The 68,951-nt window shown below is 59.5% G+C and overlaps 3 protein-coding genes across 4 annotated transcripts; 2 read left to right on the top strand and 1 right to left on the bottom strand.

Moving 5' to 3' along the window:
• Nucleotides 1-12,060: 12,060 nt before the first annotated feature.
• Nucleotides 12,061-16,062, top strand: OSGIN1 (oxidative stress induced growth inhibitor 1; the record flags this gene model as incomplete). The annotated part of the gene is made up of 5 exons (XM_080703140.1): nt 12,061-12,127; nt 12,897-13,033; nt 13,870-14,061; nt 14,152-14,243; nt 15,114-16,062. 5 exons carry the CDS (start codon nt 12,061-12,063, stop codon nt 16,060-16,062), a joined length of 1,437 nt encoding a protein of 478 aa, XP_080559266.1.
• A 1,131-nt stretch (nt 16,063-17,193) lies between these two features.
• NECAB2 (N-terminal EF-hand calcium binding protein 2) lies at nt 17,194-42,542 on the top strand (the record flags this gene model as incomplete). Of its 2 annotated transcripts, XM_080702592.1 has the most annotated exons (13): nt 17,194-17,385; nt 19,689-19,713; nt 23,411-23,519; nt 26,008-26,033; nt 26,149-26,246; nt 32,425-32,561; nt 34,626-34,747; nt 34,887-34,966; nt 37,353-37,406; nt 38,559-38,671; nt 40,715-40,792; nt 41,770-41,861; nt 42,514-42,542. In XM_080702592.1, the coding sequence occupies 13 exons, from the start codon at nt 17,194-17,196 to the stop codon at nt 42,540-42,542; spliced, it is 1,155 nt and encodes a 384-aa protein (XP_080558718.1). The 2 variants fall into 2 exon arrangements, with proteins under 2 accessions (XP_080558718.1, XP_080558719.1); XM_080702593.1 differs by lacking the exon at nt 37,353-37,406.
• A 6,955-nt stretch (nt 42,543-49,497) lies between these two features.
• Nucleotides 49,498-64,484, bottom strand: SLC38A8 (solute carrier family 38 member 8; the record flags this gene model as incomplete). Its single annotated transcript, XM_080703460.1, has 10 exons — nt 49,498-49,591; nt 50,901-50,952; nt 51,854-52,062; nt 52,364-52,511; nt 54,253-54,367; nt 58,633-58,690; nt 61,947-62,051; nt 62,807-62,939; nt 63,049-63,247; nt 64,305-64,484. The coding sequence occupies 10 exons, from the start codon at nt 64,482-64,484 to the stop codon at nt 49,498-49,500; spliced, it is 1,293 nt and encodes a 430-aa protein (XP_080559586.1).
• Nucleotides 64,485-68,951: the final 4,467 nt, after the last annotated feature.

The raw sequence follows: 68,951 nt of genomic DNA, 5'->3' as shown, positions 1-68,951 counted from the left end.
ATTTTTCTGAAAAGAAATCTTATGCCAAAGGCTGATGGATAAAAGAGGGGACTTTTGTAGCAGTGGGTGTAGTGGTGCACGCCTGTAGTCCCAGTACTTAGGAGGCTGAGACAGGAGGGTCGCGGGTTCAAAGCCAGTCTCAGCAACTCAGTGAGGCCCTCAGCAACTTAGAGAGACCGTTTCAAAAGAAAACATGTCATAGGACTGGGGGTGTAGCTGAGAGGTAGAATGCCCTTGGGTTCAATACTCAGTAACCCCCTCAAAAGAAATTGGCAGGCTACAAGTTAGGGTTTTGCACACTGCCCCCAAACTGCCTGTTAAAACACTGGCCGCACCCTTTGCCCTGGCCACTCTCCCCGCAGTCTCTAGACGCCTGCCCACTGCCTCCCATTGGTCAAACCCAAGCAGAAGCTAGCTGGCTGGGATGCTGGGATCACAGCCCCCAGGACTCAGCCCCGGAGGCTCAGGGCAAGGAAGGTGGGGATGGACAGCAGGGGCAGCAGGAGCCTCTCATGCCAGCCTCAGCTCTGGGGAGGTGAAGCCCTTGTGGTGGGGACAGAGGGCAGGCCTTTGCGGGGCTCTGCACATGCTCAGCACTGGCCCGGCGGCCCCGGGGGACTGGCCAGTCCTTGGAGAGGGGACACAGGGGTGATCTGCTGACAGCAGGCCTCACCAGCCCTGTGGCCCAAAACCCTTTGCACTTTTACTTATTTACTGTTATTTGTTTTGGTGGTGGTGTTAGGGATTAAACCCAGGGACATGCTACTCCGAGCTACACCCCAGCTCTTATGATTTTTTTTTTCAGTTCTGGGGATGGAACCCAGGGTCATTCTACCTCTGAGCTACACCCCCAGCCCTATTTTTCATTTTGAAAAAGAATCTCACTGAGTTGCAAAGGGCCTCACTAAGTAGTAACTGAGGCTGTCCGCAAACCCACGAGCCTCCTGTCTCAGCCTCCCAAGTGCTGGGATTACAAGTGTGCGCCACCACGCCCAGCTCCGTTGTTATATGAAACAGGGTCTCGCTAGGTTGCTCAGAGTCTCACTACGTTGTGTGGCTAAGGCTGTCCTCGAACTTGCAATCCTCCAGTCTCAGCCTCCCAAGTACTGGGATCACAGGTGTGCACCGCCACGCCTGGCCCCTCTGTAACTTTTAGGGTAGCAGTAATACACTTCTCCTTGAAGGAAGGAATGTCCCATCTCTACCAACTTACCTCCTCTCTGCCCACACACCTGGCGCCCGCAGCTGTCACAGAAGTGTGTTAGAACCCGGGGCCGCAACGTGTGAACACAGGCCCCGCCCAGGGCTTCCCACTCAGGGAGTCAGGCTGAGCTGCGCCACCCCCTGGAGAACTCACAGCAGGAGTGGGCTAAATGCCAGCCCCCTCCCATGGCAGGTGACAATGGCTCCCCTTAGCCTCCCGTAGCAAGCAGGGAGGAGTGTGGCCAGGCGTCTCGTCCCTGTGGACCCAGGCAATACGCGTGGGCCGAGCATGGGCGGCTGCCACGAGCTGGCCGCAGAGGGGCGCGTCGAGGCAGAGGAGGGGCGCCCGGGGCTCGCTGTCAGGAGCGCCCTGCGAGTCCAGGCAGAGCCCACGTGAATTTCAAGGCCGGTCACAGGAATGTTGAGGCCGCCTCTCTGAGAACAGGAAGGAGAGGGTTCCATGCTCAGAAGCCAAGAGCTCAGAGACAAAGCCCCGCCAGGCCAAGGAAGGAAGCTGGAGGCCAGGCGAGAAGTCCGGGGCGGACGCTCAGGTGCGGGCCAAGGAAGCTCAGGTCGAGCAGAAGCCCTGGGGCCGGCCTCTGCCTCTGCCGGCCCGGACATGCACTGGGGGTAAGCCTCAGAGGACGGACTTCAAGACACCAAAGAGAATGTGTGACTCCGTGTGTACAGAGAAAGGACAGGTCAAACCAGTCCATAGGGACGAAAGTCAGAGTAGAGGTTAAAAAAAAACAAAAACAGGACAGCCCAAGGGAGCCTTCCAGGGAGCGGACCCGCCCCACATCTAAGTGCCTGGCAGTCACACGGGCTTGCACACCTGTAAAATCTCACCCAGCTGCACAGTTACGATGTGCGCTCCTCCTCAACACCTACCCACCTGCACTCAGCTTCACTTACTGATATTTGTGTGATTGTTTGGTTTTGGTACTAGGGATGGAACCCAGGGGCATCCTACCTCCAAGCAACACCTCCGGCTGTTTTTTTTTTTTTTTTTAAACAGGGGCTCACTAAGTTGCTGAGGCTGGCCTCGAACTTGTGATCCTCCAGCCTCAGCCCCCCAAGTACCGGGATTACAGGCCTGTGTCTCTGTCCCCGGCTACTCGGTTTGATTTTTGACAGCACGTTACCTGAGGCTCCCTGTGTGCCGTGCACCCTGCAAGATGCGAGGACCAGAGGTAGGGAGGAGAAGTCTCCATCCCTGTCCTGGCCACAGGGCGCGTCCAACACAAACCCAGCGTCCAGCCCAGGTGGCTCGGAGGAGGCCGCTCACTTGCTTGGGGCTCTGGGAAGTCCTCGGGTAAGAAGGCGCTCCAGAGACATCTACACCCATCAGGGGCTGTCTTGTCCCTGGGTAGGCGTGGGAGGGACATGTGCTCTGGGCAGAAGAACAGTGTGTGCAGGACAGCAATAACACGCACCAGAGGGCTGCGGGCTCTTGATAGCTGTAAGGAGCCACCTGGGTGGGAAGCCTGCGGGGTCAGCGCGGCGATGCGCTCACACATGCACACGGCACTTGCTGCCTTCCCCTCGGCAGCATCCCTCCCCGGTCCTCCCTCCTGGACGCGAGGGAGACTTGGTAGTGACGCCCTCACACATCTGCACTTAGCATCCTTTGACCTGTTTCTGTCCCCAAACTTCCTTTCCCCTCTCCCTCCCCATCCCCTTCCACTAGCACCTGGTCTCTCTCCTCTTTTATCTGAAGTCTTTTTTTTTCCTGTGTCCTCTCTGGCGTCCACATCTGAGACTTGATTCCTGAGCGGCTGGTCGCACCCAGCATGGATTCGCACCCATCCTTCATTCCCTCAGGGCGGCAACCCCAGTGTCCCAGCTTCCAACTTGGCGCAGTATGTTTATTCGTCTGCTGCTTTGCTGGATTCTGAGGCCGGCTCCTGCGGTGTGCCCGGGAGGGACCACTTCCCCCATCTGGACCTCAGCTTCTCTACCGAGGATAGGAGGCATCCGCCTGTGGCACCGCTTCTGAGACGGTGCCCTCTGAGTGTGGCTCTCCCCTGGCCAGAGCCTCCGCCCCAGCGCTTGAAGGAATCACAGGGATCCCAGGGAAGGGGTGCTGCCCCCAGCTGGGGGCCTAGGGACCACCCTCCCCGAGCAGGAGGGAGAGGGTGCAGCTTTCTAGAGATGAAGACACCGGCAGTCTGGATTCCTCCAGGCCCCTTGGTGGTGACAGGCAGAGAAGCCCGCCCGGCAGACCCAAAACAGAGCTGGCTTCTGGGTCTGGAAAGCCAGGCTGGCCCAATGGCATTCGACCTCCCGAGGCCTCTGTCGCAGCCATCCTCGTCCCAGCATCACAGAGGAGGAGGTTTGCTCCCCATGCAGCTCTGTCCCCGCGACTCCCCCCACCCCAGGCAGCGAGGTGGCTGCTCCCCCACACGTGCACAACCTCAGGCCTGCCCGGGCCTGACCGCACCGCTGGCGGGCACCCCGGCCCCTGCCACGGCCAAATGGCAGGCTTCCCAGTGCACGGAGGGGAAGCCAGTCCCAGGAGCCCAGGCCTGTCGGGTCTTGCCAGACACGGCCCTGACTGCAAGGCAGGGAGCTTGGTTATTCAGACCGGCACCCGCACACGTAAGAACACCCCAAGTTCACCCCTGGACTGCCCCATCTTAATATGTCTGAGTTGGACTTGGCCACTGCAGGGAAATGCGCAAATACAGCTGGGGACACAGTCCCGCTCCCTGCAGTCAGTGAGGTTGAGGCCGCTGATGGAGGGGGTGGTAACCGTGGAGACAAAGGCGGTGGTGCTGATGAAGGTGCCGATGAAGGAGGCAGCAGGGATGATGGGAAGATGCTGGTGATGACCGAGGACAGTCGGTGCTAACGATAAGCACGAAGAGGATGGTGGCCGGGGCTGGGAACGCAGCTTGGCGCACAGTGCAAGGCCCTGGGTTCCATCCCCAACACAAGAAGGAGGAAGAGGAGGAGGAGGAGGAGGAGGAGGAGGAGGAGGAGGAAGAGAAGAGGAGGAGGGCTCCTCACTGCAGCCCAGTAGTAGCCAAGGTAGTCACCCAACCTGCAGGACGCTGTCGTGATACAGATGGGAGTTGGAAGAGAATTTCCAAGACACAGGGTGGAGCTACAGACAAAAGTTTATTTAGGAGCAAGAAATACACCTTCAAGGGAAAATGCAGAGCAGGCCATCTTCGGGGTGGGAGAGGGGGCGCACTGGGGGAGGAGCCTCTTCTTTGATAGACAACTCCATAAATGATCAGCGTATGGGAGCACGGTTGCCCGGGGAGCACAGAGCAGGCCCGGCGGCCCGGTTCTCCTCAGAACCTCCAGGCTGGCGTTATCTAATTGGCGGACGGCAGTTTCTGCGCGCTAACAAGATATCCATACACCAGTGAACTGGACTCACGGTAGTATAAGGTTGACTGGACCTTTTAGAATTCAGGCTTGGAAGAAAACAGCCCTTTCGAATAAAGGGGAAGGTGATGGAGGTGTTTTATATTTAAAGCCACAGTCCCTCTTTCCTTCCCTGTCTGTCTCCTTTTTACCTATTTCTTTTGCTTCTATCCGACCTCACCTCCCCACTCCATACCCTGGTCCCCCGTGCCCTGGTCTTGGCCCCTCTCAGGACACCCCACCACTGCCCTCCTCTCTGGACTCCTCAAGCAAGTCCTTGGGATCCCTGCCAGTGGGAAGCCAGAGAGCCAAGCAGGGCTTCACGGGCTGTAGGCAGGTGGCCCCTGAGCTGAGGGCTGCTGAGGGCGGCCGGGGGACTGGATCTACTGTGTGTGCCTGTGTGCATGCTGCATGTAAGTGTCTGTGGGGCTCGACAGGACAGAGCCCCTGCCCCCCATGTCCTTAGACAGGAGCCGGAGGCCCTGAGCCTTCTTCCTGGAACGTCTAGGTGTTCTGCAGAGAGAAATGAAATGCCCTGGCGCTGTCCTCTGCCCGCTCCTGTGAGTGGCTGGTTCACATGACACTGAATCAGGTCACCGATCCCATCTAACTGAGGTCAAGGTCTGGAGGGTTTGCAAAACCTAACAAGGGCAGCAAACAAAATTTTTGTTTATTATTTTAGCAGCACAGGAGACTAAAAAAGAAAGGGACCAGTGGAAACAGATGTGGGCCCCAGAGAGAAAACAGCTCGATCGCCTGCCCAGGCCTTGGGCGGCGGTGGTCTCGGACAGAGGTGGCTCCTGGGTGGGAGGGCCTGGGCGGACAGCCCAGGCAGCCTGGGGTCTGCGGACCCCCCCCTGCTGCAGAATAACACCCCAGCGAGCTGGGGCCCCTCGCCCTCAGGGCTTGGGCTCAGCTAGCGGGTCCCAAGAGCCCCGCAGGACCCTCAAGGGCAGGGGAAGCAGGTGGGGTCCCAGTTTTCCAAGAGCTGAGAAGCAAGTACCGAAATGCCAGCCCTGGAGGCTGCCGGCACGGCGTGCGGCACCTGAGCGCGTTTATTAATTCGGCATTTATGGAAGGTGGCAGAGTCAGATGGCTGTCCTTCATCTAGGTGGGGGGCTGGTGTAGACAGGGGCCCTGGGAGGGGTGTTCTGTCCTGTCCCACGGGCACGGTTCTCGTGGTGGAGCAAGCGTGGGAACCCCAGCAGGCTTGGGCATGCAGGTGCCCGGCTGCCCCAGAATGTCTGCTCCTGGGCAGAGGGCAGGCCTGGGAACAGCACCCAGGGGCTTTCTACCTCTGGGTTAAACTCCCAGACCTATTCTATATTTTATTTGGAAACAGGGTCTCACTGAGTTGCTGAGAGCCTAAGTAGCTGAGGCCGGCTTCGAACCTGCACAATCTTCCTATCTCAGCCTCCCAAGTCCAGGAAACAGAGCGTACAAGCGTGTGCCACCACGCCTGGCAAGCTTCTGCATCTTAAACTGTGGTCAGCCAGGCACTGGTAGCATGTGTTTGTAATCCTAATGCTTGGGAGGCAGAGACAGAAGGATGGCAGGTTCGAGGCCAGCCTCAGCAAATTAGTGAGGCCCTCAGCAACCTAGTGAGACCTTGTTTTCAAATAAGTAAAATCAGTCTGGGAGTATAGGTCAAAAATAGAATGCCTCTGGGTTCAATTCCCAGTGTCGCAATGTATTTTGTCAGTATTGGAAAACACCTGCCCGTCTCTCAGGCTGCCAGGAGGATCGATGGGCCGTGTGGGCGACCGGGCTCTGCAAATAGCATGAGCCCGACAAATATTGGCTCTCGGGTCAGGTGCCGCATCTCCTCATGCCGGGCTGGCTGCCCGGGGTCGCCCAGCCCACCCTGCCCCCCGCCGGGGCTCGCCTGTGGAATGGGGGTTAGCTGGGTCTGCAGCCTGCCTGGGGAGCTGGGCAGCTCCAGACCCGCACCCTCCCGCACCCCAAATGTTGCACGGGACACTTCTTATACTGAAGGGTTATTTCTCGCGGATCTCAACTGAGATTTCTCCCAGTTTCTGCTGTCCCTGCGTCTGTCGCCTGTGAGTTGGAGGAGGGTTGCCCGCAGAGCTCTGGGCCGGCCGGGCACCCAGGGGCCTGCGCAGCCCCAGCCTCTGCTCCGCTCTGCCGCCGGGCTCTGCGGCCTCACTCGCTGCCGGCCCCTTGGCCTACTTTTATCTCAGCCAGGCTTTCTAGAAGCCACCCAGTAATCACCTGGGGTGATAAACAAGGTGCTGGGAAGAAAGTCCACTTGGGCTCTACAGTTCCCCCTATCAGCAATTCCTCCCTATCAGCAAGCCCAGATAAGGGGTCAGGGCCCTGGGGGGCAGGGAGGAAGGCCAGGCCAGCTGTCGAAGCCGCTCCTTCCTGGGTGCGCCCCCAGGGCCCCCAGCCTCAGCTGGCCAGACACCCCTGGGTGGAGGTCTCTGACCCCCGGCACGTCTTCGTGTCTCTCTGCCTCAGTTTACACATCCCAAAGCCCCGGGGAGTTGCAGATCCACAAGCGGAGGATGGGAACGAGGAGGAGTGCCGCGTGAACCACAGGTAGGCCTGCTCTGGCTCTGGGGTCCCTGCCACGGTCAGACACCCCACCCAGGTCCCGGGGGATGAGGGGCACACCTTCTGAGCGCCAGGAGAGCTGGCCACGAGCTGTGGCTGGAACCGAGGCCTAGGGAGGGAAGCCTCTTACCGCAGGCCACACCTGCAGGGCCGGAAGCCAGCCTGGAGGCGAGGCCTCTCATATACTGCGGCCTTGCCCGTGGCCACACAGCCAGGCAAGTTGGGAAGGACTGTTTACTGCTGGACTAGCGCCTTGCCAAGACGGCCCCTCCATGGGGACTGTGGAGGGGACTGTGCCCAGAGGCAGCGCATACCTACCCGGGCTCACATGGCCCCATACCTATCCGGGCTCACGTGGCCCCTACAAAATGAAAACGTGGGACCCCTTTGTTCCAAATCCACTAGGAATGTTAAGGCAGAACTCAGTGTGCAGGTGCACGCCTGTGAGCCCAGTGCCTAGGAGGCCAAGACAAGGGGATCACAGGTTCAAGGCCAGCCTCAGCAACGTAGCTAGCCCCTCAGGGACCTAGCGAGCCCCTGTTTCAAAATAAAAAATAAAAGAGGACTGGGGTGTAGGCTGGAGGTAGAATGCCCCTAGGTTCATCCCCAGCACCACAAAAGGAAAGAGAAAGGAAGGAAGGTAACAGAAGTGTACTGAGATCTGGGCAAAGTCTGCCCCAACTCTCCCCAGCCCCCTCCTATTCAACCACCGCTGAGCACCTACTGTATGCCAGGTCCCTTCCGGGGATGGAGCACAGAAGCCCCGCCCTTACAGAGCCACCTTCCTGCAAGGGACGGGCGACCCCAGAACACAAAGGAAAAACAGCCCCCACCCCCACCCCAGGAGGAAGTCTGTCGCTCAGCCCCATTTTTGGATGGGGAAACTGAGGCTCGGCTGCCATAGGCAGCTTTCCCAGAGCCCCTTGGGCAGGAATTGGCGGAGCTGAGTTCTCCGTGGGACCGTGGTGCCAGAGGGCCGGAAGCTCAGCAGAGGCCAGGTGAACTGCAGGTCTTAGGCTCTTCTTAAAGGGGCCACCACTTTAGGTGTTATGGAGTAAAGTCTTCTCCTCCTTCCTTTGGGAAAAAGCAGGGCCAGGCTGGTTCTTTCAAGGGTCACAGGTTTCTTTTCCAGAGAGGAAGCCAGGAAAGAGCCATCCACTGCTCCCTGGCGGGCAGCCCAGCGGGGGCCCTTTAAGGCTCGCCAGGGACAAGTTCATTCACCCAAGGGCCCCTGCTGAGTCACCCTTATGAAAGTGATTTTCCTGGCCCCGCCCCCGCGCCCCGCCTCCTCCCGCCAGTGAAATAGCCAGGCTTCCCGGCCTCACACACACACAGCCTCTGGGAGCCCCGAGTAAGAGTAATGGGTGGCGGCCACCAAGGTCCCCACCCTCCCAGCGCACCAGCCAGCCAGCCTCACGGCTCTCCCTCCGCCCACCGCCCGTCAGGTGAGTGGCCCGAGCAAGGCCGCAGGTGGGCGTCGTCGGGGTGGCCAGTCCCCCAGGGGGCCAGGAAGGGCCCCAGTGGTGCTGAGCAGAGGCTCAGTGTGAATCTCCCTCTCTGGCTTCCTCCGGCCCTCCTTCAGACCATCCCCTGTCTGTCCAGATAACTGCCAGCTGCCCCAGGTCCCCACAGTCCAGCCGGACGGCCACTCTGGGCCGGAAGAAGAGAAGTGTGGCTTCCCAGAGTCCCCGAGGCCACCGGTCCTCAGCCAGGCCAGGGGCGTCCCTGGGAGTCCCGGGGTCCCAGGTCAGCCTCTCTCCAGGGGCTGCTCCTTGGCCTCAGGAAAGGGGTGGGGCCTGGGGCTCCTGTGGGGCGGATTCAGGTGACCAAACGGCAGGTAGCCTGGGGCAGACAGCCACTTCCTCATCCCCTGGGCTGCAGGTGACTGTCATCTGCAGCTTTATTGTGCAGCAGAGGACCCGCCCTCTGTTGGACAGATAGCGAGGGTCAGCGCTAGAGTCGCACGTGTGTGGTTTGGGACCTTACAGGGTGACTGGGGCGAGATGCCACCTCCCACCCGCACCTCAGTTTCTCTCTGCGCTGGGGATAAAAAAAAAAAATTCAGTGCTCAAGCCTGTGGGAGGTAAAGGGCCACCTAAGGAGCCCAGTAAGTGCAGCCCCATGGTGGCCCCGCGGCTGCCCACTGCCCCAGATGGACCAAGCTATAGACAGGGCCCCTGGTAGACGCGCCACTTCCCATGGGCGTGAGCTCTGTTTTCGCAGAATCCCAACGATCCACTTTCAGTCTTGTCTCCATCGGTATCTGCCCTCTCCAATCAGGGACTTTAAACACCTCAAAACTAGGGAGTGTAAAAGGTGGGCACGCGAGCGAAATCTAAGCTGCCCTTGTAGGCCGGCCGCGGGCGTCTGTCCCAGGCCGTGAGCACAGCTCTAAGCTCCAGGAGCCTCGGGGACAGCTTGGGTCATTCTTCACAGGAAGTAACCTCCGGCCGGCCCCTGGGTGGTGACCTCATGTGTGTGGCATCCAGAAGCTTCTATTCAAGTGCCTGCCCGTTCTGGGAGGGAGCACTGGCCAAGGAGCACAGAGCCTGCAAGGGGCGGGCAGTCCCCCTCCTCCCTGGCCCTCCTCCCTGGCCTGGGCTCCTGTGAGCCCCATGTCTCACCCCACCCCGAGTGCGGGAGCCCCCAAGGCGGAGGGAGGCGGGCCTGGGGCACAGGATGCATGCACATTGGTCTTGTGGGGCGTGGGGGTGTCTAGGTGAGTCCGGCCCACAGTAGTGGGATTTCAGACCTGTCCCTGCTGGCTCTGGCACCTTGGAGACATAACTCGGCCGTGCCTAGGGCGCGCTTGCTTTTCTCGGCCAGGCTGTTGGTCCCCCCAGGCTGATAGCAGGTGTCCTGAGGAGGGGGTAGACGCCCTCTGGTAGCTGCAACTGTCTCCACGGCCTCTGGGCACCGATGTGCAATGGTTAGTGAGAAACTGGCCCTCCCTGCAAATCATGGAGACCATCGCTACCACCCCTGACCTCCCCTCCCTGCCCCGCCCTGGGACAGAGCAGCCGGGCAAGCGTGGACAGACAGACAGACACGCCTGCTGTATACTGAGCCAGGCCAAGGGGCCTCTGGCAAGAGCTGCCGCCTCTGTGGGCAGAGAGGAGGCCCCGAGCAGGGAAGCCGGGCTCAGCCCCAGCTCAGCCCCAGAGAGATGGGCGAGCCCCCGCACACTGCAAAGGGCTGTGAGGACTCGGGGCGTCAGTTGGTCCACATGCAGTAGGGGAGAGATTGTCAGAGTGCTTATAGCAACACGATTACAGAAAGGTCAAACCAGTTGGCACGGCCTTCAGAGCATGCGTGGCAGCCGGCCAACCCCACCCAGGTAGAGGAATGTCAGTCACCGTCATCCCTCTGAGATCACTCTTGGTGGTTTGGGCCCCAAATCCTCTCCCCGGCAGACAGCATGGGGCGCAGCCTGCAGGAAAGGTCCCGTGGTCCCCATAGCAGCAGGAGGCCACGTCCCTGTCCCCAGGCAGAGAGGAGGGGGCACAGGGTCTGCCTGGACAGGAGCCTGTCCTCCTGGGGAGCCTTGGGAATCGGGGTGCTGGACACACCGTCCTGGAGACCTCCCCGCACCTGCAAAGCTCCCCTCCCAGGGAGCACCGAGGCTTGGGCGCAGACTCTGCAAACTGCAGAGCGCCGTGCGGTCAGCTGTGGGTGCAGGGGCAAGGCCCGGTCCTCCTCAGCACACAGGCCCACACACCCACAGCGGTGCTGGAGTTACGGGCCCTCCACACACCAACAAAAGTGTGCACGGGTTGACCACCCTCCCCAGCCAGAGGATTCACACACAAGTCCACATTCCCACCTCCTCTGGAAGAATCGGAGGCCCTGCCCCAGCCACTCTGGGTGGCCCAGGCCCTGCCCTGGCCGCTTACTCTTTTAACTGTGTGTGACCCCGACCCCTCCGCCAGCCCTGCAGACGGCCCCATGGCTACAGGCAGACATCTGTGTGTGGGGTTTTTGTTTTTTTCTTTTTTAGTACTAGGGATTGAACCCAGGGGTGTTCGACCTCTGAGCTACACCCCCAGCCCTATTTTTTATTCTTTATTTTGAAACAGGGTCTCACTGAATTGCAAAGGGCCTCACTAAGTAGCTTCCCAGCCTTATTATTATTATTATTATTATTATTATTATTATTATTATTATTATTATTATTATTGTACCGGGGATGGAACCCAGAGGCATCCTACCTCTGAGCTACACCTCCAGCCCTGTGTTGGGTGCCTGTGGCCAGCAGAGGGAGCCAGCGCTCCGGAAAAGGGCCTTGTCCCCAGACCCACTCCTCCCAGCTGCCCGCAGGACCCCCCTGCAGGGACAGCCCATCCCCAGCAGACCCTGAGCTCAGTCCTTTTCCACGGCAGGTGCCCCACGCACTGTGCCCCTCCATAAGCCGCCCCGGGGCACGCTCGCAATTCCCATTTTGTACATGAGGAAACCGGGGCTCAGGGGAGCCCAGGGTCGCCAGCTTGGCAGTCGGGATGGCCCCCAACCCACCAGGCTACATGGAGAGGCTCGGGGGCCGGTGGTGTGGGGGGGCCACAGCCAGCACAGAGGTGCTGGGCACACGGTCCCTAGGGGGACAGAGAAGCTTCTGGGAGGAGAGCGGCTTTGGGAGATGCTCCTGCCTTAGGGACCAGGAGGGGCGAGCAGGGTGAGGCCAGAGTGGAGGCTGCGGGTGACCAGGGCCAAGAGGAGGGCGCACCCTGCTTACAGCAGCAAGGGGTGGCCATGGGGCGGAGGGTGTGCACAGAGCCACAGGGGAAGTAGAGTCACACGGTGACCTGTGTGCAGCCCACGGGCCACCTGGTAGCTGGAAGTGGCCACCCCATCCCTGACCCAGGACCCTTCCTCCCTCTCCCTCCAGGCCAGCCGCCAGCTGCAGCCATGTGCGCCCTGAGGAAGGACCAGCTGGGCACCAGCCCCTCAGAGCCCCTGGCGGCCATCATCATCGGTGAGTGGCGCGTGGTGCCCTCTGGACCCGAGGTCAGCGGCCCTGCAAGGCCAGCTGGGCAGCCACGTCTGCTGGCTGTGCTTGGCACCGAGGAGATCTCGTTCCGTGGGCGCTCCCCGCAACACGGGAGGCGGAATAGACCTGAGAGGTCCCCGGGTGCCCGGCCCCACCCTGTGTCTGGCCTGTCCTGGGCACGCACGGCCGTGGCAGGCCTTCCAATATTCAGTCTGCAAACTGGGACAGAAACGCACCCCACTCCCCAGAAATGGCCGCGATCAAGGCAACACTGGCCACCCTGTGTCACTGTGCCCAAGGGTATCCCAAGACATCCTAAACCAGACAAGATAAGGGGGAAAACAGATAAAAACGGAGAGAATGGGCCTGGTGGTGCACGCTTGTAATCCCAGCACTCTGGAGGCTGAGACAGGAGGATCGCGGTTGGTGGACAGCCTCAGCTACTTAGTGAGGCCCTTTGCAACTTAGTGAGGCCCTGTTTCAAAATAGAGAATAAAAAATAGGGCTGGGGGTATAGCTCGGAGGTAGAATGCCCCTGGGCTTCATCCCCAGACCCACAAAAAAAGAAAAAAGTCTGCCCTGAGGACAGCCTTGTTAGTCCTCAGAGAGACCCTCGTCCGTTCCCACTGGAGTCAGCCAGCCCCACAGCCAGCCTGCTGGGCCTGCCCACCGCCCACGCTCACCCAGACCCACAGCGGGCCCTGCCGTGCTCCCGTCCATCTGCCTCGCCGCCGACCCTGCCCTGTCCCCACAGGCAACGGGCCCTCGGGCATCTGCTTGTCCTACTTGCTCTCTGGCTACACCCCGTACGTGAGGTCGGACGCCGTCCACCCGCACCCCCTTCTGCAGAGGAAGCTCGCCGAGGCCCCGGGAGTCTCCATCCTGGACCAGGTGGGTGGAGGGGCGGCCGAGGCTCGGGCACCCACCCCCGGGGGTCCGACCCACCTTCCCAGAGAACGCCCAGAGCAAGGCTGGTCACAGACCAGGGGCACCCCCAAAACCAGCCTAGGGAATTGCCAGAGAAAGAAAACCCAGGGCGTCTGGGGCCCGCAGATGCTCTGCAAGCTGTCTCCCCACGCGCTGCACGCGGCTTCCAGGGAGAGGACGTCCTGCTCCCTGGAGATGCTTGGCAGCCTCTGGAGACGGTCTTGGTTGTCCCCGGGGTGACGCTTGAAGCTTCCTGATACTCACCAGGCCGCTAGAACCAAGGGCCCGGCCCGTGTCCAGAGCCCACCCCAAGGGCTGGCAGACCTCCCTCTCCCCCCTGCCTCCCGGGCCATCTTATCTTATACAGGACCCCTCTGCCAACTGCCAGCCTTCTAGACCCTTCCCGTCCCTTATCCCATTCTGGCTAGATCAGGGCTGCACCCCGGTTTCTTGGTATCGCAGGCCGAGGAGAGAGCCCCACTCTAGGAAACCCGGGAGATGGGTGGGTGTCGGTTGCAGGACTGTCAGCCGTTGGATGCTCTGGGCACATCCCCGGTAGAGGCGGCATCTCCCCAGCTCGTGTGACCGCGCTGGTATTGGGATGCAGGACCTAGTACTGCTCTCAGTCCCCCTGGGTGTCCCTGTCCAGTCTGTGCTCCGGGGACTTTGGGGTCCCGCAGGCACCTCACGGTGACTGCTCCCAACAGCCCGCAGTGTAGGCGTCAGGGAGACGCCGGCCCAGTCCCCTGGGCCAGGGAGCCCGCCTGCCCCGGCAGCCCCTGACCTGCGCCCTCCCCCAGGACCTGGACTACCTGTCCGAGGGCCTTGAGGGCCGCTGCTCCAGCCCCGTGGCTCTGCTCTTCGACACCCTCCTGCGCCCAGACACCGACTTCGGGGGCGACATGGACTCCGTCCTCACCTGGACCCACCAGAAGGAGCGCGCCCTCCCCCACGTGGTCCTGGGCCGGAACCTTCCCGGGGGTGCCTGGCACGTGAGTGGGGGGAGGGCTGGAGCTGCGGGGGGCGGTCCCCCGATTCTTCCATGCTCCCTGACTCCTCCCCTTCTCCCCCTCCCCCCGCAGTCCATCGAGGGCTCCATGGTGACCCTGAGCCTTGGCCAGTGGATGGGGCTTCCTGACCTGCAGGTCAAGGACTGGATGAGGAAGAGACGCAGGTGGGTGGGCTCGCCGTCCCAAGGGAGGGAACCACGGCTCAGATGGGGAGGGGCTGCCTGCCTCAACCTGCTGCTGGCCCAACCTGGCCTCCCGCCGGACACCCAGCCCCTGGGAGGGCCAGCCGGCCCTGCCTCCCACGCTCTGCCCAGCCCGCCCAAAGCCTCTCTACAAGTCAGCTAGTAAGGAGAGCTTTCTAATTAAAAAAAAAAAAAAAAGACTTTGCATTAAAAACCACCACAGAATATTGACAACTGAGGAAAGGAGGCCACCCGGCCACCCCCTGCCAGTTCTGTCACCTCCAGGGTACTTGCGCCTGGTCCCCCGCTCTGACTGCCCCGAGAAACAGTCGGACAGACACGCTGAATCAGCGCGTCCTGCCCTGCCGTCACGGGGTGGGCCGCCCTGCAGGGGAAGCCGTGCCCCCACCCGGGGCTGTGACAGGGTCGTCTCCCTGCGGGCACGTGGTCTCACCAGCTTCACTCACTCTTTCATACCAAGACTTGGTCCCTGAGGATTCCGTAGAAAGATTGTGTAGTGACGTGTTAGCAGCAGACAGCTTGAATTTCCCTTGTAAGCGTGCCCTCTCACGTCCCACGCACGTCACACAGTGCGCTCACAGGGCTTACAGCTGTCCCTTTACACAGCCGAGTAATATTCCCACCAGGGCACACATCAGTTGGTTCAGCAAATCTTCCTCAACTCCGTACTGTGGGCAAAGCCTTGTGCTTACGATGTGGGTGAAACCCACAGCCGACATGCCCCCGCCCTGTGGCACCGCCACGGCCACACACCCGCTGCCACCCAGCTTGAACTCTTTCCCTGTGCCGTCGAAAATGGCTACAATCTGACACCCCTCCCATCCCCTACAGGGGTCTTCGCAACAGCCGGGCCACAGCCGGGGACATTGCCTGCTACTACAGAGACTATGTGAGCAAGAAGGGTCTGGGCCACAACTTCATGTCCGGCGCCGTGGTCACAGCCGTGGAGTGGGGGAGCCCTGAGGTCGTCAACTCGGGGACCCAGGAGCCCGGACCCCTGTTCCAGGTGAGCGGCTTCCTGACCGCCAAGGACCAGAGCCGGCGGCCCTTCTCGCTGTGGGCCCGTAACGTGGTCCTGGCCACGGGCACCTTCGACAGCCCGGCGCGCCTGGGCATCCCGGGAGAGCTCCTGCCCTTCGTCCACCACGAGCTGTCGGCCCTGGAGGCGGCCACGCGGGCGGGCACCGTCACCCCGGCCTCCGACCCCGTGCTCATCGTGGGAGCGGGGCTGTCTGCGGCCGACGCCGTGCTGTACGCCCGCCACTACAACATCCCGGTGATCCATGCCTTCCGCCGGCGGGTGGACGACCCCGGCCTGGTGTTCAGCCAGCTGCCCAAGATGCTGTACCCCGAGTACCACAAGGTCCACCAGATGATGCGTGAGCAGTCCGTCCTGTCGCCCAGCCCCTACGCGGGCTACCGCAGCCTCCCGGAGCACACCCCGCTGCTCTTCAAGGACGACCGGCAGGCCGTGTTCCGGGACCCACAGGGCGGCCACCAGGTCTTCGGGGTCTCCCTGGTCCTGGTCCTCATCGGCTCGCACCCCGACCTCTCCTTCCTCCCCGGGGCGGGTGCCGACCTCGCCACCGACCCCGAGCAGCCCTTGAGTGCCAAGAGAAACCCCATTGACGTGGACCCCTTCACCTACCAGAGCACCCACCAGCAGGGCCTGTACGCCGTGGGGCCGCTGGCCGGGGACAACTTTGTGCGCTTCGTGCAGGGCGGGGCCCTGGCCGTGGCCAGCTCCCTGCAGCAGAAGGAGACCAGGAAGCCGCCCTAGCAAAGGCCCCGACGGAGGGAGATCATCGCAACCCTGCCAGCCGCAGGACTCATCGGAAGATGCCCTGTAGGGGACGGGCCTCCCCCGGCTGGGATATGGGGGGCCACCAGGCCGCCCTGGCGCTGGAGCGCGTGGGGGCACAGTTTGCCCGCGCTCAGACCAAGACCAAGACCAAGACCAAGACCAAGACCAAGACCAAGACCGAGGCGGGAGCAGTGGCCCGAGCCAGGGCCTGGGGCTGGGGGAAGCCACCAGGGTGGGCCCCGCGCCCAGCCCGGAGGAATCCAGGCCGGGTTCCTACAAGAGTCAGGTTCCAAATAAAACCCATGTCTGCCTGCACTCTGGCTCCTGAGGACTCTGCCTGGGCAGGGAGCGTGTGTCGGGGCTGTGTCTGGGACGGAGGGTCCCCGCGCCTGGCCCCTCTCCTCTCTTCCTGCTTGCTTCCTTTCTGCCCCTCGTACCTCGCTCCTGCCTACCCCAGGACCTTCGCCCGAGCCGGCATCTGGCCTAAAGCACCTTCCTGCCTCTCCTCTCAGACCTCTCTCATGCAAATCTCCGAATAAGAACTGCCCCTCCGGGAGACTCTGGGGACCCCTCAGGGCCCCAGCAGAGCAGTTTTAGGGCTCCGTGTATCTGTGCAATGATTTTCGTGTCCGGCTCCACCCACTCCAGGAAGCCAAGAGCGGGGCTCCTCGGCCCTTGGCCGGGAGGGGGGTTCTCGGGCCTGGGCCCCCAGGTGGGCGGACTCGAGCGGGCGGGGTCCTGGTCCAGGCCGTGCGTGGGCACCGGGCGGGGGCCGCGGCCGGCAGAGGGCGCTCGGGGCTCGCCGGACACCGCGCTCCGGCCCCTGCGGCGGCGCCACGGGGGAGGGGCGGGGGCCCCGGGGGGCGGGAGGAGGACTCGGGGGGGCCGCGGGACACTTTCGGGGCCGCCCCCGGCGCGCAGACCCCCGCGAGCCCCGGCCCTCGGCGGCCCCCCGGGCGGGCAGTCCGGCCGGCGCGGGCGGGCGGGGCCGGGCACGTGGCCGGGGTCCGGGCGGGGCGCCCCGTGGCCGGCGCGGGGCGGGGCGCGGAGGGCGGGAGGGAGGGTCGCGGCGGCGGGCGGGGGTCGGCGGCTCCCGGGCGCGGCGCGATGTGCGAGCGGGCGGCGCGCCTGTGCAGGGCCGGCGCGCACAGGCTGCTCCGGGAGCCGCCGCCGCAGGGCCGGGCGCTGGGCGGGCTGCTGCGCTGGGTGGGCGTCAGGATGGGCGAGCCCCGGGCGCCCCCCGCCCCCGACGCCCCCGGCCCCGCCGCGCCGCGCGGGGGCACCGCGGTCATCCTGGACGTGAGTACCGGCCTCCTCCCCCGGACCCCGGCCCGCAGCCCGGGAGCCCCTGCCCGGAGCCCCCAGCCCCTCCGCCCCGGGGGTCTCCGCCCGGCGGACGACCCCTGCCCGCCTCCCCGTCCACTGCCCGGGAAGCCGCCTCCCGGGGCGCGGACCCCCGAGCCCCGGCCCCCCGCATTGTGCCAGCGGAACCTCCTCTCTAAACGCGGCGACAGGAGCCCCCGGCCCGGCCGCCCCTCTTCTCGCTCCTGGATTCCTGTCCCGAGCGATACTTTTCCGAGACCCCCGGCGACCCCGGTTCCTCCCATCTCTGGCCGCTCGGGACCCTGTGCGCTCCGGTCCCCCTCCCCGGGACCCCTGCCGCGCCGCCCCGAAGTGAAGCCTCCTCCCCGCCCGGTCTTGGGGTCTCCTTTCCACCAAGCCAGAACCTTGGCCGAGGCCCCGAGCCTGGACCCCTCTGGCCCCCCACCCACCCCCCACCCCAGCCCCTTGCTCCTCCATCCCCTCCCCCGCCCCGCCCCCACCCGCGCCCCACCCTCTGCGCCCCACCTGGCTCTGTCCCCCATCCGCCCCCAAGCCCCTTGCCCTCCCCCAGCGAAGGGGACCTGGGGGGGCAGACGCCCTCCCCATGGAGAAGCGGGGGCAGTGGAGGCGCAGTGCCCGGTGGGTGCAGCCCCAGGGAGGGTCCTGTGTGCCTGGGGGTCTCTGCGTGGGCCGCGTTTCTGAGAGAGTTGTGGGTGTGTTCCTGTGAGCGTGTGTGCGTAGACATGTGTGTATCACACATCCCAGAAAACAGGGATCCCTGTCATCTCCGGGTGGTTTTTCCTCTTGCATCCCAGACCCACTAGGTAGGGCTGGCAAGCAGGGGCTGGGCTCTGGAGCTCCAGACACACACACACACACACACACACACACACACACACACACACACTCACTCACACTCGGGACCCCAGCAGGGCTGGGCCAGGGAGCAGGTCCCCCTGCACCCCTCCGGCAGGGTGAGGGCTGGGAGCTTGCATCTCCCACAGTGTCTTGGGTGAGGAGCCAGGAGGGTGACCTGACCCCCTGGTGATATTTGCTTGCTCTACTCAGTTGCTAAGACTCGGGCCTCAAGGGAACCTGGGGGTGCCCAGGCTGCCCCCAGAACCCTGCCCAGGCAGGGGCTGCACTGAGGAGCCTCCCGAGGGCAGCTCCGCTCCAGGCTCACAATGCAGGGCCTGCGAGCCCCTTGTGCGCAGGGTGGAGAGGGGCCTCTGCCCTTTGCCCCACCTGGACTGAATGGTCAGAGGGGGGCCCCCTGGGGTCTACAAGAACAGCCCCCTCCCCCAGAGCCAGAGCTGGGGCAAGTCACCAGCCCTCCCTGGGCCTCCGTTTCTTCCTGGCTAAAATAATTCTAGGGCCGGACACACCTGTAATCCCAGTACTCAAGGGGCCGAGACAGGACTGCAAACTGAAAGCCAGCCTCAGCAACTTAGTGAGACCCTGTTTCAAAATAAAATAAGGCAGAGGGTTTCGTCCATAGGTAAAATGTTCCTGGGTTCAATATATCCCACATCAAAAATAAAAAAGGCATTTAGCCATTTGCACCAGGATGGGGCTCCGGAGTCCTCAGCTCCCTGAGGGTCTGGTTGGATGGAAGTGGGAGCCCCCAGGCCCAGGAGAGCCCACCTGTTGCAGCCTCACGGGAGTGACGCGTTTCTAGTTGACGGATGGAGACTGCACACACTGCCCGGGTCTCCCCACAGCAGCGGGATCTCGCTGGGGTGCCGCCCAGGCTGAGGGGCTTGGCGAAGCCTGGGGATTGCCAGGGCTTAGCCTGGCAGCCCCTCCTCCACCCGCACCTTAAAAGGGGACTGTGAGTGAGCCAAGAGGGATGAGTGGCTGGGGCTCTGGGCCCCTGCCTTCACCCCCTCCCCGCCCGGATGAAGCCATCCTGCTGTGACTGGCCTCTTGCCAGGCCTGGAGGGCATCTCCACACTGAACCCAGCCTCCCTGGAGGAGCCCCCCCCCCGGGGGGGGGTTCTGAGAGGAGCGGCGGTAAAGCCTGCAATTCCCCCTGGGGCGCTGGACGCACACCTGCAGGGACGTGTGTGGGTGTCCTGAGCGTGCACGGCGTGAGTATGTGTGTAGAGCAGAGGGAGGGGGCAGCTGCTTCCTTTCGAGGATGTCCCTCCCGCCCCGCCCCTGGAACCCAGGCTCCCTGGGCAAGGCGGGCTCCCAGGGAGGGTTCTTGGGGTTGGCCAGAGCGGTTGGGGGCGCGGCCTCTCGCCAGCCCGGGCTGACTCTGCCTCTCTTCTCTGCAGATTTTCCGACGTGCGGACAAAAATGGTAAGTTACCTCCGGGCCGCCCACTGAGTGAGGGCCCGGCTCCCTCCGTCCGGTGTTCTAGGATGGAGTCAGGGTGCATGGCACGGACAGCCTTGATCCTGGAGGTTAAAGCACGAGGCTCTGGGGCCAGGCGCCTTGCTGTTGCTCTGTGCCCGTCTCCTTGGCTGCAGAATGGCCAGCTAATAGTTCCTACCTAGTAGGGGTGCTGCGAGCATTTTGTGGATGGGTGCCTGGGCCCCTCAGGCTGTCCCTGGCAGCCTTTATGGGGCACCAGGCATCCCGCTGGGCCCAGAGGCCGCCCTTGACTGGAAGCCCCAGCCTTACTCCAAGCCCTAACCAGTCAGGTTAAGTGACTGGTAAAGGAGGTCACGGCTGCCTCGCAGACCTCAGCCCTTTCCTGGAAGCTCTCACACCACAAGCGGGTGAGCAGCGCCTGTGTGACCCAGGCGGCCTCCCTTTTGGACATCGCCAGAGGCTCCACCCCAGGGGGCGGGGCTTGTGTGGGAAGGAGGAGGGGCCCTTTCCAGCCTGGGGGGGGGGGGCACCTTACTGACTCTTCAGGTTTTAGGATCTGGCTCCCAGCCTCTCTCTGCCAACTTTGGCCAAGACCCTGCTGCTCCCTGGGCCTCGGCTTCCCCATCTGTAAACTGGAGTGATAACACTTACCCTGTCTGTTGCCCTGGGCTTCTGGGAAAAGCCAGGGAAGAAAAGTGGGCGCTGAGCATTTTTTTTTTTCCGGTACTGGGGATGGACCCAGGGGCATTCTACCCCTGAGCTACGCCCCCAGATCTATTTTTTAATTCTTTATTTTGAAACAGGGTCTCACTGAGTTGCAAAGGGCCTCACTAAGTAGTTGCTGAGGCTGTTCTCGAACCTGTGATCCTCCGGTTTCAGCCTCCCAGATGCTGGGATTACAAGCACGCGCCACCACGCCCGGCGGGGCTGAGCATTTCCAGGGAGAATCGGGGAGCTCTCTGTTCCCCCAGTGAGGAAACCGAGGGAGACAGGAAGTTGCCTGTCACCTGGGCGGGGGGTCTGGTTCCTCCCGCATGGCTTAAGTCCAGATGGCAGCTGTGGCCTCGTCCCCAGCACCCCTTCCCATCCTGGAGTTTCTAATGGGGTGCACATTGAGGGACACAGGTCCCCTGGATCTCTTCCCTGACCCATCCCTGGGTGCTGTGCCCCCTCTTGGGGCAAAGGACCCTCAGCGGTCCTTCCCTGTGGAGGAGGGAGAGGGGATGTCGGGGAGACTGGTACTGAAAAATGTTCATAGCACTTGGGCCGGTGCCCGAGGGGAGGCGGTGCCCCTGTGGCCCACGGCCCTGCATCCAGTCGCTGGTCTTTCTGCAGGAGCCCTGGCAGTGTGTGGGTGGTGTCCTGGCCCTCATCCCCAGAATCCTTCCTGCCCCCATAAGGCCGGGCGGCTCCTCCCCGGCCCTCAGTCTTCCAGTCACCGCTGCACGCCGTGGGGGGGGGGTTGTCAGGGTCCCTGTCACGCTAGGGGTCTAGGGCGGGGAGGCTGGGCCCCCACCCGGCAGGCCAGCCTCTGCAGCTCCGCCCACTTGCAGCTCTGAGATGACAGCCAGGCGTGGGGCAGGCAGATGGTGTTCTTTAGGTGGGCAGGGTGCAGGTGGGGCTCTGATTCAACACAGGTTAAAAACACGGTGTGGGCGTGGGAGAGGTGTGCGTGCAGAGTGGGTGTAGCTGTGGCTCTAGACACATGAGGCCTGCGTGGTGGCGCTGAACACCCATGGCATCCCCGGAGAGGGCCCAGTGGAGTGGGAGCTGGGTTGTGGCCTCCACCCCGACCCCAGCTGCGGGTCAAGGGAGGCCTGGGCAGTGGCATCGCAGCAGCCAGGATCCGGGCTGGTGAGGCTGGGGGTGCCCTCAGCAGAGACCAGCTTGGCCGGCCAGCCTCGCCCTTGAGTGGTGCGGACTCCAGTGGCGGGCTCCTGATGCCCCAAAAGCCCTTGCTGCAGGCTGAGCTCGGCTCATTAGTGGAGACACCGCTCTTAACAGGCCTGCAGCGGCCGTGGTGGAGGCTGAGGTACTGACCCCGCCTAGTGGTCTAATTGGACGGGTGGGGGTGCAGGTGGAGGCGTCTTCGCCTCATTAACTGATACGAGTTCGTTAGGCCTGCGGTTGATATTCAAGGTAAATGTCAGCTGAGGAGGCTTTGTAACCAGGGGGCCTGCCAGCCTCTGTCTGTCTGTTCTCCCTGGGCGCAGAGGGGACCGAAGTGCCAGAGCTTACGGAAGAGATGTAGGTGGCCCGCGGGAGGCTGGTGCTGGGACGCCCTGCGGTGCCCACAGAGCCCAGCCGGTGCGAAACAGCACAGGTCCAAGGTCTAGGCCAGGCCTCAGCCTCTCTGTACATCCCAGCAACTGCTGTGTCCCTCAAAAAGAGTGGGGCTCCATGCTAGCTCCTGCTGCACGCTGGGTACATGGAGGCCTCCCTCTCCACAAGACCCTGGCCTGGGGTGGGCTGAGGGGCAGGACCTGGAAACCACAGAGTCGGGGCTTCAGCTGCAGCTGTGGAACCTGGGTTTGTGCCTTAGTTTACCCCTCTGTGACTTGGGGGTACCTACGTCACAGTGTAAAAAAGTTAAACGGCAAGGGGCTCGGCATATCTGTGTGGCGCTGGGGCTCTGCCCAGAAGCGGGAAAGTCTCCTGTCCCAGAGCAGAGAGCCCAACTGGGCTTCTTGGACTTCAGGGCTGAGTTGGTAGTCCTCGGCTCGGTCCTGCTGATGCCTCCCTCCTGGGCTCCTGCTCCTGCCCTCCTTCCATCCCTGGCAGAGGTGCTGGGAGCAGAGGCAGAACTTGGGGCCTGCAGGGTTAAACAGTGGCTTTGAGCCAGGCATGGTGGTGTACATTGTAATCCCAGCATTCAGGAGGCTGAGACAGGAGGATCACGGTTCGCGGCCAGCCTCAGCTACTACTTAGTGAGACCCTTTGCAACTCAGTGAGACCCTGTTTCGAAATAAAGAATAAAGCCGGGTGTGATGGCGCACGCTTGTAATCCCCGCGCTTGGGAGGCGGAGACAGGAGGATCGCGCAGGTTTGAAGCCAGCTGCGCTGGCTTAAGAGAACCTGTTTCCAAATTTTAAAAAGTACAAAATAGGTCTGGGAGTGTAGCCCGGAGGTAGAAGGGCTTCCAGGAACCCCAGTACCACACACACACAAAAATAAAAAAATAAAAAATAAAAAAATAGGGCTAGGGGTGTCGCTCGGAAGTAGAAAGCCCATGGGTTCCATCCCCAGTACCACAAAAAAAGAAATAAAAAAAAGAAAAAGAACGAAAAAATATAAAGTGAGTTTCAGTTCCCAAGATGGGGCTCCCAGGTAGCGCCCACCTGCCCGCAGGTGGTCATGGGGGCACGGGGTGGGGGAGATGCTTGACAGGGATCAGTGGCTCCCCGCTCATTGAAGTCGTGTGAGGCGTCCCAGCAAGGCCACTAGTGTACATCTGTAGGCCTGAGGATTCTCAGGAGTCTGCTGAGTTGTGAAGGCACTGAGTGAATCGTGGTGCTCGAGTCCAGCGGGTGACTCAGCAGCCGGGCAGGGTGGGGCAGAGGGCAGTCGGCCCTGAGGTTGGGGTGGGCGCGGCAGGGCTCAGGGCTGGAGGGTCTCTGGTGGGGGGCTGCCTGGCTCCCAGTCTTTGTTGACGCTGGCGCTTTCCTGTCCCTCTGCCTCGCAGACGACGGGAAACTGTCCCTGGAGGAGTTCCAGCTCTTCTTCTCGGATGGCGTCCTTAACGAGAAGGAGCTGGAGGACCTCTTCCACACCATTGACTCCGACAACACCAAGTGAGCCTGCCCCGCTGGGCGGCCGGGGCCCCTTGCTGCTGGCCCCGGAGCACGGCTCCACTGCCCGGTTCCCGTAGCGGTCAGGGCCTGCCATCGCCCCCACTTGCTAAACCAGAAGTCAGGTCTGTTTGGCCTGCACTCCCGGGTGGTGTGGGGAACAGACAGGTCGACACCCCTTTGACTACTGTCTTAGAATTGGTCTTTCCTGAGCAATATAGCTAGGTAAGGAGAAATCCTTGATTTTGCCTGGTTTACACAGGTTAATAAAGAAGGGAAGGTGCCAGGCATGTGGCACACATTTGTGATCCCAGCACCTGGGAGCCTGAGGCAGCCTCAGCAACTTGGCAAGACCCTGTTTCAAAATAAAATAAATTTTAAAAAAGTCAGGCGTGGTGGCGCACGCTCGTAATCCCAGTACTTGGAAAGCTGAGACTGGAGGGTCGCAGGTTCAGGGCCAGCCTAGCAATTTTAGTGAAGCCTCTACAACTTAGTAAGACCCTGTTTTGAAATTTAAAAAATAAAATAAAATAAAGCCGGGCGTGATGGTGCACCTTGCAATCCCAGCATTCTGGAGGCAGACACCATAGGATCCCGGTTCATGGACAGCCTCAGCTACTTATTGAGGCCCTCTACAACTTAGTGAGGCTCTGTTTCAAAATAAAGAATAAAAAAAAATAGAACTGGGGGTGTAGCTCAGAGATAGAATGCCCCTGGGTTCCATCCCCAGTACTGCAAAAATTAATTAATTAATTAATTAAAGCTGAGGGAGTAGCTCAGAGGAAGAATGCCCCTGAGTTCAATCCCCAGTACCTCAGATAAAAGGGAAGTTGAGAGCCTGGGGTGGGGGCGCCCAATTGTAATCCCAGCACCTGGGAGGCTAAGACAGGAGGATCGCAGGTTCACAGCCCGCCTCAGCAACTTAGGCCCTCTACAACTTAGTGAGGCTCTGTTTCAAAATAAATAATTAAAAAAATATAGAACTGGAGATGTAGCTCAGAGGTAGTATGCCCCTGGGGTCCAATTCCCAGTTCTGCAAAAATAAATAGATAAACAAAAAACAAACAAGAGGGAAGTTGACAGGGACCTGGCCCTGTTCACTCCACCCAGTCCTGACCCCAGCTAAGCCCAAAGCCTCTCCCGTCCCAGCACTGACCTCCAAGTCCAGCCTCACCTTGATGCGGACCTCCATCCTAACCTAAACTAATAGCAATCCCGGCCCTAGCCTTCACCCACTGCTACCCCATAGCTGCTGAACCTTCCTCCAGCCCGGCCAGGGTCCTCCCCTTCCTTCGTGTCCCCAAGCCCAGAGAAAGCACAGGCTCACCCCCCACCCCCAGCCTCAGCGCCCATCCTTCCCTTGATATTCCCTTCCCTGGGTCTGCTCGTGTGGAGACCCCAGCTCCTGGGGGCTGCTTGCGGTCAACTGGCTAAGCAGTCGACCCCAAGATGGTCTTGAGGATGGCCTAGACCAGAGATGGGACTGAGTTTCCTGGGTGGTTTGGGCAAGGGGCTTGCGAGGAAGGCTGCTTTGTAGGGATGGCTCTCTGGAGCCAGATGGAGGCTGCGCAGTGCCCGCAGCCTCCTGGGGCTCCTTACAGAGGCCTCAGCAGGCAGCCCCTCAGGTATCCATTTCCTGCAATGCCCTTTGTGTCCAGCCAGCTGGGCGGGGCAGGAGGAGGTACTGGTCTGAGAGTTTGCCCATGAGAGACTAGGGTTGGGGTGCGGGCTGGCATCTCTTGATAGAAGGTCAGAACTCAGAAATGGGGCGTGGTAGCGCACACTTGTTATCCCAGCGCTTGAGAGGCTGAGACAGGAGGATCGCACAGGTTCGAAGCCAGCCTCAGCTACTTAGGCTCTCAGCAACTTAGTGAGACCCTGTTTCAAAAGAAAGAATAAAAATAGGGCCGGAGTGTAGCTCAGAGGTAGAATGCCCCTGGGTTCCATTTCCAGTGCCACAGAAAATAAAAATAAAAAGACAGGCTACTTTAGGCAGAATCGCAGGGCAGGTTTCTGCAGGGCTTGTCAGAGTGTGGAATGTGCAGCGGAAATTGGAGGGAGCCCGGGACAGCACATGGCCTCCCAGCCCAGCATTAGCTCAGTGCAAGGCCGCAGAGGCCGCCTGCCCAGAGGACAGCACTGAGCCTGGCTCCCCTCCCCCGGCACCCACAGGTGGGGCAGCCGGAAGCCCAGGTCCCCAGCCCCTGCGCAGCCCCCGGGAAGCCCAGGTCCGCAGCCCCTGCCCCGCCTGCTTCACCACAGCATCTATCTCGAGGCTGCGGTGTGCACCTGCGCCCTTGTGGGTGACAGTCTTGGACTCAGCCTCCTCCCCAAAGAAAGGATGGATCCTTCTCCACTGTGGAGAGAAAACAGGGAGGGCAGAAAAGGGAGACAGAAGCCCCGCCACCCCTCCTCTCTGACCTGGGCGGGGGGTGGAGAGAGTGGGCAGAGGCCGGCCTGCTGACCCTCCCGCCCTCCTCTCTCCCTCCAGCCACGTGGACACCAAGGAGCTGTGTGGTGAGTGCCCGGTTATGTGGCCACCAAGAGGGGGTACAGGGCAGGATGGGGGCGGACCTGAAGGAGGGGTTGGGGGGAGGCTCCCCTGTGGCCCCTGACCTCTGCCCCCCTCCAGATTACTTTGTGGACCACATGGGGGACTACGAGGACGTCTTGGCCTCTCTGGAGACTCTGAACCACTCTGTCCTGAAGGCCATGGGCTACACCAAGAAGGTCGGTAGCAAGGCGCGCCAAGCCCAGGGCCCAGCTGGCCCGGCTCTTCTGGAACAGCCTGACCAAGGGCGCCGGGTGGCGGGGTGAGCGGGGCAGCCTCTGGACGGCCCTGTCCAGGCGGGGTCTGGTTTGGGGCATGAGGCGAGTCCCAGACCTGGATAAAGGACCCAAGCTGGCCACTTCCCTTCCTGCACCTCGCTTTTCCGTCTGTGAAGTGGGAGTATCCCTCCTACAGCCCTAGAGGGGACTGGCCCACGGGGCTGTTAACTCAGGCCCGTACACAAATATGGTGGCAGGTGGTCTCCGTCATTAGGTTCCTCCTGTGTGCCTGGGCACAGGTGAGGACCACCCGAAGTTCTGCACACATTAGCGGGTCACTGCCGCCCTGGACTGGACAGGCCTTGGCCACGCATCCAAACATCCCTGGGCCTGATCCCCAGGCTTCACCGCTCCCGGATGCCATTACGGACACGGGTTTCCATCCAGGCTTTGATGCCTGCTGGTGCCGCACAGAACAGCTTGAGAGATTGCACTCGGGGCCTTGTCCACCTGTGTGGACCAGTCGTGGGCTGGTCCCCGCGTGGGCTGTTTTAAGTCTTTCTGTATTTTATTTTTTTTTTCAGTACTGGAGATGGAACCCAGGGGCATTCTACCTCTGAGCCACACCCCCAGCCCTATTTCTAATTCTTTATATTTTGAAACAGAGTCTCACTGAATTGCAGAGAGCCTCACTAAGTAGTAGCTGAGGCTGTCTGCGAACCAGGATCCTCCAGTCTCAGCCTCCCCAATGCTGGGATTACAAGCATGCGCCACCAAACCCGGCTGAGTCTGTTTTTGAAGTGTATTTAAGGCCACGTAAGAGCCACTCGACTATAAGCGTTGGTTTTTGTCGAGTCTCCTGTGCGGCCCTGAAGCAGCCATGGGCAGGGATCAGCAGGGCGCCCAGGCTGACGGCTGGTGCGGGGTAGTGACCCTGCGCTGGGCAGCCCTGCAGCGGGACCCACTTCACTTCCTCACTGCGGGCTGCTCCCCAGCAGGGTACTGAGGGATGGACACTGCCCAGCCGGCATTGCTGGCCGGTCTGTGGTTACAGGGTCCTGAAACCCGTGATGCCTGCTGGGGCCGCACAGGACAGCTTGAGAGATTGCACTCGGGGACTTGGCCACCTGCCTGGACCACTCGCGGGGGCTCTGAGCGGTGACCGAGACCCTCGAGTTTATGAATGCCATTTCTTCTTGCGGATTTTCTAACTGGCTTTTGGTGGTGGAGAGGCAGCTCGCTGGTTGTTACCCTGAATCTGTCCTTGGGTGCACAGTGGACAGCTTTGCTCCTGTGTGCCGCGGCACCGTGGGTGGCGAACTGGTGCGCGTCCCCGCGTCTCTGACGCGCTCCCCCATCCCAGAGCACTGTGGTGACGTCACGCGCGGCATCCTCCTTCTGCTCCTGTTTCTCGGGGCCTTTCTTCTGGGATTTTTCCACTAATTATAATATTAATACCAGCTCTCATCTGGGATCCTCTTTCAGCCCGTTGGAGAAATATTTTTGCCTTCCCTTTGTTAAATTTTGTCTTAGGAGGTGGCAGTGGATTTTTTTCAAATGCCTTTTGGGTTTTTTTTTTTTCTAAAATGATCAAATGATTGTACTTAGGCTGTTGATGGGGTGGAATCTATTTTTAGACGCTTATATCGAACCATCCGTAGCTCCCAGCGCTGAATCTTGACTGCAGTATTCCTCTCTGACCCCGTCCCTGGCTGGGCGCTTTATCTTGCCATCAGCAATTGAGGTGGGATGAGGGTTTGGGAATAAACTGTGAGGCTTTTTTTTTTTTTTATGTTTCCTCTGTGTGGTTCAGCCTCTCCAAGGTAGAATCATTTTTCTATTCAAAAACAGAAAGACGAATTTACCCATAACTCTTGGGCCAAGGGAAGGAGGTTATTTAATTTATGCATTAGTTACTGGCAATGGGAATTGAAGCCAGGGGCATTCTATCCTAGGTGCTGTCACGGCTAGCCAGAAGACAGCTTTTTTATATATAAAAGATAAAAACACAAGTGTGTAATCCTAGTACTTGGGAGACTAGACAGGAGGACTGCAGGTTCAGGGCCAGCTTCAGCTGCTTAATGCGGCTCTCTGCGACTTAGATTCTGTTTCAAAATAAAAAATAGGGCTGGGGTTGTAGCTCAGAGGTAGCATGCCCCTGGGTTTAATTCTTAGTAATGAAAAAAATGAAGCCTTTTCTACATATATTAAAATGTACATGCCATGTCATAGATTTTCTTTAACTTATTAATATGGGAAATAGTAAGATATTAGAACTAGCTCTAAAGAGAACGAGAGAGAGAGAGAGAGAGAGTGTGTGTGTGTGTGTGTGTGTGTAGGCAACGAGGAATTCTGAAACATATTTGTGAATCACTATTAACAAGAGAATAATTAAGTATGTTCTGCCAGATAAAATTCATGGCAATTCTGTGGATGAGGATACCGCATTATTTTAAGTTTTCTACATCTTACAGAGTTTTTTTTTTTTGGGGGGATGGGGATGGAACCCAGGGGCACTCTACCTCTGAGCTACACCCCCTACCCTATTTTTTATTCTTTATTTTGAAACAGGGTCTCACTGAGTTGCAGAGGGCCTCACTAAGTAGCTGAGGCTGTCCGCGAACCACGATCCTCCAGTCTCAGCCTCCCGAATGCCGGGATGACAAGCGTGCCCACCACGCCTGGCCATTTACAGAGTTTTTAAAGTAGCTTCAAAATAAGGATTTAAATAATCCAGAAAAGTACACTAGGAAAGAAACCCAGAATCTTTCTTTTCCCATTTCAAGGACTGTCACCATTTTCCCTGACGACCCCTCTGCGTTCCTGTTCATCACCAGCCACTTTATGTGTCCTGTGGGACAGTGGGGCGTTAAATTCTCACACTGAGTTGTATTTTGCTATTTGATCTTTGCATTTCTAATGTTTTTCCTTTTTTCTTTTTGGCCGTGTGGTTTGATGCATATAGACTTTTGTTCTATCTTTACTATATAAATGGTATATATTATATAAATATTTATATATAAATATATATATTATACAGAAAATTTCACATCACCTCAAATCCCAGCATCCCGACATGTCAGTTTATTACGTTTGTGCCCCTTTTTGTGTGTGAGACAAAGGGCTCCACTAAGTGGCTGAGGCTGGCCACAAACCTGCGATCCTCCTGTCTCAGCCTTCCAAGTATTGGGATCACAGGAGCTTGCCACTGCACCCAGTTTATTAACAATCTTAACCCTGCTTTCATACTTAGCTATTAAAAACCACATGTTTTCTTGGGGAATAAAGTAATTTTGAGATGTGGAGCTATTTATCATGCATTGACTTAATCTAACATCATTGGGATTAAACTATTGGTTTAATTTTTATTTCTGGATCTTTGGAACCTTAACGTTTAATTTGAGCAATGGATCACCATGATTTCCATTCATAACTTCCCTATTCAGGGTTTTATTTTTATCTTTATTTTTTCCTGCAGTTCAAGCCTAGATGGTCGTAAGAGAGTTTCTTAAGCATCCTTGCAGAAAAGATGCTCGTGTGGCCAGTTTCCTAGACTGGCAGATTTCTGAGCATCCCCCTGTTCTGCAAAAACAGGACACAGGATCTCCAGGTCTGTGCCTTCCCGCTGGAGCCCGTGGGGCAGGGCTCCTGGCTGACGCATCGGTTCACCGTGGCCGCAGAGAAATCTGCAGACTCTTGGTCTTCACTTTGAATTCCCCCAAACCCGACCTCATCATCTACCACCAGGCTTCACGCTTGGAGCACACCTGCTTGTTTTCCTGCCCCTTCACTTTCTAGCTGCCTTTTTCTCTGTGTGTACATTTTTCTTACCAAGTTAGGTCTCCTCGTGGGCTTTCAGCCATTCATTTGCCTGAAGTCTATTGATCGCCGGGTCGAGTGTGGCCCCAGCTGTCGGCCAGGAAGGGCGCTCGATTGTTGCCATCCGTCAGGATGCCAGGGCCTGACACACCTTTGGCAGAGAGTGTTTCTCTAGCAGGTCTGCCCTGGCCAGCCGCTGGCCCAAGATGTCCACCCCCACGCCTCGTTCTCGGCTCCCCGCCCCCGCCTCCTTCCCCAGCCTCTCTGTCTCTCAGCCATGTTCCCACTGTTCAATTATTACTAATTAATTCCCAGTCAGAGTGATGGATGGTTTAATTTGCTTTCCTTGAGAGTCCTGTTTTCCTCTGCTAAGGACTGGGCAGAATTCCAAGGTGCCTGGGGCAGGTGGCCTGGGAAGCCAGGGTCTCGTGGGCGCCAGGACATGGCTCGGGGCTGAAGGCCTACAACCTGCCCCATCCCTGTCTCCACCCCTGCCCCATGATCTGCATTGTCAGTTTACCTCAAGTGACCTGGATACACTGAATCTTCTTCTATCTATTGTGAAGCCTTTCATAGCCAAAAAAAAAAAAAAAAAAAAATCTGAGAAATATCCATCCCAGAGTCTTTTGACTGTAACATTTGCAGGAAGCTCCTCTCCATCCTTTCCCAGAGTTCCCTCCTGCTGGTGTGGACTGGCCTCCCTCTTCCTCCAGCTCCCCTTTCCTGCTCCCGAGGACTGAGCCGCAGGCACTTTTGGGGGGAGGCCAGCTTAACCTTCTCAGCTACTGACTCCTGCTGTCACTTTTCTCTGTAGCAGTTTAAAGTCCCAGGGGTCCAGACGGTTGTCTGTGGAGGAGGAAGGAAGGGGCAGAGGGTGCGACAGCATCCTCCCTAATTAGCTCCACGTTACAGCAGTGAAAGTATTACCACTAATCATTGCTGGGGCGACCACTCCCACTGTCATCAGCCACCACCATCATCATCATCACAATCACCATCGCGACTTCCCTCTCCATCACCATCATTATCACCACCATCGCGACTTCCATCTCCATCAATATGACCACCATCACCATCATCATCATCACAATCACCATCACGACTTCCCTCTCCATCATCATTATCACCATCATCACCACCACCATCATCATCACCATCACAACTTCCCTCTCCATCACCACCATTATCACCACCACCACCACCATCACCACCACCACCATCATCACCACCATCACGACTTCCCTCTCCATCATCATCATTATCACCATCATCACCACCACCATCATCATCACCATCTTGACTTCCCTCTCCATCACCATCATTATCACTACCACCACCATCATCACCACCACCATCATCATCTTCACCATCATCACCATCACAACTTCCCTCTCCATAATTATCATTATCACCATAATCACCACCACCACCATCATCACCACCATCACGACTTCCCTCTTCACCATCATCATCATCATCACCATCATCATCACTATCATCACGACTTCCCTCTCCATCACCATCACCACCACCATTATCACCACCATCATCATTATCACAATCACAATTTCCATCTCTATCATATGACCACCATCACCAATACCATCATCATCATCATCACAACTTCCATTTCCATCACCATTGTTAACACTACCATCATTAACACCATCACCACCACCATCATGACTTCCATCTTCATCAGTATGACCACCACCACCACCACCACCATCATCATCATGACTTGTCTCCATCACCATCATCATCACCACCGTCATCAGTATGACCACCACCACCATCATCATCATCATCATCATCATCATGACTTCTGTCTCCATCACCATCATCACCACCACCATCATGACTTCCATCTTCACCGGTATGACCACCATCATCATCATCACAACTTCCATTTCCATCACCATCGTTATCAGTACCATCATTAACACCATCACTACCATCACCACCATCATCACCATAATCATCACCATCACCACCATTGATACTTCCATCACCATCACCACCATCGTCTTCCTCATAGCAGCCACCACTTCCTGTTAGCTCTGTGGCAGGCACAGTGTGAGCGTCACACATACCTTTGTCATTGAGTCCTCACCAGGGTACAGTGATCCCTTCATGCTTGGAGAGGTCACCGGGCTGGTAAGTGGTGAAGCCAGGGGTTCAAACCCTCGTCTCAGAACTTGTGGCACCTGAATTAGCTCCTCTGCAGCCTCCGAGGTGAGGAGGCAGTGGAGTCCTTGCTGACCCATGCCGGACCCCACATCCATTCTCTGTCCTCTCCATACCCGCCCTCCCCGCACAGGTGTACGAGGGAGGGAGCAACGTGGACCAGTTCGTGACCCGCTTCCTCCTGAAGGAGACGGCCAATCAGATCCAGTCGCTGCTCAGCTCCGTGGAGAGCGCGGTGGAGGCCATCGAAGAGCAGACCAGCCAGATCCGGTGCGTCCCGGGACCCCGCAGGGCTCAGTGCCTGGGAGCTGGGTGATCCTGGCCGAGTAGCTGCATCTCTCTGCCTGAGCCTCTCCAGCTGGGACGTGGAGACAGTTCTATACCTGGCTCCTCTGTCCTCCTGAGGATCAAATGGGATCAGGATACTCTTTTAAGTGTGCCTGGTGTGCAGATATGCGGGCCCTGCACACACAGAGTAAAGATACTGTTTTTGTTTGTTTTGTTTGTGGGGTTTTTTTTTTTGCTTTTTTGTTTTCTGTTTTTTGTGGGGGTTTTTGGTGGTACTGGGGTTCCTGGAAGCCCTTCTACCTCCAGGCTATACTCGCAGACCTATTTTTATATTTTTATTTGGAAACAGGGTCTCTTAAGCCAGAGAGACTGGCCTTGAATCTGCGCGATCCTCCTGTCTCTGCCTCCCAAGCGCGGGGATTACAAGCGTGTGCCACCACGCCCGGAAAGATACTGTTTTAAAAGTGGAAATTAGTTTAGGAAATAGTATGTGCTTACGCTCCTTGGTAAAGCTATATCACCTGCTGTAACCTTGACCTTAGCACCTGTGACCTTCACAGGGGCCACAGGTGCCCATCTCCCGTCCCAACGCATCCCAACGCACCTCTCGCCCCACACACAGTGGCACATAGGCGCAGCTGGCCACAGCCGCGCACACAACTTAGCGCTGTGTCTGCACGCAGCAGGGCTCAAAACAGGCTCTGGGGACCACCAAGGCTCCGTGGGAAGGGAGCCGGGAAAGCACAGCAGGTGTGCATGCGATGGGCCAGGACCCGCACGCCCTCCTGGGGCCTTGAGTTCTCTGCACCGCCTGGGCCTGGAGTCCCGGGGCAGCCCAGCCAGGACCTCGGCTGGCTGCAGGGCCCAGTCAGACGTGACCATGAAGGCGGCCCCCTGACATGGTTCCTTCCCAGCAAATGTTTGCTCTGAGCACGTGGGGCCGAATCCAGAGCTCTGCGTCCATGCCCAGCCGTGTGATGGAGAGAGTCCCCAGCTGGCACTTAGATTTCCTTTGTTTCTGTTCTTATGCCCATCTTGATCAAAAACTCGCCCCTTTTGATCCTGCCACAGATGGGCAGGATCATTGTGTGATTCTCGGAGCTGCTTCTCCACGCTCTGCCTGTTCCCCCCCTCCCCGCCACGCCCGACGTCAGTGGCCACCCCCGCATCGGACCTTACTTTGGACGTGGGAGGAGGGGCAGCGTGTCGGATGGGAGGGGCGCTGCTCCACACCCCCGCCTCCAGCTGCCCCAGATCCCAGCCCCAGGTTCCCTTGGGCCATTCTGCTTCCCTGGCCCCCCAGGGGTATTGTGTGTTGTGTTCCTGCCCTGCTCCCTGGGGGGCTCCTGCGCAGCCTTTCATGGTCTGAGGGACACATTTAATTGGCTGCTGCTCTGTAGAGATGGCGTGATTGACACCTCAAAGGCTCTGCCAGTCTCTCCCCGCCTCTGGGGACTGCGCTTCCAAAGTCCCCGGGAGACATATTCCAGAATGTGCCCAGGCAGCGATGCTCAGAGACAGGGGTGGGACCACGCGCACAGGCACCTTGCTCGAGCACACGCTTCCCGTGTCCCCGCGGGCCCTGGCCCACCGCGTGCCCACCTGCGGTGTTTCCTGGCTCCCCTCCCATGAGCGTTTGGTGGTCCCCAGAGCCAGAGGCCTGCCGCGTGCAGATGCAGCCGTTAGTTTTTTGGGTCTTTTTTCTTGCTCTCTCAAAATGAGAACCACAGCCAGGCACGGTGGCACACGCCTGTCATCCCAGTGCTTAGGAGGCTGGGACAGGAGGATCACAGGCTTGACGCTGGCCTCAACAACTTAGCGAGACCCTGTTTCAAACTAGGGCTGGGGGTACAACTTGAAGATGGAATGCCCCTGGGATCGATCCCCAGTGGCTCCCCCTCCAAAAAAAAAAAAAAAATGAGTGCCACGTAGCCCTCCCTAAGGAGCCGGGGGCCCACAGGGCAGGTTCGGTGCGTGCCGCAGCCTGCCAGCACCCACGGGAGCTGCTGAGCGCGGTCCTTGTCTGTGTTCCCCACCCCGCTGCAGACAGAACCAGGGCAAAGCCAGCCCCAGCGGCAGCGTGGGCACCTGGTACGGAAGCCCCACTCCTCCCTACGCCCCCAACCACAAGCTGGTGACTGTGGAACAAGGCAAGAGCCTTCCGCCTGGTGAGAACCGTGGCTGTGGGTGGGGGTGTGCCGGGGTCCTGGGCCCCTGCCGGGCGGGCCAGCGCTGGGTCCTCCCCTCCCCCTCAGCCTGGCCCTGCCCACCAATGGGCACCAACAGGGTACCTGTTCTCCTTCCCAGCCACTGGGGACTCGAAGGAGGAGGGTCTGGAAGCCTGTATCAGCCGGCTGGCGGAGCTGATTGGAAGGCTGGAGAGCAAGGTGAGCCTCCAGGCGCCGCCATGCCTGGGGTCTTCCCCCGGCACCCCACACCCACACAGCAGGGGTGTAGAGCGAGGCTCGGGCTGAGGCCGGAGGCAGGGTGGCCAGGGGCCTCAAAGGGCCTCGTCCAGGTGGGGTGCTGTGTGCAGAAAGGCCAAGGGTGGGACTCTGTCTTCAGGGTGGGCAGTGGGGTCAGAGGAGCAGAGGGGTCCGCAGGGGCCTGGGCTGCCTGGGCACGTCCCGGTAGCGGGGGCTTCGTGCCGAGGCGGGGTGGACTGAGCACCAGGAGGCAGGGACATGGGAGGGAATGCTGGCTCAGGACAGAGCAGGACGCTGGCAGCGGGAGATACGGTTAAGAACTATAGGGCAGATAAGAGGAGGAGGAACGGCCGCTGCACCGTCACGTGTCCAAGGAAGGGTTTGTGACTGTAGCATCCTCATCCTGTGACCTTTTGGAGGACCAGAGAGAGCAGTCGCCGTAGGGCTTGGGGGCGGAGGGCTCCGGTGTAAGGCCCATGAATCCCGGCTTTGTCACGGGCCAGCTGTGTGGACGGGCCCGTGGCCTACCCGCTCCGAGCCTCGGATTCCTCCTCGGGAGAGGTCATCAGGAGAGTGGGCCCCTCTCAAGGGTGTGAAGATGGTGTACGATGTCTCAGCAGCGTGCGGCAGAGCGTCCTAGTTAGCATTTCATATTAGCAGCCCCAGCAATTAGACATTTGGTTACCACCAGCCTCGCACAGGCACACGCCCTCCCCCACGCACCTCCAGAAACCCCGCGCTGGGCCTCTCTGAGCTGAGTGGCGAGGTGACATTTCTCCTACTTTTCTATATATTTTTTTCACATCTTTTCAAAGGGCATTAGTACTTGAATGGTTTTAGGGTTTCCGAAGGATTCGTGGGGGGAGCTCCCCACCCAAGGGCAGCAGCCCCTGACCCGAGGGAGACCTGGAGGAGGAGGCTGGAGCCAGGCTGCAGGGCTGGACCAGAGTGGGATCCCACGCCCGCCTGCCTGGGTGGGAGCTGGGACCCCGCGGCCCCGTTGTCATAACAACTCGGCGGGGGGCCTCTGGAGGGAAGCTCTTTGAAGCTTATTTTTAGCGCCCTGGTCGCCCTAACAACCAGGCTGGCTGGTAACCATGGAGCACCTGAGCGTCCTGGAGATGGGGTGGGCCGCTTCCCTCATCCCAGGTCTGTGGTTGGCCTTGGCCTTGAGCAGGGGCCAACCAGGGCTTGACTGGCTCCAGGCACCGCCCACGGGGAGGCCGGAGGCCCTGGGTAGCAGATTGGGGGATCTGTGCGGGACGTCTCCTGACCCTCGGGTAGAGAAGCCTTGGGGAGCCTGGGGTGGCCCCTGCCCTCCAGAGGCATTTGTGTGTGACTGAAGAGCTGGACACCACACCCCTTCCCCATTTGGGCAGTTCTGCTGGGCATCCTGGATCAGGTGGCACCCTGTCCAGGACCAGCTCTGCAGGGTCCCACCCCAGTCCAGAGTGAAGGTGAAAAGGCCCCTTGTTCAGCTGTTTTCCTTAACTCCTAAGCCCTTGGGTGCGTGCACACCCACACACGCGCGATAGTGACAGCTCTCGCGAGATGGGCGGGCACGTGCAAAGAAGCCCCACGTGTGGACACGCCCAGCTAAGACGTGGGGTCTCGGTTCTGAGTGTCGGAGGAAGACGCCAGGCTCTGACTCTGGACCGGCTCTTGTGGTCCTCAGAGCCTGGGACTCTGTTGTATGATGATGCTGGGCCCCAGGTACAGGTGACACGCAGAGACAGACACCCTGCTCTGCTGGAGCCTACAGGGAGGCTGTACTTGTTTCTGGAAGTCTGGGAAATTAAATGGGATGTATTTATAAGCCCTTTGGTTCAGGCCTTGGTGGAGGCCAGAGTACAGGCTGGCCCATCCCGGCCACTGCCTTCGTTGCATTCTTGGGGGGCCAGGGGTTAAGATGGGGCGGTTTGTAGGTTAGGAATTCCAGAGCTGCCATCAGCAGCTGTGGCAGGGAGCTAGCGTCCTCAATTGGGGCCCCCGAGTCCTCGTTGACGCCTCTCCCCAAACCCCCCAACAGAACGTGAGCTTCTCCTCTCCTCTCTGCAGTGGCCAGCTTGGTCTCTCTTGGTGTCCCCAGAGGCCAGAGGGGCTCGCTGCCACTCCCCGCGGTTGGTCTCCCAGCCCTGGCTTCTGGGGACCCTGTGAGGCAGCACTGTACACAGGAGGTAGATGGCCTGGTCCTGCAAGGCTGGCCTGGGACACCCTGGCACACCGGGCAGGGCGGCTGCGGCTCCATGGTGTCCCCAAGGGCTCCCGTGTCCTCGTGGGGATCCCGGAGGCCTCCCTGGGGGAGGCGGCCTCATCCCAGGCATCGCTTTGTGCTTCATTATTTCAGACACTCTGGTTTGACCTACAGCAGCGCCTCTCGGATGAAGAAGGCACCAACATGGTGAGGCCCTTTCCCAGCACACCCTGAGGCGGGACTGCTGAGGTCTGAGTGCCCCGGGGCCCCCGACCCACACCCTGCCCGCCTGGACCCTCCCCAGGTAGCTCTGAGGTCCAGGACTCTGCCTAGTGGTCAGCAGGGCAGAAGGCAGACTCCAACAGCGGGGGGCACAGGTGGGCTGTTCACTGTGTCAGAGACCCAGATACCTTCAGGCAGCCTGTCTGCATATCCGAGCCTTCTGGAAATTTGGAAGGGACTGCTCTACGTACTTGGCAGTTCAAGTTCCAGCTGGGAGTGGGGCGCACGCTTCGGATGCCAGCCCTCGGGAGGCCGAGACAGGAAGATCGCGGTTTGTAGCCAGCCTCAGCTCCTTAGGCACTCGGAACTCAGTGAGACCTTGTTTCAAAGTAAAGAATAAAAAATAGGGCTGGGGTATAGCTCGGAGGTAGAGTGCCCCTGGGCTCCATCCCCAGTAACACACACACACACACACACACACACACTCACACACACACACACACACACACACACACACACACACAAGAATCAAAAGTGGTAGCTGGGTAGTGGTACACACCTGCAATCCCAATACTTGGGAGGCCGAGGCAGAAGGATTGCAAATTTTAGGCAAACCTCAGCAACTTAGCAAGGCCACCTGCAAATAGTGAGACCTTGTTTCAAGTTAAAATAAAATCATCACCATCACCATAGGGCTGGAGAGCGTAGCTCAGAGGCAGAATGTCCCTGGGTTCAATCCCCAGTACCACAAATTTTTTTTTTTTTTTTTTGGTGGTACTGGGGTTCCTGGAAGCCCTTCTACCTCCGGGCTACACTCCCAGACCTATTTTTGCATTTTTATTTGGAAACAGGGTCTCCTAAGCCAGCGCGCGGGGCTAGCTTCGAACCTGCGCGATCCTCCTGTCTCTGCCTCCCAAGCGCGGGGATTACAAGCGTGCGCCACCACGCCCGGCATCCACAAATTTTTTTAAAAAAGGATTAGAACTGTGGGCAGGAAGGGCTCAGGTTTGGTTTGGCCCGTGGGTGCTGTCCCCTCTGCAGGGAGGGGCTGGGGCAGGGACTGGCAGGGCACCTGAGGGGAGGTAGAGGCACGCTGGCACGGCTGCCCGCCCGCACTCACCCTCTCTGGTCTGGCAGCACCTGCAGCTGGTCCGGCAGGAGATGGCCGTGTGTCCCGAGCAGCTGAGCGAGTTCCTGGACTCCCTGCGACAGTACCTGCGGGCCACCACGGGAGTGGGGAGCTGCTTTCAGTGAGTGAGCCCTGCCCAGGCCCCAGGGGGGGATGGGACAGGCCAGCCGGGTGCCACCCAGGGGTGGCGGGAGGGGGCAGGGCCGGGCGCCCCACTCTGAGGACATGGCAGGTGACTTCATCTGCCAGACCTCAGCTGACCCATCTGTAAAGTGGGCCGCCAGCAGTGCCACCCGAGGGGGTCCCAGGAGGCCCCAGCGTGGGGCTTCAACTCAGGGTGACACGTCTTTGAGATTCATGGGAAACAAGAATTTCAGGATGCGTCAGAGACCAAACAGGTTTATTCAGCAATGCAAGGAGCACACATTCATGGAGAGCCCTGTTCCCCAAGACTGAGACATTGTTGTGGGGTCTCGGGCTCTTCCTTTTTTTTTTTTTTTTTTTTTTTTGGCGGGCCTGGGGATGGAACCCAGGGTCATTCTACCTCCGAGCTACACCCCCTGCCCTATTTTTTTATTCTTTTTTTTTGAAACCAGGTCTCACTGAGTTGCAGAGGGCCTCACTAAGTAGCTGAGGCTGTCCGCGAACCGTGATCCTCCAGTCTCAGCTACTTAGTAAGGCCCTCTGCAACTTTGTGAGACCCTGTTTCAAAATAAATAAAAAGCCGGGCGTGGTGGCACATGCTTGTAATCTCCACGCTTGGGAGGCGGAGACAGGAGGATTGCACAGGTTCGAAGCCAGCCGCGCTGGCTTAAGAGACCCTGTTTTCAAATAATAAAAAAAAAGTATAAAAATAGGTCTGGGAGTGTAGCCCAGAGGTTTCTACCACCAGTACCCCAGTACCACCAAAAATAATAATAATAAAAAAAGAATAAAAAATAGGGCAAGGGGTGTAGCTGGGAGGCCAAATGTCTCTGGGTTCTATCCCCAGACCCACAAAAAAAGATAGAAAGAAAGAATAAAAAATAGGACTGGGGGTGTAGCTCGGAGGTAGAATGTCCCTGGGTTCCATCCTCAGTACCACAAACAAACAAATAAAAATAACAAAATAAATAAAAAGCAAGGTCCAGCCTCGGGATATGCCCCTCCCTAGGGCACGCACACCTGTTTGTGGAACCCATGTCTCTACCCCAGGCCTGCCAGCCCTGTGCCCTCACCCAGCCAGAGGTGCCCGCCCAAATTAATAAAATATCAGCCAGAAGGTGCTTCCGGCCCTAGAGCTGGGCAGCCAAGCTCGGAGGAGCGCAGTTGCACTGACGGCCTTTGCCCATCGTGGGGCGCGGCACCTGCCGTCGAGGCCCAGGGGCTCTCTCTGGCTACTAAGCTCCTGCCCCACACACTCGTGAGGTTGGGAGGCCGCTCACGCACCACGTGTCATTTTAGAGGGGAGCATGGTGAACTAAGGACACGATTAGCGGCCTGACACCCTGCTTCTCACCCGCCTGTAACTGTGGTGAGCCCTTCACCTCGGGGACCCGTCTCCTCCAGGAGGCGGCCTGGGGCTCCCTTCTGCTGAGTGTGTGAAAGAGGAGAAGCCCCCGGGGAGGGACGGACAGAACCAGACTGTGTAACCCGCTCCCCGAGCCTCCAGAATCTTAAGAGCCCTCAAGAGACCTCGCCTCCCCTCCTGGAGTCCCAGGGCCAAGTACGAGCTGAGCGAAGGTCCAGGTCCCCAGCGGGGCTGGCCTGCGGGACGGCAGCCCAGGGCAGGGCGCCCCCAGCTTCGGTTTCCTCCAGGAAGCCCAGGTCTGGGCTCCTGGACACTGCTGTAGCCGCGACAGTGGTCAGGAAGGAGCTTGGTGGGGGAGATGCCCTGGCTTTGGGGGGTTAAGTGAATATTACCTTTTATTTCAACTCGTCCAACACATAGCCAGCGTGGTGGTTCAGTGGTGGGCCCGCAGCGTGCGACCCAGAACCCCAGCGGCTGCTCCTGGAGGCTCCAGGTTTTTCCGACCTGGAGGATGGAGCCGCCATTCTTCCCAGTGCCCCCTGGCTCTCGCTTCTGGACTTTTAGGCCACCCCAGAGCCAGACTTGGGGCGCCCTGCGGGGAGGCTGAAGGCAGGTCCCTCGGCCCCACGCCCCTACCCCCTTCTCTCTCTGCAGCATCACCGCCGTGAGGCTGTTGGACGGCTTCACCTTTGTCATCTACGAGTTCTGGGAGACGGAGGAGGACTGGAAGAGGTGGGTACGGACATGCCCGGGTCCCGGGGTGGTGAGAGGTGGTGATATGAGCAGTGAGCCCGGCTCCCAGGTTCCAGCAGCCTGTCCCAGCAAGAGCGCCGATGCGTTGCCGGCCCAACCAGCGCCCCGACCCCAGAAGCGGCAGATGGCTCAGGGCCCCACCCAGCTGTGCGCTGGATGATAAGAGCGGCTCTTAGGGTTCAGAGTCCCCTCTGCCCCTTCTGACCTCCCACCCAAGATTAGGGAGACCCTGTACCGGTGCCCTCCTCCAGGAAGCCCTCTGGACTTCCCCGAGTCTCCTCCTGTGCCCTTGGCCCTTTTTGGCCTCACCCTGCTCTCGAGGGCCGCGGCTCTGCCTTTCTGAGCATTTTTCCACACGAGATGGAGAAGGTCCTCTGGGGCACGAGGTGGAGGAGGTCGCAGGGGTCCCCCAGTGCTTGCTGGCAGGCAGCCGTGGGGTGGTGGTCGGGAAGGTAAGCTTGGGGACCAGGGTTCCATCGATGGCTGTCACCTGCTCGGAGCCCTTGCTGCCCACTCGGGATGGAGACAGGACGGCCCATCAACAGTCCTGGGGTTTCTCCCTGGTCCCCGCAGAGCTCAGCCCAGCAGGAGGGAGGGGCGCGGGCTGCTCCCTGACCACCCCCCTGCCTGGAGAGCACTCGGGGTTATCACACCGAGGACGCCGGGGTGCCGCCATGAACAGGGAGGACGGCGGGTGTCCTCTACATCCGCATCGCACGGCTCAGCCTTGGCGGCAAGGTCCCCCGCCCCTTGTCACGTCAACATTTCACCCCCACCCACTCGGGCAGGCAGACCCCACGCGGCCCGGTGAGCTCAGGCCTCGGTCTAGAGCGAGTCCGTCTACTGCGGACGCTCCCTGGGCAGGGCCAGCGCTCAGCTGCCAGGGGCCCGCTGAGATTAGAGGCGGGCCCACACCTGCGGCTCCAGCCCCCCGACTGACCTGCCCTGGGTCGCAGGCACCTGCAGAGCGCCGCGTGCAAGGCATTCCGGCACGTCAAGGTGGACACGCTGAGCCAGCCCGAGGCCCTGTCCCGCATCTCAGTGCCAGGTAGGGGCCGAGGGCCAGGGACAGCGCCGGGCGAGGGGTGCCCGGCTTCCAGGCTCCAGGAGGCAGGCCATGTCCAGGCAGAGAGAGTGGACAGAGCCGAGGGCAGCAGCAGCTGCAGAGAGGGTTACGTCCTGCAGCCACAGTGCTCACTTACCCTCCAGGGAGCGTAGACCAGGTGTGCAGAAAGGCTGTGGGGGAGAGCTCGAGGGGCAAGACAACCATCTCGCCCCGGCAGCCCCAGGACAAAACAACAGAAATCCAGAGAGAAGGCAGGGCCGGGGCGCCAGGGAGGTGCCCAGCACGTGGTGAGGGTGCGCAAGAGAGGCCCCTCTGTGGGTCCCCTACCTGCACTCAACCAGGCACAGCTCACCTGGACAGGTGTACAACTACCTGGCTGACCAGCAAGCACCTTTGCGTCACACATGAGGTCCCGGAGTCTGGCTTTGCTGGCTACAGTGTCCCAGGGTGCGTCAGGCCAGCCCTGGCAGGGCGCAGAGCCGACGCCCGCTGAATTGGGGGCATCCGCTTGGGGGAAACCGTGACAGGTGGTGTTGCAGGAAAGGGGGGCGGGCGAGATGGCACCTCCCCAGGACACAAGGGGAAGGGGCTGCGTGTCCCTGCGAGCCACCCAACTCTCTCCCTCCTCCTGCAGCGGCTTGGTGCACCATGGGCCGAGACTGAAGCCCTCCCGACCCTACGGAGGAGCCGCCACCCCGCCCTCTTCTTGTGAAGGACCTCCCCACTTTTCTAGACACTTTGGTACACAAGCTGTCTTTTCAATATTACTTCTAAACCAGAATGTATTTCCCCGGCTGTTGGAAGTGGAGGAGGACCCTGCCCTTGGCCTGTCCCCGCCCTGTTTGAGAGTGGCAGAGCATGTCTCTGCTGCTGCTGGGAGCCTGCTGAGGCGGGTGGCCCGTGACAGGGCCCCTTCCCCTCCTCCTCCTCTCCTTCCTGGCCTCACTCCGCCCCTTGAATGAACAGCCTCTCAAGCCCAGCAGCCTCTGGCCACCCCGCGCTCCGGCGGGGCTCAGCAGGGCGCCCTCGATGACGGACCACTCTCTCCTCCGCATCCCTCTACCTGGTAGGAGCTGTGACCCCGTAGTGCCCAACTTCGGCCCGGGCGGAGCCCGTGAGCCACAGTAGAGCCCGTAACCCGCGCCAGCCCGGCAGACAGGCACCAAATAAACCCTGGTTGGGAGCGGCCATGTGCTGAAGTCTCTGTTGCCCGCACTTTGGGGGACGCAGCTGCAGGCGCGAAGCTGTGGAGGACGTGGGCCCGGGAGCAGCAGAGCCGGGGTGGCCCCTCAGTACCCCTGAGGCCTCCACAGACTCCCTGGCCTCAGCGGCCTCCTCTGTCCATCAGGGCGGTTGCAGCCGGGGCGGGAGCGTTTGGGAAAAGGCCTGCCACAGAGGCCGGGCCCGGCGCCACCGAGCATCAGCGATTGAGCAGAGGGACGCGCGGAGTCACGGTGGCCCTGGCAGAGCAGGGGGAGACCAGGCCAGACGCTTACCTCCCAGCCGCAGAGGGCCACACGTGAGGCAGGCCTTACCGCCGCCCACAGGGGCCGCTCCGCAGCCTCACCTGTAAGGCGCGCCCCCACTGAGGCCACCGCACACCCAGTCACTGCTCAGCTCTTTCTAAAAGCTTCGAGCCGGGCGTGGTGGCGCACACTTGTAATCCAGTACTTGGGAGGCTGAGACAGGAGGATCGCAGGTTAGCAGCCAGCCTCAGCTACTTAGTGAGGCCTCCCTCTGCAACTTAGTGAGACCCTTTTTCAAAAAAAAAAAAATAAAATAGGGCTGGGGGTGTAGCTCGGAGGTAGAATGCCCCTGGGTTCCACCCCCAGTACCGCAAAATAAATGAATAAATAAAGCACTAAAAAAGGGGGCCTGGGAGTCTGTGAATGTGAATCAGAAGTAAATCCCCCTGGGGCCAACCCCTAGTACAAGAGAGAGAGAGAGAGACAGAAACCTGGAGGGAAGGAGGGGGGAGGGAAAAGGAGGAGGAGGAAGGCAGGCTGGCTGGCTGACTCTTGGGAGACTGGGCCTTTGGGGCCCAACTGGGTGCCCTGTTGAGCTGGCCCCTCCACCCCTCTGTACTCTCCCCAAAGACAGCATTACTGTGAGCTGCAGCCCGCGGTGTTCAAAGAGCAGATTGCAACCCTAAAAGCCATCCGAGCTCCCACTTCACCGATGCTTCCGAGCGCAGAATCCAGCCCTCAGCAGGCACGGTCCCGCTCGACGCTCACCACGCCGTCCTGGGCTTGGTGGACAGGGAGAACGAAGACACAGCCAGGGCATGTAACTTGCCAGAAGCCACACAGCAAATAAGTAGCTCAGGTTACACCCAAACCCAGGGCCACACGCTGCACCCCAAGTCCTGTGTCCACCTACCACGCAACTGTCATGGACATCCCCGGAGGAACAGCTCCTGAGTGACCTGCACATGTCCAGATCTGGATCCTCAAAAAGTTAAACCAGGCATGGTGGCACACACTTGTAATCCCTGCACTTGGGAGGCTGACGCAGGAGGATCTCAGGTTCAAGGACGGACTCAACAACATAGAATCTTCTCACCTAGTGAGACCCTGCTTCAAAAAATAAAAATAAATAGGGCTATAGGTGTAGCTCAGAGGCAAAAAGCTCCTGAGTGCAATCCCTAATACAAAGGAAGAGGAGGAGGAGGAGGAGGAGGAGGAGGAGGAGGAGGAGGAGGACTACCGTATGCCCAGCAATCCCACCCCTGGGTGTACACTATCCCCAAGAGAATTAAAGAAAAGGTTTCACCTGTATTCAGCACTATCTCAAGTAGTCAAAAGGTGGAAACTCCGAGAACCATCAGTCAGCTAAGGGGTAAGCACAGCATGGCGCTCCGCAGGGCGGACACAGAGCCAGCCTGGCCTCCGGGCCCGGCCAGGCCAGCCAGGGGCACGAGAACTCCCCTGCCGTTGCCAGTGCGCACCACGCAGCCGGCTCACAATGACGGCGTCTCTACCAAACAGGCGCAAACTTTCCGTGTTAGTTTTCCTACACAGTACGGTGTGGCAACTAGCACCTACACTGTATTGGGCATCATTATTATTATTAATTTGTTCTGGGGATTGAACCCAGGGCATTCTGCCTCTGAGCTACACCCCTAGTCCTATTTTATTTTATATATTTTTTATGTTGAAACAGAGTCTCATTAAGTTGTGGAAGGCCTCACTAAGTTGCTGAGGCTGGCCTCAAACCTGTGATCCTCCTGTCTCAGCCTCCCAAGTACTAGGATTATAGGTATGTGCCACCACAGCTGGCTTGCTTTGGGTTTTATAAGTAATCCAGAAAGTATTAAAGTGTACGTGAAGGCTGGGGGTGTAGCTCAGTGGTACAGCATTGGCCTGGCATGCACAAGGCCCTGGGTTACATCTCCAGCACTACAAAAAAGTGTGTGTGTGTGTGTGTGTGTGTGTGTGTGTGTGTGCACGTGCACCTAGATATATACAAACATACCCTTTTATATAAGAGGCTCAAACATCTGTAGATTTTTATTTCCTTTATTTTATTTTATTTTTGTGGCACTGGGGATTGAACCCGGGGGCATTATACTTGAGCTAGACCCCAGCTCTTTTTTGAGGTTGAAACAGGATCTCCCTAAGTTGCAGAGGGCCTCATTAAGTAGCCGAGGCTGGTCGCAAGCCTTCGATCCTCCTGTCCCAGCCTCCCAAGTACTGGGATTACAGGTGTGCGCCACCACACCCAGCAGGCATCAATATATTGGATAACCAGGGGGAGCCTGGCACCAAGGTCCCAGATACAACGGGGCCACTCCAGCCACCCGTGGGTGAAGCGGTGATTCCGCCGCAGCGTGGATAAGAAACAGAAGCAGCCACCGAAGACCACAGGCGGGCTGCCCTCCCCGCTGTGCACGGTCCAGGCCCCCTGGCGGCGGGAGGTGCGCCCCCGCGGGGCTGGAGGGGCAGCCTCTTAGTGGATGAGAGTTTCTGTGCAGCATCAGGAAGGTTTGGAGCTGGAGGAGCCAGCGCTGCGGGCTGGGCTGTGCCAGGCACACCTGAGAGGCACCTGCAAGCCCGGCTCGCTCCCGCCGCTCACCCGCAGAGCTGAGCCGGGTCCAGCTGGTCCTGCATCCTCACGCTGGCCGGGCCCTGTGCACGCCGGTGCCCACGGGGCCGGAAAAGGGGATCCCTCCCTCCCTCCGAGTCGCAGGGCCACTCCGGAGCCAAGCCCAGCGCGGCCGGAGCCTCCGCAGAGGTGTTTCCCCGGGCGCCGAGCGCCCCCTGCCGCCCGCGGCGCGCAGAGCAGGAGTGCGGGCGCTTGGCGGGGACCTCGGTGGTCACCCAGGCAGGGAAGGGCTGTCCTAGCTTTTATTTTAGAAGAAGACACCGAGGGCCGACACCTAGAGCCCGAGGTGGGAACAGGGCTGATGGCGCTTCCCTGCGTTAGTGCGCGGTACACACTGCGCAGAGAGGGCGCGGGCTCTGCTAAGGTCACAGCGCTGGACGGCGACAGGGTCGATGCAGATCCTCCGGAACCCTCGCCCGAAGCCCTGCACGATGCCCGCCCTGAGCATGCCAGCGGCTCCGTCCTGCCTCCAGCAGGCCTCGAAGGAGCACTTTGTTTTGAGCAGGACAGTCCCAAAAGTCACGGCCACCTTCCTTTACAGGCTCAGACAGCAGAGGGGCACCCAGCCTGCAGTTCTCTGGCCGCACTAGACGTTGCCTTTGTACTAAGCTGGTTAATTTGTGACTTCATCTAAACCAGCCACAGATTTGAGACAGGAACCTTTGTCCGCAGTGGCAATACTGCCACCCCTTAAAGAGCCCTCCCCTTAAAGGGCCCTCCCCTTAAAGGGCCCTCCCCTTAACGGGCTCTCCCCCTCACCTCTTTTTAGCATTTGTGCCAGCTGCTCTGGGGGAGCCCTCGCATTCCCATATTTCTCTTTTTCCCTTGGCTGCCGGGAAACTCAGTGTTCCTCTGCCAAGCTCAACCCATGTTTTCTGGAAACAAAGCTAACATGGCTCGGGTCCTCACTGGGTGTGGGACCCCCTCCCAGCGACTCTAAGAGACATTACCACCTTCAGACCTCACAGTAAACACACACCAGACACAGTAAGCCTGCTCCATCTTGCTGGTGGGGAATCTGATGTTAGAAAAGGCCCTGGGACAGCAAATGGCGGGCCAGTGTTCCCGGCCAGCAATTCCGCTCCAGAGCCTTCGGCCGCCCTTTGGACCCCGGTGCGCCCACTTTGTTATTCTTGGATGTGAATGGGCCCATGGCGGCTCAGCCCTCCTGGGCAATGCAGCGGGGCCACTTAGAAAGCAGCGGGGCATCAATAATACATGAAAGGCGCTCTGTCCTCCCTGCCCGCTGTGAGGTGAGTCACTCGGGAAGCGGGCGCCCGCGCATCCTCTCCCTCCTCAGAGGCCGCACCTGGAGGACCAGCGGCTGAACACTGAACACCGGGCCTGGAGGGGCAGCCGGGCCTGCCCAGGGCCACTGGTCCTGGGCCCAGCCCTGCCCCTTGCAGCACAGGCAGCCTCGTTTTTCCAAGCCTCGGTTGCCTGGTCTGTGAAATGGACCCATCTGGAAGCCCGGCGCTTGGCCTGGGGAGCCGTGCTCACAGGCCCAACCGCATGGGGCTTCACAGGGGTCCCAGAATGGGCTGGTCCAGAGGCTGAGAGTGGAGCCCCGCTGTCAGGGCCTGAGGATGGATGGGAGAGGTGGGCTGACTGCTGATGGACACAGGGGCTTTTTTGGAGTGATGAAATAATGCTGGCGTCAGTGACGGCATCTGAATATACTAAAAAAACACTGAACTGGCTTCTTCAAAGGTCAAATTTGCAGGGCCTGGGGGCACGTGCCTGTAATCCCAGAACTTGGGAGGCTGAGACAGGAGGAGTGCAGGTTGGAAGACAGCCTCAGTAACTTAGCGAGACTCTTACCAACCTAGGGAGATCCTATTTCCAAACAAAATACATATTTCTTTAAAAAGCCAGCCGCCAGGAGTGGTGGCGCACGCTTGTAATCCCCGCGCTTGGGAGGCAGAGACAGGAGGATCGTGCAGGTTCAAAGCCAGCCGCGCTGGCTTAAGAGACCCTGTTTCCAAATTTTAAAAAAAGTATAAAATAGGTCTGGGAGTGTAGCCCGGAGGTAGAAGGGTTTCCAGGAACCCCAGTACCACCAAAACCAGCCTCAGCTACTTAGTGAGGCTCTCAGCAACGTTAGTGAGATCCTGTTTCCAAATAAAATATAAAATAGGTCTGGGAGTATAGCCCAGAGGTAGAAAGCTTTTGGGTTCCATTCCCAGTAACACACACACACACACAGAGGGGCTGGGGGTGTAGCTCAGAGGTAGAATGCTCCTGGGTTTAATCCCTAGTACCACAAAAATATAAACAAGCAAACTTTCATAGTATGTGAATCGTACCTCAGTTTTGCATGTAGACAGGCTGGGAAATACGATAACAGAATGGGACCCATCATCACCAACCGCACATGGTCAAGGCACGGTGCAGGACAGAAACAGGAGGGGCCTGGCCGTCGCCGGCCTCCCTGCCTTCCCAAACGAGGGTGACCCAGAACATCAGACCCCCTCCCGGCTGTCGTGCCGCTGGCTCCTGGCAGAGCGTCCCGAGGCAGAGAAGCGGGGCCTGGATCGGGCAGCACACAGGCGGTGCCGGCTGAGCAGGGAAAGGGCAGGTGCTCCGGGACACAGGAGCAGCTGGTCCCCCCCCCCCATGCCCTCTCCTGCTTGCCCAGGAGACCCTGGGCCTCTCGCGCCCTTCACGGCCCAGGGGCGGGGTCAGGAGGGAAGTACGAGCCAGGCAGCTTCTAAGCTCGTGGGGTTTGGGGCTCTTCGGGGCCCTGTGCCTGGCCGTGGGCCTGTTCCGGTGAGCATCCCCCTGGGTGGCTCCTGGTCAGGGCAGGATCATGACCGCTTCATGCCCTGGCCAGGGGACCCACTGGAGCCCACCACCGTCCCCACAGGATGCCCCCGACCTCCCAGGCTCTCCTCCATCACCCCCACCTGGTGCCTTTGATCAGAACACTAAAAGCTGGATTCTCTGGTCTCAGCCCCCCCCCACCCCCCATTACGAGCCCAGGTGGCATCCCCAGAACGGAGTTGACGCCCTCACCCGAGACCCTGCCAGCGCGCCCTTCCTTAGAAAGTGGATCTTTGCCGTCCTAACTGGGCAGTTAGATGAGGTGCAATCGAGTTCAGATGGGACTCTAGTAGTCAGGATCGGCCTAGCATCTCAGAGAAGAGGGAAACTCGGGCGGACACACCCCCTGGGCGGCCGTGTGAAGAGGAACGCAGAGATCAGAGCACTTCTGAGAGCCAAGGAACCCCGCAGCTGCCGCCAAGACAGGAGGAGGCAGGAGGCGCCTCCCTGGGGCACCGGGGGAGAGCGTAGTCACCACACTGGGTTCCGACTTCTGCTCAGTAAGTTTCTGTTGTTCGAAGCCCCAGTGTGTGGTGATTCGTTGCAGCACCCACCGGAGCCTCATACAGCCTTCCCACTTCTCACCAGAAACAGGGAGCGAGCCGAGCCCCGAGGAGCCGCATCTTCAGGACGAAGGTTACACCGGACTCTGGGTTGGATGTGGGGCCGCAGGGGTCACCAGGACCCTCACTCAGAACAGCTCCAAGACGGCCGCCACCGTGCTCTGCCCAAAGATGAAGGTGCCGACCAGCACGGAGACCACGCCCCAGATCTCCAGACAGCACCTGCCAATTCAATGCAGCCGTGTCCGCGCCGGCCCCCAGCCCCACCACGCACCCTGCACCCAGCAAATGTGTCCCTTAAAACCCAGCAGAGCCGCTGATTTGGAGAAAACACCAAGTTTCCTCTTATTCCTGAAGGAGTGGGCTTCTGAGACCACAGGAAATAAAGTACGCAGTATTTAAATTATTTTTCTTACCCTATCACGCATTTCATAACCTGTACCTTCCCAGTATTTTGTCAAAGACAAAGAAATAGGGGTCCGGGTATGGCGGCACACACCTTAATCCCTGTACTTGGGAGGCTGAGACAGGAGGATCACAGGTCAGCCTCCGCTACTTAATGAGGCCCTTAGCAACTTAGACCCTGTTTCAAAATAAAAAATAAAATAGGGCTGGCTCCCCCGCTTCTGGTCTGGGTGGCTGGGTTCCCATTGCTGTAGGTCCTGCAGTCATTTTTGTTTGTTTGTTTGTTTGTTTGTTTTGAGGTACTGGGGATGGAACCCAGGGGCCTTTTACTTCCGGGCTACACTCCCAGACCTATTTTATACTTTATTTGGAAACAGGGTCTCTTAAACCAGCTGAGGCTGCCTTCGAACCTGCGCGATCCTCCTGTCTCAGCCTCCCAAGCTCAGGGATTACAAGCGTGCCCACCACGCCCGGCTTATTCTTTATCTTGAAACAGGGTCTCACTGAGTTGCAAAGGGCCTTGCTAAGTAACTGAGGCTGTCCTCGAACCACGATCCTCCTGTCTCAGCCTCCCGAATGCTGGGATGACAAGCGTGCACCACCACGCCCGGCTCTGTCTTGGTTTTCACATTTGCAGAACAGAACGGGGAGGAGGCGTGGGAGCCTCCATCCAGGGGGCCCTGCTGGCCCAGCCGCCCTTGCCCAGCTCCTGGCCTGACTTCTTGTCTGAAGGATGGAGACTCCCCAGAAGGGTGGGAGAGGAGTGTGCCTGGGGGGACACAGAGGATGCCCACAGGATCTGCCACCCGGATGTCGGCTGGGGCCCGGCTGGTCCAGCCCTCGGGACCAGCAGCCACAGGGTCCTGCCCTGGGTCCGAGCCTGGCTCTGAGGGAGGGGGAGGACGCGCCTCGGGAAGGCCCCACGCCCATGGACGGTTCCAACCGCTCACAGGCCCTCGGAGCAGCGGGGTGTAGACAGCAGAGCGCAGGACCCAGGGGGGGTCTGTGGCTCCGACATCATCTTCCTATGTGACAAGCATCTCTCCCCTTCAGGATGAGAAGACAGAAGCTCCTTGCTCCAGGCCCCGGCACCCCCAGGTCGCCGCCCTCATCTTGGGACACTCACTTGACTCGGGGTCCGATGGGCTCGACGTCCACGGCACAGATGATACACAGGCCTGCAGGGATACTGAGGGTCACCCAGCTTGGCCCGTCCACCCAAGGCAGGTGAGGGCTACGGCCGGGGGCCGGCAGCACCCACCGGCACACTCGGGGGCCAGCAGCACCACACGGAGGCCAGTGTCCTGGCTTGGAGCTGGGGCCGCAGGGTGGACTTGGCCAGCGGTCTCGCAAAATGTGGCCTCCTAGCCGGGCGTGGCGGTGCACGCTTGGAATCCCAGCATTCGGGAGGCTGAGACTGGAGGATCTGGGTTCGTGGCCAGCCTCAGCTACTTAGTGAGGCCCTCTGTGACTTAGTGAGACCCTGTTTCAAAATAAAGAATAAAAAATAGGGCTGGGGGTGGAGCTTGGAGGTAGAATGCCCCTGGGTTCCATCCCTGGTACTGGAAAAAAAAAAAAAAAATGTGTCCTCCGGAACCTCTGAGATGGAGTAACAGCACCCCATCACAGAGCCAGGGTAGACATGGCCCCGGGTGGCCCAACACCTGGGGAGTGCTCAGTAACTGCGGTGCATGTGTGTGTTTGGAGGGGGGGGGTGCTAGGAGTTGAACCCAGGGCCATTCTACCTCTGAGCAACACCTCCAGCCCTTTTTCCATTTATTTAAAAACAGGGTCTCACCAGGTTGCAGATGGCTGGCCTTCGGCCTGTGATCCTCCTGGCTCAGCCTCCCAAGTCCTGGGATTACCATGTGGGGGATGGAACCCAGGGACCTTCTGCCTCCAAGCCACACCCAGCCCTGTTCTGTTTTTATTTTGAAACAGGGCCCCTCTGAGTTGCTGAGACTGGCCTCGCACCCACAGTCCTTCGTCTCAGCCTCGCAAGCGTGGAGATCGCGGGCCGGGCGGGGCGGGGAGGCCGGGCGGGGAGGCCGGGCGGGGAGGCCGGGCGGGGCCACGCACCCGGGAAGATGAAGACGAAGAAGGAGCTGACGCCGCCGATGACGCCGATGATCTCGCCGAGGTCGGGCAGGAGCAGGGCCAGGGCGAGCGTCGCGGCCACCCAGAGCACGGTGAGCGGCACCCGCACCCACGGCCCCGAGGGCTCGGCCCGCGCCGGGGGCCCCCGCGGCCCCCAGCAGCCCCTCCTCCAGAAATCCTGTATCACGGACCTGGAGACCACAGTGGGACACGGGCTCCAGCCAGCGCCCGCCGCTGCCCCTTGCCCTCCCCAGCAGCCCTGCCCCTGCAGGGCGCCTGTCAGCACCCAGAGGAGCTGCCGACAGAGTGGACATGCAGGTTCCAGACCCGCCGACACCTGGGCGCCTCTATGAGGAAACTGTCTACCCTCTGTGCCTCCATTTACTCCTCTGTCCGTCGGAGGCAGCGGCAAAGGCGCCTGCACCTGCTAAGCGCGGCCCACCCACGCGCCATGTTGAAAGGGTCCTCCACCCTCCCGGGCCCGGGGCTCACCTCCCCAGGAAGAGCACGATGGGGTAGACGGTCACAATGGAGACCGCAAAGAGGACGCGGGCGACGATGATGGCCACGTCGTTGCTTGGGTAGGACATCAAGATGTCAGCAGAGACTGCTGTCCCGAAGGTCAGGAAGCCATAGAGCCCTGGAGGGGACAGAGGGGCCAGAGAGCGCTGCTGGAAAACCACACGGCGCCCTCAGCACACTCTGTTTTCAAAGCTGATGGGAGGGCCGTTGGGGTTCTTCCTTCTCCAAGGCCGTCCTGTCCCACGATGGCTCCAAGGGCTCCCCAAGTCCCGTACAAACCTGCCACACAGCCTTGGAGCTGGAACCAGGGCAGCGTTTAGCGTGGATGCTGGCCGGAAGCACACAAAGCTTTGACAACCTGCCCCGACTGGCCGCGCGTGCCCACAGCGCTAAGCAGAGGTTCTGGGAGAATGCCCACTGCTCAGATGGGAAAACCCACACCTGGAGCGTCAGCAACTAGTCGCGCGGTCGTGTTGTTTAGACATAGACTGTCCCCTTGAGAGCCCGAGCACTAATGTCAGAGTTGACAGCACCAAGGCCCGAGGGTGAAATCTCATCAGGGGATTCATCCTTGTAACAGGCCCACCGGGGGGTCACCGAGGCGGCCGGAGTGTGGCTGAGGAGGTGGGCCAGGGGTCCTCGGGGACTGTGCTGCCATCTCTGAACGCCCTGCTTGCTTATACTCCTGCGTCTGGCCTCCGTGATGTGAGTGCAGAGCTCCCCCTCCTCCTCCCCGCCTCCCACCGCCACGACCGGAGCTCTGCAGACCTGGCCTGACATGGACTGAATCCCTGAGATCTCCAGAACGGGAGCAAATAAATCTCCCTTACTCTGAGTGGTGTGGTCAGGTCTTGTGGCTCACAGCAGTGGGGATGCTGACTGAAACTGAAGTTCCTAAACCCAAAAGCCAGTCCCCCGCCCCAACGGCTCCCTCCGTCACCCAGGCCCTCTGTGCGGTCCAGTGGCCCCTCCTCAGGCCCAAAGCGTGGAACTTCTCGGCTTCTTTCCAGGCCTTTCTGAGAGGCCCTGTGCATCTGTTACCCTGGGCCTTTTAGAGGAGACCCTCACACAGGCATGGTCCTCTGACCGGGAGTTACAGACTGACCAGGGAAGAGGTTCTCCAGCAAGTTTCTTGAATGACAGATTCACTGCAGCCCAAACTTCTAAATTGGAGTTGTCAATAGGTGGGTTAAAAAAAAAAAAAGCCACCAGGCCAGGTGTGGAGGTACACACCTCTAATCCCAGCAACAGGAGGCTGAGGTCACATCCGCGGTTAGCCTCGCAACTGGGACCCTGTCTCAAAATAAAAATAAAGAGGGCTGGAGGTGTGGGCCAGTAAAAGAGCATCCCTGGGTTCAACCCTCAGTACCTCCGAAAAAGAAAAAACAAACAAAAAAAGCACCCAGCAGGCCACAGACGCGCTGCGGACCCGCACGTCACAGCCACACCCTCTCACTCTCACACCCTCACACTTGCCAGCAGGTGAGGCCGGGACCCGCCTCACCTGCTGGCAAGCACCCGGCGCCAGCACCTTTGTGAGGGCCTGGACGCCCACCTCCAGAGGCGACGCCCCGGCAATATTGCGACAGTCACCGTGAACAGCAGGGGGCGCTTCAGAAGGGCGGGGGCTTGGACCGGCCCTCGGCTTTGCACATCTAGCTGTGAGGCCTGGACACGCCCTGGGAGCCTTCGGAGGCTCAGCTCCTGCATCTGTGAGCTGGCCTTTTCCTCTGGGTGCTGAGGCCACAGTGATTGAAGGTGCGGAGAAGCCAAAGCGCGGAGCCCCGCCCGCACGGCTCTCTGCACACACTCGTCTTTGGCCACCCCCTCCACGCCCCCGGGCACCCGCAGGGCCTTACCCGTCAGCGAGTAGACCAGACAGCAGGCCAGCAAGGACAGCACAGAGACCAGGGTCCAGCGGGAGAGGCTCCGGTTGCTCATGCTGCAGTAGATGGAGACGGCGGCCTCGTGACACTGGAGGGCAGAGCGCGGTTCAGAAAGACAGGCCACAGGGCGTGAGAACCTGGAGCGGCTGGGAAGCCGCCGCGTCCCAGAGGTGGGGAGCACCCTGTCCCTCCAGCAGCAACAGAAGGCATACGTAAGTCACAGGATACCCACGCCAGGAATATTACATGGCTCTGAAAAACAGCGGCCCCAACTCTATACCTCAACACAGAAGAATCTCACAGATACAATATAACAAGCACTAAATGAGAAAAGCCAGGCGGGAGAAGATGCCCGTGTCTGTGAAGTTGCCGTCAGGAGGCAGACATGTCTACAGCCGGCTTCCTGACCTCGGCAATGCTGACTCTGGATTTCCCTATAATGGGCATTTCATACAAACGGGAGCATGATACAAAATGGCTTCTGACTTCTGTCCATCAGCCTCATGTTTTCAGGTGCAGCCACACGGTTTGCATTAGTCTCTATTCTATTTTATGGCCAACTAATATTCCAGTCTACCCGCAGGAACGGTCTGCGTATCAGTGCCTAGCTACAGGCCTGTGGGTTGTCCCTGCTTTTTGGCTAACGTGTCTCTGCCTCTGCTCTGCTCCGTTCCGGAGGAGCTGGAGGGCCTTCAAGCACCAGCCAGTTCCCAGACATTCCCGATGCCCCCGAAAGGAGCTTGGGTCAGAGGTAACCAGAAGTTGGAGGAGGGGGGTGCAGAGCAGTGGCTGATGGGAATGGGGACTCTTTATTTTTTTTCTTCTTTTTTGCAGTACCGGGGATGGAACCCAGAGGCATTCTACCTCTGAGTGACACTCCCCAGCTCTATTTTTTAGTCTTTATTTTGAAACAGGGTCTCACTGAGTTGCAAAGGGCCTCACTAAGTAGCTGAGGCTGTCCACGAACCACAATCCTGTCTCAGCCTCCAGAATGCTGGGATTACAAGCATGCGCCAACATGCCCAGCTGGAATGGGGAGTTTTGTTTTGTTTTGTTTTGTTGATGGTACTGGGGCTCCTGGGAGCCCTTCTACCCCCGGGCTACACTCCCAGACCTATTTTTACATTTTTATTTGGAAACAGGGTCTCCTAAGCCAGCGCGCGCGACTGGCTTTGAACCTGCACCATCTTCCTGTCTCTGCCTCCCAAGCGCGGGGATTACAAGCGTGCGCCACCACAGCGGCTAGTAATGGGGAGTTTTTTGGAGCTGACGGGCACATTCTGAAATTGAGATGGGATGATGTCCTGGGGCGGGCTGCCTGGGGCATGGGAGGATACTGCATACAGCTCTGGCCTTGACCCTCAGGAGGCCCCTGTTTGTGACTACCCCAAACATCTCCAGACATGGCCGGAGGTCCTCCAGGGCCCCGGCTCTGCGGTGGTAGAGGTGGAGAGCGCCCCCTCCTGGGCCTGAGACTCCAGACGGACGGACTCTAGACACAATGGACTCTGATGGCTAGAAATCCCGCGTGTGAACATGTGCTCAACACCAACAGCCGCCGGCAGCCTGGGCGTCACGCCTGGGGACAGCGGTTCTGGGTGAACAGCGGCCGCCAGGGAGCAGCCGGGCGTGTCCTCGTGTTCTGGGCTCTCAGGGGCTCCTACACCGGCCCGCCCTCCTATTTAAGGCTCACGTGTAATGCAAAGCCTGAGGAATGGCAGCGCCTCTCTCCCTCCCTGGCTCGGGTCCTGCACTCTCCCAGGGCCTCCCCTGCCGCCAGCCCTGCTGGGCCACACCTCCTTCACACTGGCACACACCCACGATGCCCGCCACACACGGCCGGGGACAGCCCAGGGGACCTGGGGCCACCCGCCACAGCACTGGCCCCAGGATGCCCCACCCTGAACAGACACCACATCCCCGCCCTGCCCCAGGCTTTGCTGGCTCCATTTTTGGGGAACCAGTGCAGAAAGGTGCCTTCCCGTGCTCCCGCCTGGGGCCTCTGGCCATTTGAGGAGGGACAGAGCCCAGGCCCCAGGGCGGCGGGCTGCCCTGCTCAGCCACATATGAGAACTGGCTGGGGCTGGCGGCTTTACCAGCTCCTCGGGGTGCAGGCAGACCAGAGGCAGAGAACATATAAGCCAAAAAGCAAGAAGGATCCACTGATCCACGGCTGAGGCACCAGTGTGCAGACTATGGCTACTGGGAGGCTGGAATATTACTCAGCCATGAAAAGAAATGAAGTGCTGACAGAAACCACATGGGTGGACATGAAAACTTGAGTCTGAGAGACAAGTCCGGCACCCAGGGCCACATGTTACGTGATCTCGTTTGTATGAAATGCCCAAAGCCGGGCGTGGTGGCGCACACTTGCAATCCAGCATTCGGGAGGCTGAGACAGGAGGGTTGTGGTTCTCAGACAGCCTCGGTTACTTAGCGAGGCCCTTTGCAACTCAGTGAGACCCTGTTTCAAAATAAAGACTAAAAAACAGGCTGGAGCCAGGCGTGGTGGCGCACGCTTGTAATCCCCGCGCTTGGGAGGCTGAGACAGGAGGATCGCGCAGGTTCAAAGCCAGCCTCAGCTACTTAGTGAGGCTCTCAGCAACTTAGTGAGACCCTGTTTTCCAAATAAAGTATAAAATATGTCTGGGAGTGTAGCCCAGAGGTAGAAAGCCTCTTCCACCCCCAGTACCACTACCAAAAAAAAAAAAAAAAAAAAAAAAAAGCCCAGTATAGGGAAATACAAACATCCAAACTGGCTCAGAGTGACCAGAGGCCGGAGGGGCGGCGGCGCGATGGCTGATGGAGGCTGGGGGTTCTTTTGGGGCTGAGGGACAGGATTTGAAGCTGATGGCGGCAGTGGCTACAGGATTCTGTGACTACAGTAAAAAGCACTGGGCCGTACACTTCCGAAGGGCAGAATCCTGGCTGTGAAACAGAACCTCTGAAATAAAAAGCTCCAAATTGCTTTGGCTTCCGAACTTCTTCGTGCTGAGAGTGGAAAGTGAGAAAATGGTCCCCTGGCCCGCCGGCACCTCGGGCTGTGCGGCTGGCTCGTCTGCAGAGCCCCCTCCCGGCTCTGCAAATTCTAACACCTTCTCTGGGACCTGCAGCGAAACAGTCTAGATGCTTCTCTGAGTCCGATCGAGATGGACTCTGTTCCGTTTTGCCGTTTCGCGCTGGCTTGTTCCTGAAGCGGGCGGGCAGCCAAGCCCAGCCGCAGGGTCCCGCGGCCTCCGTGGCTTAGTTACTGGCAACCGGATGTGAACTGGAATCTCGAGAAAGACTTGGAAAAACAAAACCCAGAAGCCCCAGCGCAGGCACAGCGGTTGGGGAGACCCCGCAGCCCGCCTGCCCCTGCAGTCCCACTGACCCTGCATGGGCTGGGGTGGGCGGGCGCCCCACTGCTAAATGTGTCTGTGGGGGGCTGGCACCTCTGAACCAGTCAGACTCCCTGCCCTTGCCTGGGGTCTGGCCCATCCCCCACCGCCCTGGCCGCTCTGCGCCCCTCCCCCAGCCCCACCAAGGCCTGAGCCCGCCCCACGCTCTCATCCAGCATCCTGCATCCCGTGTCCCTGGAAACAGGGAGCCTGGTTGCTAGGAGAAGCGGTGGGGAGCCGATGGATAGGGGAGATAGCAAAGGTGAGGTGGGGCAGGAGGGGGCAGCGAAGCCCGATCCAGAGGAGCCCGCTGCAAAATCAGCGCCCTGCAGCCGAGACATTGAGCCCCAGACGCGGCCCTGAGTCCTTTACAAGGAAGAGAAATGGAAATGGTGCTGGGTGTTTTGTTTTGTTTTCGAAAATGGTTCTCCGAGAAAATGCAAGATGGAGAACAGACACGGGAGCTCGGTGGCAGCTGTTGTGGATTCCCAGGAACTGGATCTTACTTGGGCCTGGTGTTTGGTTGGTGGTGGTGGGTGGGTGGTTGTTTTTAGGTGATGGAGGTAAATCTTTTCTAAAGAAAAGCATGAAAAGGTGGTGCCAGCCGCCACCTGTTAGGAGCCCAAGTCCTCAGGGCAGGTGGAGCCCCCCCACCGCCTCCCAGCCATCTCCACTGCAGACTGCCCGTCACTTGGCCCCCTGCACACACCCCAGCCCGTCCTCAGAAGGGACGATCTTGGGGCAGAATCCACCTGCGGTGCCCAGGTGTTCTGCGGGCCTACAAGGGCAGCTCCAGACTGCAGGGAGAGGACAGGTTCCAGGTCCCCACGCTCTGCTCCAAACCCAGCAAGCACAGGTGACACCCAGCCCGGAGCTCAGATGCCAGCCCGCTCCGGAAGACAGGTGTGTGGCTGGGAGAAGCCACACTCTCCCCAGGGAGCCTCTGAAACACAAAGCCACCTTCCCAGCTCACCTGGAAGCCGAAGCAGATGGTAGGGAAGATGCTGAGCGCGGAGGTCCAGGAGGAAGGGCTGCAGGCGGACAGGAAGGGCGTTTGTTAGGGAAAAGTTCCGCGCACAGCCACCTCAGCGGAGAAGATAATCTTTTTATGGACCCCAGGGGCATTCTACCTCCAAGCCACACCCCCAGCCCTATTTTTTATTCTTCATTTTGAAACAAGGCCTCACTAAGTTGCTGAGGGCCTCACTAGGTAGCTAAGGTTGTCCACAAACCTCCATCCTCCTGTCTCAGCCTCCCAAGTACTGGGATTACAAGCGTGCGCCACCACGCTCGGCTCAGAGAAGATCATCTTAAAGGGAGCCAGGGAGACATAACCGCGTGTAATGACTGTCCAAGCGCAGGCTTGGGGGCCGAGGATGCTGGGTAAATGCAGCGCTTGCTAGACGTGTCTTTGCCAACATCTGGTAATGTGACATTCTCCCGGTGGCCAGGACGGAGGCAAGCTAGGGCGAGAGGCATCTCCCACCCTCCCTTTTGAGGCTGCCTGCAGCCAGCGCGGTCCAGGTGCTGGGTGCACTGGCAGCCTCTGCCCAACGCATCCCCTAAAGTACAAGGATGGTTTGACCCCATCCAGTCCCTGAGAGGACAGAGGTGTGCACAGGTCAAGCCTCGGGGGTCCCCAGCTTCCCTTGACAAGCACTTCTGTGTCGGCCTCTGGCACTGATGGGAGACACACAGCGGAGTGGGCTGTGAATAGCGCCCCCTGCAGAGCCGGTGGCAGAATAACAACCCCACGGAGGCTCAAGTCCTAATCCAGGGCAATAGGAACTTGGCAGATGTGGTTAAGGACTCCGAGATGGGGAAGTGTTCTGGGTCACCCAGGTGAGCCCGGCATAACCACAGGAGCCCATGGCACCAGTCTTTGACACCCTGCCTGGCTGTGGTGGGAGGGAGCCGTGACCAGGGAGGAAAGGTACGCTGGCTTTGAAGGAAGAGGAAGGGGCTCAAGCCAAGGCAGCAGAGAGCTGCTAGAGGACGGCAGATCAGTCTCTCCTGGAGCCTCCAGAAGGAGCAGCCCTGCCCAACCCTGACATCGGCCCGGCGAGGCTCACGTTGGCGTCTGACCTCCGGAACCCAGAGATACATTCCTGCTGCATTCAGCCAAACCTGTGGGTGCTTGTCTCAGCAGCCCCAGGACACCACGCCTCCTCCTGACTCACCTGCCTGGGTCTTCCCCAGCGGCAAAGCAGCACGGTAACAGCAAGGCCTCAGGGCAAGGCCTTAACGCCTCCCCCACGCCTGCGCCAACCACACGGGGCGTCCAGTGCACCTCGGCCCTGAACGGCGGGCACGCAGATCTGCCAGCCACTCACACCCGTGACATCTTTTTTTGTGTGGTGCTGGGGATGGAACCCAGGGGCATTCTAGCTCCAAGCTACACCCTCAGCCCTATTTTTTATTCCTTACTTTGAAACAGGGTCTCACTGAGTTGCAGAGGGCCTCACTAAATAGCTGAGGCTGTCCATGAACCGTGATCCTCCGGTCTCAGCCTCCCCAGTGCTGGGATTACAAGTGTGTGCCACCATGCCCGGCTCCCATGGCACCTCTTGACGCTGTCCCCACTTGCCCTCCTCTCCCGCTCTGCCCCTCGGGCTTCACCGTCCAGGAAACGGCTGCTCCCCACTCCTGGCCACTCCACCTGGAGCTCGGGGTCCCCTGTACGCCTTCCCTCTCTCTACCCCCTCCAATCCCTCGGAGTGACCGGCCACGTGATCTGCAGGGCCCAGTGCAGGATGAACTGACCACAATTAAGAGCGTCCAGAAGGCTGACGTTCAACTGAGCCTGCGGCCCAGCAACTGCACAGGTCACACGCCATGGGCCGGCCCTGCCCTGGGAAGGCCCAGGCAGCGCACTGGGGTCTGGCCACCTGGACCTAGGCAGCGGGGCCTCATGCCTGGTCTTCCTGCTCCCAGCCCAAACCTCACAGACAACAGGCAGCTGGGCGGTCCCTTGGAGGAAGTCGCAACACTGCCCGCGGTGCTCAGAAGGCCGTGGTGCTTCCCAGCGCAAACCCAGGCCTCATCACAGCTGCGTCCCTGCGCCTCACCCCGGCCCGCTTCTGCCCTGGCTCACAGCCTGGCTGCTCCTCCGCCCTGCGCCTGTCTGCTGCATCTGTGGCCTGCACTCGGGGAGACCCTGGCCTAGGCCCTCCAGCCCGTGTGGCCTTCCTGTGTCCATGTGGCCTTCGGCCTGTGTGTCCCTGGCCGGGCATCCTGAGCCCTGTGCTACACCCTTCCCTGCTACCCGCTTCCCTCGGCCTTAGGCTGCAGTGCAGCATGGAGGGGCTCCTCCTCCATGTCCTCCCTGGGCTCCTCCTCCATGATCCTCCTCAGGATCCTCCTCAATGGTCCTCCTTAGGCTCTTCCTACATGGTCCTCCCCAGGCTCCTCCTCCATGGTCCTCCTTAGGCTCCTCCTTGTGGGGAGCCATTAAGGTTTCTACCTTATCTTGTCTCACCCTTACTCAAAAGTGCACTTCTGACGGTCCTTCACCCAGTCAACAAGGTTTGGAGTCATGGAGTCTAAGTGAATAAGACCCTCTCGGGATGACTGATGCTGTTTTACTAGTTAAGATTAGGTTTATGTTGTACCAGGGTGTTATTTGACTCGCAAAGTGATATATGTACTTTGGATTTGTCATGATTGCATTCCTGTGCAACCCAAAGCTAGAAATTGTATAAATACCAGAAGAGAAATAAACCTGGTTGTCGGCCAGTAGAGATAACGGCTCAGGAGTGTGCTGGCCACCCTCATCCTCACGCCTCTCTTCAGAACCCGTACTTCTGCCGGCTGGCTCCAGCTCCTCCTCCATGATCCTCCCCAGGCTCCTCCTCCATGTCCTCCTTCCTCCTCCATGATCCTCCTTAGGCTCCTCCTTCAAAGTCCTCCCCAGGCTCCTCCTCCATGTTCTCCCTCCTCCTTCATGCTCCTCCCCAGGCTCCTCCTCTATGGTCCTCCTTAGGCTCCTCCTCCATGGTCCTCCCCAGGCTCCTCCTCCATATCCTCCCTCTTCCTCCATGATCCTTAGGCTCCTCCTCTGTGGTCCTCCCATGGCTCCTCCTCTACAGTCCTCCCCAGGCTCCTCCTCTATGATTCTCCTTAGACTCCTCCTCCATGATCCTCCTTAGGCTCCTCCTCTATGGTCCTCCTTAGGCTTCCCTCTATGGTTCTTCCGGGCTCCTCCTCCATGCTCCTCCCCAGGCTCCTCCTCCAGCCTCCCTTTGCAGCCTTCCTCCAGAGGCCAGGAGAAGCCAGCCCCAGACTCACCTGAGTGAGGGGCGGGGCTCGCTGTGCTCCAGGCCCGGGGGCCGGAGGTAGTACTGCACGGCGATGACCAGCGCCAGGTAGCAGGCAGCCAGGGTGCCTAGGATGCTGACGCAGAGACGGGCAGAGCGTCAGGGGCCGGCCAGCTCACAGGGTGGGCGCAGCGGCATCTGAGTGGAGCCCCAGCTCTGCCCTGTCCGGCGGTGCCCCGGGCCCCTCCGGGTGTGCCAGGGCCGCAGTGCGGGCTGCTCAGGCCCGGAGGCCGGGCGTGCGAGCTCCCGGAGCACAACTCTGCCCTCACTGAGAAGCAGGGCCGCTGGGGCTTGGCACGGAGGCGGGATGCCGCCCGGCTTGGCCACACGGAGAGGGGAAGGCCCCGGCCGGGATGATAGGGCGCGAAGCCTCGCGGGGCTGCAGCGCGAGGGGGCCCGGCTGCCCACCTGCTGCGCTGCGGGGCAGACTATTGCGAACAATAAAGGAAAGGTCACCAAACTCAGACGGGGTCTGTCACCAGGCTTTACCTAGTCTGTACAGAAAGCCTCAGAGCAAAACACTGAAAGAAAAAAAAGAACAGGTCTCTCCCTCTCCCTCTCTTCCTCTCCCTCTCCTCTCCCTTTCTCCCTCTCCCTCTCTTCCTCTCCCTCTCCCTCTCTCTCTCTCTCCATGGCTGCATATGCAGGAAAGGTCTATAACAGTTACAAAACGTGACATTATGCATATCTATATTTGCTTGTTTATGTTTCTACAGTGGGTTCGCATTCCTTGTATAATTCTTAGGGTTTTTTTCCTGCTCCAAGGGGAAGGGCCGCCGGGCGCTCCCTCTCCCACTCCCCGGGCCGGCCTGCAGCGTTTGCGCTGCGTACCTCGTGTACTTCTGGAAGGTGATCTCCCGGGGCACGGACAGCGGCAGGATGACCAGCGCACAGAGCAAGGGCAACGTGAAGGTCTGGGCGGCGAACCAGGGCCGCGCGTGGCCCGGCAGGAGGGAGTCGCACACTGGGGACCCAGGGGCAGGGCTGAGCGCGGAGCCCAGCGGCTGCTCCACCCCTGGGGCCAGGCGTCCTGTGCCCGCTCCGGCCGCCCGGACTCCAGCGAGGGGACTTACGCTTCTCCAGCTGGTCGCCGACCACCCTGAGGAAGGCCACGGAGATCATGACCAGGTTGAGGATGAAGCAGGCTTCGCACAGTCCCCCGACGGCCGCGCCGCACAGCCCGCGGACCACGCCCTGGTAGGTGGCCTGGCCGCTGACAGAGGCCGCGTAGCCCAGGATGACCAGCCCGCTGATCAGGAAGGCCAAGGAGACCTGCGGAGCAAGCAGCGGGAATGCGCAGGCACCCACGCCGGCAGCCCCTGCGCTCTGGGGGCCTGGGGGCCTGCCCTACAAGTGCCAGGGCCCCTCCCCACCCTGGGATACAAGAGCGGAGAGGTGGATCCGCCAGCCTCCTGGGCTCTGTCTGTGGACCTGGGATTCGCGCGCGCGCGTGTGTGTATATGTGTGTGTGTGTGTGTGTGTGTGTGTGTGTGTGTGTGTGTGTGGTGCTAGGGATTGAACCCAGGGGCATTCTACTTTTGAGCTATACCCCCCCAGACTGATGTTATTTTATATTTATTTATTTATTTATTTATTTATTTATTTTGCGGTGCTGGGATTGAAACCCGGGGCATTCGACCTCTGGGCTACACCCCCAGCCCTATTTTCTACTCTTCAATTTGAAACAGGGTCTCACTGAGTTGCAGAGGGCCTCGCTAAGTAGCTGAGGCTGTCCGCGAACCACGATCCCCCGTCTCAGCCTCCCGAATGCTGGGATGACAAGTGTGCGCCACCACGCCCCGCTATTACCCAGGAGGAGGAAGAGAAGGAGAAAGAGGAGAAGGAGAAGCAGCGACATCAGGAGGGGCAGAAGGCAGAGAGGGAAGCAGCGCAGCTAGGGAGCTGCGGAGCCTTTGAGGTAGCCGAACCCTGGCACCTTCATTGCAGACTATAGGCTCCGGCCCGTGGAGCCCCCACGGCCCCAAGGGACCAGGAAGGAGGCCGCACCTCCAATGCCCCGCGAGGCCTGGCCGGGGATGGAGGCGAGGCGGGTGGCCACCTGAAGGCTTTAGCGCAGAGCTGGAGAGCAGGCAGGAGAGGCGCTCGCAGGGCCGGCTCACCGAGGCCTCCGTTCTGGCTGCACAGCCGCACCCCAGCCTGTCAGCCACCGCGGCCCAGCTCACCAGCGCTGCAGAGCACGCCCTCTGCCCGGGGCTACCGTGGGAGACCACTGTAATCTCCCCTGTTCGTCACGCAGAGAGAAAGTAAAATCCCAAAGGTGTCTTTTACGGGACAGGCAGGTCCCACCCAGAAGAGCCCAGCCACTTACCAGCTCCATCAGGAAGGCGGGCACCACGCCCCCCGCCTTGTGGAAGGCCCAGGGGAAGTTGAGCAGCCCCGCGCCCAGCGCAGACTTCAGGAGAATGAAGACAGCGCCCAGCGAGGACAGACTGGGGGCGGCGGCGGCGGCGGCGGCGGGGAGATGCTTTGCTTGGGTCTGCCCCTCCATGGCTGGGAACCGCAGAGGGACAAAGTGTAGGGCAGCCTTCACCTGCCCACCCACGGATCTGCAGGGCCGCCTCCCCAGTGAGCTGGCTCAAGCCCAGTCCCAGCAGCGCCCTCTCCCTGGCCCCCGCTCGCCCTTTACACCCCAGCCCGGGGCTTCTGCCCTCACCCAGGAACACTCTACCTCGTGGGGCTTTTCTTTTCTTCCCTTTCTTTCCTTCCTTCTTTCTTTCTTTCTTTCTTTCTTTCTTTCTTTCTTTCTTTCTTTTCAGTACTGGGGATGGAACCCAGGGGCATTCCACCTCCAAGTTACACCCCCTGCCCTATTTTTTCTTCTCTGTTTTGAAACAGGGTCTCACTGAGTTGCAGAGGGCCTCACTAAGTAGCTGAGGCTGTCCTCCAACCGCGATCCTCCGGTCTCAGCCTCCCGAATGCTGGGATGACAATCCTGCGCCACCACGCCCGGCTTTCTCTAACCTCATTTACGCCCACTCCTGTCTTCTTTCTCAACCCCAAGGTGACCCAGACCCCTTCCTCCTCCCCCTCTGCCTCCAAACCTCCAGCATCCTCCTCTCCATCGATTCTCAGCCCCCACCCCTCCAGCTTCCAAACGTCCCGCACAGTGCCCAGGCCCTAGTCCTTACCACCAGATGCCAATGCTAAGGGGACGCAGGGGCGTCTCAGGCTCCCTCCAGGTGCCCAGGCCGCATCGCGTGGGCTGCGAGGGGTGGGCCAGGGGGGAGCGAGTGGCTCATGGGGAAGGCCCTGGAGGTCAGGGCCCAAAGCCTAGGAGCCAGAGACAAGGGTCAGGGCCACCATCCCCAAGAGCGGGCAGCTTCTGAGGCTGTAGCTGCCCTGCCCAGGGATTAGACTCCCCAGCCCTCCTGCCCCTCCCCGGGGTGGGGTTTCCCTGCCTCCCAGAAGGCTGAAGGGAGCTTAGGGCAGCTGATCACAGGGGTCAGCTTCTCCAGAGCCTCCGCTGCCCACAGATGCCCTGAGGCCCCGGCCGGGGAGGTGGGAAGCACTGGACTCTTGACCCGGGTGCTGCCCTGGCCGACTCATCCGCAGAGCGCCATGGGCCGCGGGGACCTGTCTGTGCCCTCTCGCCGCCTTCCTGGCTGATGCAATGACCATGATTCACCTGGGGCCTCGCTGAACCGCAGACTAGCTTCTTCTACCTCCGGACAGCACCGTCTCCTTGTTTCTAAGGTGCTCCAGGAGGAGGCTGCATGGCCCGGCCCCCACTCTGAGCAGACTTCTCTCTGCGCTGCCCTGGCGTGCTCAGCCGGGGACGGAGATGCCTTCTTCCATTCGAGCCCATTTCTTCCTGCCGCCTTCACTTCTATTGGTTTTTGTTGTCTGGTGCTGGTGTTGAACCCTGAGGCCTTCTACCGCTGAGCTACAGCCGCAGCCCGCTTTCTTTTACTTTTTTTTTTTTTTTTTTTGTGGTACTGGGGGTGGAACCCAGGGGCTTTCTACTTCTGGGCTACATTCCCAGACCTGTTTTATATTTTTTTTATATGGAAACAGGGTCTCACTCAGTTGCTGAGAGCCTCACTCAGTAGCTGAGGCTAGTTTCGAACCTGTGCGATCCTCCTGTCTCAGCCTCCCAAGCGTGGGGATTACAAGCATGCGCCACCAGGCCCAGCTTGTTTTGTTTTTTGAAACAGTCTCCCTAGGTTGCTGAGAGTTGCTACATTGCTGAGGCTGTCCTCACACCTGCGATCCTCCAGTCTCAGTCTCCCAAGTCCCAGGATTACAGGAGTGCATCACAATTCCCATTCTTACACTCCGCTTTGCATGGGTGCCCTGGGAGGGTTTGTTTCTACGGTTTGCCAGCGACCCCAGCCTTCTTGCCTCCATGGTCTGGGGCGGGGTCTAAGAGCTCCTGTCTAAGGAATTCCCTGAGCGGCTGGTGCTGCTGGTGGTAGTAGGGAACCTTCCTTTGAGAAATACTGCGTAAACATCATTAACCCCTGAGTCCCAACCCCATCCAGTCAGCCAGCATCCACCAGACTCCAGATGGGCCTCAAAAAGTTTTTTTTTTCCCACCTAATGGTGTCAACCCTCTGACTGGGTTACTTCCTTGAGAGGTATAATAAATGCTTGACCACATCAAGCGCAGCGGTGCACATCTGTAATCCCAGTACTCAAGGCCAAGACAGGAGGATCACATGTTCAAGGTTAGTGTGCAATTACTTAACAACGTCCTGTTTCAAAATAAAAAAAAAATTAAAAGGGCTGAGGATGCAGCTTAGAGGCGGAGTACCTCTGGGCTCAATCCCCAGTACTACTAGATAACAAGTGCTTGACCAGCTGTGACCAGCATCTCAGCAGAGACACACGAAAAGGGGGCCGGGTGGGTGGTCCAGGCGCTTGGGGCCAGACATCTCAAACAGCATTCATGCGCAGACACGCCATGCCTGCCAAATCCTGAGAGGGAGTCACCATGGTCCCAGGCTGGGCAGGGCAGGTGAGTAAGTGGCTCCCGGCGACTCAGCTGGCCAGGGAAGTGCCCGGGGTTCCCTCCTGAGTCGGTGCCACCCAAAGGCTGCGATGCCGCCCTGCCCAGTGATGCCTCTGGCGTGCCCAGGGTGGGATGTGTCCAGTGATGAATGAATGCATGCATGTATGTTTTCAGACTGCAGAAAAAAATAGTGTCTCTCCGTATGAGGCTCTTGGAGCTGCTGTAACAAAGAAGGTCAGGAGCTCAGGGGCTTGAGCAAAAGCTTATTCTCAAGGTCTCAGAGCTGAGGTGTGTCAGGGCGGCTCCCTCAGGGTTCGGGGTTGAGGCCGCTCCCTGCCTCTTGCTGGTCTGCCCACACTCTGCCTCTTGTTTACACACAGGGACACCCCATGCCACGGCCGGTGGCCTGAGGTCTGGGTTGAGATGGGAAAGGCCTTTCTTTCTCCTTCTGTTTTTTTTTTTTTTTTTCTTTCTGTTTGGTACTGGGGATTGAACCTAGAGACATTTTACCTCCAAGCTACACCCCCATCCCTTTTTACATTTTTCTTTTTTTTTTTCTGGTACTGGGGGTGGAACCCAGGGGCTTTCTACCTCCAGGCTATACTCCCAGACCTATTTTATACTTTATTTGGAAACAGGGTCTGTGTTGCTGAGAGCCTCACTAAATAGGCCGTCTTCGAACCCGTGCGATCCTCCTGTTTCAGCCTCCCAAGCGTGGGGATTACAAGCGTGCTCCACCACGCCCGGCTTCCATCTTTCATTTTGAAACATGGGCTCACTAGGTGGCTGAGAGTTCTGCTAACTTGCTGAGGTTGGTCTCCAAACTGTGACCCTTCTGTCTCAGCTCCAAAGTGCTGGGATTACAAGTGTGCACCACCACGCCCAGCTAGAAAAGGCCTGTCACACAGAAAATGTAAACTCTGTGTCCTCTTGGCTGGAGCACGTCAGAAACCCTGGGAAGATGCTGCTAGATGCGGCCGGCAGGCAGGGGACCGGGCCCGCTCAGGCTGGGCCAGGGGGCAGAGGGGATTCACGCGCGCTCTCCCACCCCTGCAGCCCCAGCCCAGCCTCCTGAGAAAGAAGATATAGCGCTTTTCATCCGCGGCTTTGTTCTCCTTAATCTGGCTCTGGGGCGCAGGGCCGCTTCCCTGTCCCTGCCAGTGGGTCCCTCATTAGCCGCCCATTAACGTGCATGACTTAGAAATTGTCCACTGGGCTGTGAAATTCCAGGCAAAGGGGCAAACCTCTTAACTCCGAGGGCTTTGATATCCAGCCTCCACCCGGCTTCACAGGCGGCGTGACCTTTCCCCAGCTGTGGAGGGGCGCCCTGCCGGGCCCCATCTGCGGCGGGCAGGCAGGCAGCAGGCGGGTGGCCCGGCCCCCAAGCCCGAAGGGTGAACAAAGGCACCCTGTGGGTGACCAGGAGATGCCGCCATCTCCCTTTGGGCTGAGCAGTGCCCAATCCGTTGGGACTTGCCGAGGACCCCCCTCCCCCCGCCCACAGCCTGTGTCAGGGGACAGGATGAGGAATGGCAGCTGGCACCGGGGCTGTGGGGCTCAGGCTGCCCTGGGCTTCGCAGGCTGAGGGCACCCAAGGCCAAGACGCCATCACCTCTGCAGAGACACGCCAGGGCCGACGCTGTTGGGCAGGACTGCCCCCAGGCCTGTCTTCTTGGGAGGCTCCCAGAAGCACCCCAGAAGCAGGTGTGGATATGTATGTGCACGTCAAAGAAAGTTCTGGACTCTGAGGGTGTCCATGGATTGAACGGGACTGGGTGCTGTCCCCACTGCGTAGATACCCCCATGGTCTCCACGGGAGACTCTGAGCTCCCCCGTGGGCCCCTAGTGTATCCCTGGTATGGCTATTTGGAACTGTTTATTAGGACAAAGGGAATCCACACCGGGGGCCAGAGACCCTTCCAAAGAAGAGACCACTAGGGCGGTCCAGGGGACGGGAGACCTGCACCCTCAGGCACACCCGGGGCTGCCCACACCTACCGACGC

The sequence above is a fragment of the Muscardinus avellanarius genome (genome assembly GCF_963383645.1).
Source record: "Muscardinus avellanarius genome assembly, chromosome: 10".
Classification (NCBI taxonomy): Eukaryota; Metazoa; Chordata; class Mammalia; order Rodentia; family Gliridae; genus Muscardinus; species Muscardinus avellanarius.
The sequence above is the reverse complement of the archived record's forward strand: the minus strand, read 5'-3'. Positions and strand labels throughout refer to the sequence as shown.